Genomic DNA, 59,715 nt, shown 5'->3' on the forward strand with positions numbered 1-59,715 from the left:
TTCCGCCAAATGTTCTTTTGATAAATTGAGATGCGTACAATTTCTCAAGAATGTCATGCAATGGGGCCGTGCACATACTACGTCACGTGTTTTTTTCCCTTTTTTAACCATCTCCCCCCCCCCTTTGTCACACTCCGTAACAAATGGGTGCACCCCCTCCTTATATTACGTCACAATTGGCTTGACCCCCCCCCCACCCAAATAAAAAATATATATCGTGTTCGTTTTTTCTTTATTGAGAAAAATTTCTCCAGTATATTGTACATAAGCGGAGCGATCTACACAGTCAACTTTAAATTTAATGTTCTCCAGATCATTTTTGTGTGACGAAAGAACCTATAAATATAAAGAACAATAAAAATATTTATCTAGTTATTAAAGTAAATTACCATAATATTAATTTACCAGCCAATAATAATGACTTTAATTTTCTTCTTCTTCCCATGGCTGAGCTAAATGTTTATCAATTGTGATGATTGGAATGCGGCTATTAACGTTGTCTTCGGGTATTTCAATTCCGTTAAGATCGAGGTCTTCCTCGTCGAACCATTCTACATCTTTTGTTCCACTTTCTTCATGTGATACAATGATGGCCATAAGCTCGCGCTGTCTTCGGGCCGCAACTCTTTCTGGTCTCACTTTTTGTATAGACGGTGCTGGGTTTTTTTTATGCAGGACAAAATGTTTCTTCAACATTACTTTTGAGGCGAAATATATGTTGCAGACTTTACAGGTTCGATCCAGCAACTCAGATTGAACCGATGGACAATACAGATCGTAGGGTAGAGCTTTGAAAGATCTAGTTGACTTTGGTAAGATGTCACTCCAATTAATTGTTTTAGAAACAAATAAAAAAGGAAAAATGTGTGACTCTCGGTCGGCTCTTTCATTGGCTTTGAGACCGTCAGATGATTGAAGCAGGGGAATAGGAGGTGGCAAAAAACGGTCAGGTATCACTGAGAAGTAGGAACTTCTAGGTTTCATACAACATTTGGTGTCCATACATTTCACTATTTGGGTGAAATACTGACTTGTTCTTACGTGAACACAAAACCATTGCTCGTCTTTCTTCAATAAAATTTCATCATCCAGTTCAGAACTCTCGGGATCAATATATTCAGCAATTGTTGAAAATCCATTGATATTAACTTGTGACCAAACTTCCGCTAACGCTCTACCTGCGAACTCAAAATTCCGTTTTTCAAGTTCGGTATCAATCGTGTTTCCTTGCCCATCGAGGTGACGCCCAAAATGGTCGTGCGGAAGTAACAATCCAGCGAGTTCTTTGCTCAATGGAGCCATCATTCTTTCGACCCGGTTAAAAGCACTGCGACCTGGTGCATTGGTTGCTATAAAGAGGGCGTCTATATTATTTTTCAAAAAATGGTGGGTAGCGATGTTTATCACTTTTCGAAACCGCGGATTTTCATCCGGTCCTCCATCAACGGAGAAGATGAAAATTGGTTTTACAGTTTTGTCGATCACATTTCTTGTAATCTCTTCAAACTCCGGAATTTCAAGCAATCTTTCGAAATCCAATCCATGGGCAAAAGCGGTTGAAGAGGAATGCTTTCCAGATCTTACAGCAATATATGTTGGCCCGGAGTATCCAACCGCCACCGAATTTCCGATGTGTTGGAAACGAAAGACGTCCCCAACGGCCGACGACGAGATCCGGCCGAACAACCAGGATTCCGGCCCATTTACGGGAATACGATCTTCGGGGCCCCCGATAGGTGGCCCCTTGTCACCCGCCCGACTGTACTGATTCTTTGTGCCCTTCCCCCCCTGGTGTCAATGTCATATTTTGGAGGGGGTCGGGCCGGGACTCTCAATCTATCTATCCAACAAGTCAGTCAATACAGTCAGCGTCGCAATCTCAAACTTGTGTCATCAACTTTAATTATTTACAACTCAATTCGGTAAGGTAACGCTAGACACACGATTCCTGCCGAACATGGTCCTTCGAACCTTCTTTTTTTTAAACCGGTATATTTTTTGTGAAACTGACTGAAACGAGAACGCCTCTCGGCAAAGCGTTCGGGTCTCTTTGGCAACAAAAGACCCACTGACTCTTTCAACTTAAACTGCTCTTACTATCAAACTTTAACTCTCCCTTTAATCAAATTTCCAAAATTTAGTTAAGTGTATATGTGTGTGTGCTTTTCGACATTTCGTCTAGCCGTCATCGCCATTTTTTTTTAGAAACCGCGTGGCGGCCTGAGGCGTCAGAAAATCTGAACGCCTCACACTCACACACACACACTCGACTGTAAAAGCATTTCACCCCTTGCCTTTTTTGACTTTCTTAAAAGTAAAAACATTTGAAAATTCTTTCTTCCTCTCTCTCTCCCTAAACATCAACTTAAATTAAATTCAGAAAGTAAACAATTGATTAATTCTCCCAGCTCGTCTTGCATTAATAATTTTTTTTTTCTCTCTCTGCTTATTCCTGCATCAATTTTTCACTACTTAACCTTTTCTTTTTTTTTTCCCTCAACGCTCCACTTTAGTGGAGCTCAACGAAGGGCTCCCTTTTTTCAACAAAAATTAGGCCCGAACAGAAAAGAAAGCGGCACTTGGCCCGCCTACGAGGAGAGATTGCCCCATGGACGGGCCCAATCCGGGAGCCACTATACAAAAACACCAGAGAAGGTCAACGTGAAAGTCGGCGTGAAGAATATCGCAACCGGCCAATCATCCCACCATCCCGTCCGGACGATCCAATCATCATTGGCCCATCACCCGAACAGCGGGAAATAAATCTCCGCCGGGTCTTGGATCGAATTGCAGCTGCTGACCCTCCTCCAAGACAATACTTCCCGACACCGGCGGAGAGAGCCGAATTCGCCAGACAAATATCGGCACCTGCCACCCAAGACTTCCGGATCACCAGGGGGCTGTTTCACGGCCCCAAACAACATCAACCAAACGTACCAGTCCAGGCAGCCGCCACCGAAGAAAAAGGAGCCGTTGGCAGAGAAGAGAAAAGAGAAGAAGGTGCAGTTGGAGGTGAGGACAGCGAGGAGGACGAGACTCTGCAGTTGCTCTACGAGAGCCTGTCAATTGAAGAGCCGACACAAGCTCCCATCCCGACACCACCTAAACCAACAGAGCCAACACGGCAAGGCCGAGCAAGAGGAAGGGGGCTACTGATGTACTCGCCAGAGAGTCTCAGAAAAAACCACAGAGAGAGCCCGAGAGAACGATCCAAATCCAGGATCGCCTGGATTCGAAGACTGGCGGAGCAACCAGAAGAAAATTAGATTCCCTCCATTGTTCCAATCACATCACTGTATTCTAGGAATGTCGTCTTGTCGTCGATAAATACAGGATGTGTCTTTCTTCCACAAATTTACTCTAATACTATCAAAAAAAAAAAGCCTTCTTACATCAGTTGGGAGATAAGCAACAGCTGAACTCCATAACAAAAACCCTTTTCTTTTTCTCTCAGCAGACAGAACACAGCATTCCGGAAGGTTGGGTGAACTAGGGTCGAGCCAAAACTTAGCCGACCCGCCGCTCGTCACGCCACCTACTGAGAGAAGGGAGAGACGAAAAACTTTCACTCTCCAACAACAACGGCAGAGGCGCTGCAATCAAAACTTGAAGCAGCCACTCTCCAACAACACCGCAAGAGGCGCTGCACTCAGAACTTGAGGCAGCAACTCAATAAAAAAACACCACAAGAGGCGCTGCACTCAGAACTTGAAGCAGCAACTCAATAAAAAAACACCGCAAGAGGCGCTGCACTCAGAACTGGAAGCAGACACCTCAAGCAAACATCAACAAAAAACAGGCTTAACAATTAGAAATCAAACAAAAACAAATTAATAACTATTTTCTTCCCTCCAATCACACCCAAGATGACCACCCGAACGAACGAAACGTCCCGGAGGGCCATCAAGGGCCACGTCAGACGCTGGATCCACAACATCCAATACGACATCGTACAAATAGACCTAACAATCTACAATATATTGCTAGGAGCTGAAACCAGTCTAAAAAGCATGCAAGCTAAATACAATCGACTCTCAGAAGCGGTCGCCAGAGACATGGAAGTATCAAACGCGACCCGTGCACAATTCGATGCCGAGGTCGAAAGCATGATCACTCTGGAGGATGAGTGCAACGCTGCATACGTGATCGTCAGGCGAAAAAAGGATGAATTCAAAGCACTCAAAGAAGCTGAAGAAAGAAAACGGCAAAAAGCCGATCAAGACGCCATCAGGGCCCAAGAAAAGGCCGATCAGGACGCCATAAGGGCCCAAGAAAAAATCGATCAAGACGCTGCAAGAGCACAAGAGAGAATCATCCGTCAACAAGAATTTCAAGATCAACAGAACTTGTTCCGACAACTGATTGCCGCCATTCCAGCAGCAGCTGCACCAGGAGCACCAGCAGCTCCAGCCGCAGTTACATCGACTAAGCTCCCAAAACGAGACCACCGTTTGTTTCAATCCCCGCAGGTGTCAGCGATGCCGAGCAAAGCACCACACATCCTTGTGTGCCGAGAAAGATACCAGATTCGGATCCTCAACTATAATTCCAAATAAACCGGCCGCTGGAAGCAGCTCAACTACAGCGTGCGCAAGCTCCTTTGGTGAGATTATTCTCAAAACAGCAACCGTTTACATTTTAAGCCCATACGGAAAGCAGATCCGAGCAATTCTCTTCCTCGACGACGTCAGCCATAGAACATGGATTAAAAAGCAGATTTCAAGAGAACTTCAACTGAAGATAATCCAGGTGGAACAAATCGCGACCAGGGCCTTCCGCCAGACAGAGGCCCCTCCAGCAGAAACTCACAACGTGGTCGAAATGACGGTGCGGGGCACCTGGCCAGGAGCCCCAACGGTGCGCATAGAAGCTTTGGAGGCAACCGACAAAGTAGGAAGCACCGGCCCGTACCAAACTACAGAATTTGCAAGAAAGCTGTGGTTGGAAAATGAAAATTTGGCAGACGACCGCTTCGAACGTGAAGGAGGAGACGAGGACGTCGGAATTCTTGTTGGAATGGACCAAATGTTCAACATCATGTTCAACGAGCCAGCAATTACAAGCCCGTGCGGACTCAGAGCCTACAGTTCGAAACTTGGAAAGGTCATCGGCGGCCAAGAAACAACATCGAAGCAAAGTCAATCAATTGTCAGTCAACTACTAATCAATTCAAATTGCTCTCTACCACAGATCACCTCACAGCCATCAGAAATTTTTAACAGTATCCAATCAAACAAGTCGGAAAGCAGGGAGACAGGAAATTCCAGTCTCCTTCCACTACCAGAAAATTCTGAACAAATCTGCTTTCTCGACTCATCAAAAGAAAGTAAAAGGTTTGAAATGGAGAAGTTAAATTTCGCGAACTTAAACGACTGCGTTGCTGTGGAGAAGGACGATCAATTCCGCTCGTTCTGCGAAGAAATCACGCGATTTGAAGACGGCAGATATTGCACGCCAATACCATGGACGACTGACAGATGGAGACTGGAAATCAACCACCAGATGGCAGCAGTAAGACTGAGAAGCATGCTGCACAAGCTCCGAAAATCTCCAGTCGACTTGGCCAACTACACAAAAGAAATCGAACAACTCATAGCAAACGGATTTGTAGAAGATGCTGATTTCAATTACGATGGCCTCCACACTTATCTACCGCATCATCCAGTCTACCGAACCGACAAGGCCACCACAAAAATCCGACCAGTTTTCGACGGCGCCGCAAGATCCAAATATGGACCGAGCCTCAACGATGTTCTGGAGACCGGACCAAATCTTAATCCTGATCTCCTCTCGGTCTTAATGCGCTTCCGGATGAACCGGATCGCCTGGATTGCGGATATCGAAAAGGCCTTTCTCAACATCGCGCTGCAGCCCGAAGACGCTGAAGCTGTCAGATTTTTATGGCCAAGAAAACCGGAAGAACCCAACTCCGATTTCATCGCGTACAAATGGAAAAGAGTTCCATTTGGGCTAAGTTCAAGTCCATTCCTTTTAAGAGTCACTATTAACAAACATTTGCTCTCAGTCAAATCTAGATTTTCTACGACAGTCGAGCAGATAGAAGAGCAGCTTTACGTAGACGACTACCTCGGAGGAGCAGACAACGTGCCAACAGCCATAACTACGGTAGAAGAAACCGCCACGTTATTCTCAGAGGCCCAACTCAACATGAGGAGCTGGGCAACCAACAACAAGCAGCTCCGTGACTTTCTCACCGAAAAAGAAATGTCGAACCAGATTGTCGGAATTCTTTCACTCACAATAGACGGCCAACAAAAGGCACTGGGTCTTAGATGGGACACGAGCTCAGATTCATTTAAATTTGACCCTACAACTATAATGGAAGCAGCCGTGCAGATAGGAGAAAAAATCACCAAAAGAAAAGTTCTGAGCATATCAGCAAGGATATTCGACCCAATTGGTTTCCTAGCTCCTACAGTCTTACTTTTAAAAATAATTTATCAAAAACTTTGGGAAGGAGACATAGGTTGGGACGATGACGCCACACCCGAAGTGAAGAACACCTGGAGCAGCATCATGAAAGGCCTGAAGGATCTACATCATTTGGAGATCCCACGATGGATTGGATATTCAAAAACTTCCATCGTCTCCGCAGAAATTCACGTGTTCGGCGATGCATCAGAAGCAGCCTACGGAGCAGTAGCCTACGCACGGCTCCGGCTGGAGAACGGAATTCCTTACACCATCCTCCTTGCAAGCAAAACCAGAGTGGCACCTCTCCCAAAAAAGAAAGTAACGTTACCCAGACTCGAACTACTAAGCTCTTTGTTAGCAACTCGTTTAGGAGAGAAAATCCGAACCTCCCTTCACACCGAGTCATGGAAAACGACTTACTGGACAGACTCCCTCGTCACACTTGGATGGATACGAGGAGATCCTTATCGAAGGAGACCGTTCGTGCGAAAACAGGTGGAAACCATCAGAAAATTTTCCAACGCGGATTGGTGGAGACATTGCCCCGGATTGGAGAATCCAGCCGATCTCGCTTCGCGGGGAGCGCCAGCGCATGCGCTGGTGGAATCGAAACTTTGGTGGCACGGACCAGCCTGGCTGACAGAAGGAGAAAGCGAATGGCCGAATTCTCCAGAAAACCACTCCACCGAAACTCAAGAGAAAATCGAGGAAGAGGAGACAAAGAAAACGGCAACTGTCTCCTTTGCAGCAGTCGTCCCTCAGCCTGGGTCCTCAGAGTACTCAACCGTATGAAGAAAAGAACGCGCGACCCAGGACTTGAACTCAAAGAAGTCATTACAGTCGCCGGAAAAGAAATAACGATCGACAAGATAGTCACCGAAGAGCTGAACGAAGCGGAGCTAGCCATCTGCAGACAGCTCCAAATAGAACGCTATCCCAAAGCTTTTCGGACACTCCAGCTCGGACTGCAAATTCACCCAAAGGAGAAAATCGCATCGCTCCGACCGGTCTGGGACAATCGAGATCGACTCATCCGAGTCATTGGAAGAGTGGCGCTCGCCCTCAGGGATCGAGACATTCAACCACCGATCCTTCTCCCAGCAAACCATCCTGTTGTAAAAATGTTAATAACTAACAAACATGTATTTAATTCACACACAGGAGTAAAGACGACACTGTCAGAACTGAAAGAAAAATATTGGATCGTGAAAGGACGCCAACAAGTGAGAAACGTTTGGTTCGCCTGTGTGAAGTGCCAGAAGCTGACTTCACCTCCTTTCCGACAAATAGCAGCGCCGCTACCAGCCAACCGACTCCGCGATGTCAGGGCATTCAAAATAACCGGAACCGATTTCGCTGGCCCGCTGTACTACAAAAACGCAACTCCGAAAAGGAAATCCAAGTCGGCGCCATCCGTCGAACAAGTCATTCCGGAACCTCCACCAGAAGAAGAGAACCCGGATGCAGCGGAGCTTCCCACCGAAGAAGCTCCCGAAGAAGAAGACGATGGCGACCAACCGGATCCGACACAACAAGTCAACAAAAAGCAACCCAAAAGTTACATGTGCATCTTTACTTGTGCCGTGACGAGAGCGATTCATCTGGAGTTAACCAAGGACATGACGGCTCGCTCCTTTCTGTTAGCTTTCCGTCGATTCTCCGCCAGAAGAGGCCCAGTGTCAGTGATGTACAGTGACAACGCCCAAACATTCCGCTGTGTGTCTCGATATCTTAAAAACATTCGATCCGACCCATCCGTTCACGACCTCCTCGCCATGAGAAGAACCAGCTGGATCTTCTCTGTTAGCCTCGCTCCATGGTGGGGCGGATTTTGGGAGAGGATGGTGAGGAACACGAAAGATCTTTTGAGACGATCCAACGGGCACGCATGTCTCGCGTACGACGAGCTGGAAGTGAGTTTAATCGAAACGGAAAGTGTGATTAACGCGAGACCGTTGAACTACATTGGCGAAGGAGTGGACGATCCGCTCCCGATCACTCCGAATCAGTTTCTCAACAATCGTCGTTCAACTTGTTCTACGCCGGAGCCAGCAGTCAACCTATTGGCTCCCGATTCAACAAGTGAACTACTTAAGAAAATGGATCAGAACAGGCGTGACTACGTCAGCAACTTGTGCTTGCGGTTCGTCTCCGATTACCTGATGCAGCTGGATAATTTTCACGCAAAGGGAGCGTCGGGTAGAAAAATCCGCGTCGGAGAAGTTGTCGTAATCCACGACAAATTTTCCAAACGACTCATGTGGGAGACGGGAGTAGTTAAGGAATTACTCCCCAGCTGCGACGGCTTAGTCCGATCCGCGATCGTCAAGTTCCCATCCGGTAATTTATTAACCCGAGCCATTCAATGTTTGTATCCCGTAGAACTGAGAGAAGATCAACCGGAAGATGTGGAGATCGCAGACGGTGTATTGAATCCGGAGCCAGCTGAAGCAACTGCTCCGCAATTTCCAAATCCACCCGATCCGGCTCCATTTCCATTGCTTCCGATCGATCCAGCTGACGTCGAAGAAGATGATCATGTGGCCATTACGGCCGCAACTGACGTCGGCGAGGTCGAGGCCCAAGGCATGGGCTCTGGTGGGGAGTATGTTGGAAACGAAAGACGTCCCCAACGGCCGACGACGAGATCCGGCCGAACAACCAGGATTCCGGCCCATTTACGGGAATACGATCTTCGGGGCCCCCGATAGGTGGCCCCTTGTCACCCGCCCGACTGTACTGATTCTTTGTGCCCTTCCCCCCCCCCCCTGGTGTCAATGTCATATTTTGGAGGGGGTCGGGCCGGGACTCTCAATCTATCTATCCAACAAGTCAGTCAATACAGTCAGCGTCGCAATCTCAAACTTGTGTCATCAACTTTAATTATTTACAACTCAATTCGGTAAGGTAACGCTAGACACACGATTCCTGCCGAACACGATGCCATTTGATTGAATTTGAATTGCTTTGTAGACGGAAGGAATCAATTTATTTTTGCAGCAACAACCCAGTCATGGTCCGGTAAAGAAACACGGTACTCCATATGCATCAAAAAGGGAGTTTGTTTGTTAGCTGCAGTCATCCCGATTGGAACTCTAGCTTTGTCGTCTTGCTATAGGAAACAAACTTCAGTTGGACCAAGAATCGACGAAAGCTCTTCTAAATACTTCAAAGTCGTAGCGCAAAATTTTCCGTCGATGTGATTAGAATGACAATCGTTTTGAGCACGGATAAGTTTAACCTATTTTTGAAATCATTTAAATTGGGATAATAATACAGTTCAACGTTAAACTTGATTGCAAAACGTAGGAATTGTAATTATTTACCAGAACTGTTGACACATGTCGTTTTCCTTCTATTGAGGTACTCCGCTTTGGAGGTAGTCGTATGTACACTCCACTCCTGCTGATATTAAATCCGTCGTTCTTCAGCTGCTGTGTTAAGTCATCTAATGTTTTGATGCTCCTGTAGATATCTGCCTGACGTTTTTCGTGAGCCACAGATCCATGTACGGCAATATCAATAATCGCCTTTAACAGAAGTGGCTGATCAACTTCAAGTCTCGGTTTCCCAGGCTTATTCCGTATACTCAAAACAGTTTGGATTTCAGGATTTGTTTTGCAAAGTTTTGCCAACTTGATCTTTTTTTATTCTCGGGATTTCTTGGCCCTATTTTGATTATTTTTTTTTTCTTTTGAGCAATTGTTCTAACTCCTTCTTCTTTGTCTTTTTTTCTTTTAGTTCCGATTCTTGTTCTGTTGTGATGAATCCATTGGCTTTTCTATTAAAAAGACCCACAAGATCGGAGTTGATTATTGAAATTTGAGTTTTTATTTGCTCTTGAGCTGGTTTGGGCTTTATAACTGAAGGAATTGCATTTTGTACTGCTTTGGTCGAAGTTGCAGCCTCAGGAATATCTTCACCGGCAATTTCGTGCTCAAGAAACTGATCTGAATCTGGCATGAACTCCAGAGCAATTGGTTCGACCGTTAATGTGGTGTTCAATTGCGAATCATTTAACACATTTTGGACATTATTTTTCGTGCTTGTCAAGGCATTTTGCTTCGACCATAAATTCAATAACCTTCCTTTTTTCTTTAAAGAAACCGAATTCCATTTTTTAAAAAGGCAATCGACTTTCAGTTCCAACTCACTCTCATTTTTTATCTCTTTCCAAATTAAAACCACCTCCTTCTGACAATCTTGTATTTTTTTTTTTCGGAAAATGCCCTTGTATACGCTTCAAACAGGGAAGCAAATAATTTGTTTTTGTCCATTTTATGGGATCAATAAAAATTTCGTTCAGATTCTAACTACTGATTGTAAAAGCAACGTGTCTTTTTTTTTGAAAAATTAATTGGCCACCAGAGGGCAGTGGCGATTGTCAAGTGACGTCATTTTTTCAAGGACCCCCCCTCCCCCCATGTCACACCGCGTCACACTTTCATTACCCCCTCCCCCCTTTTCGGGTAACTTGAACTCTTACACAGTCAAACAATTTGATAAAAAAATTGATTTTGTAGATTTATAGTCTTTTTTGTATTTTTTTATTGTTTAACTGTTTCGTTTTCTTGACAGGTTGGTTGGGTTTTCTAGTTTTTGTGTCATACACATTTGTGCAGCATATTTTTTTTTTTTATTGATCAAAAATACGCTTTTTACCGCAGCTCCCCGCCTGGAAGCTGTCCGGGAGGACTTCAGACAGCAAGGCATTCCGGAACAAGTGGTCAACATTTTGCTGGCCGGAAATCGTTCCTCCACGGATTCTGCTTACCATAGCGCGTGGAAGAATTGGTCAAGTTGGGGTCTGGAACGGGATAAAGATCCCATGCAAAATGATCTAGTAGCAATCCTTGAATATTTAACTGATCTACACAAGGCTGGTAAGTCTTACAGCACTATCAACCTCCATAGATCGATGCTGTCAACAACCCTTAAACCAGTTAGTGGAATTAATCTTGGTTCAGACCCTACTATCATTAAGTTATTTAAAGGCCCATCCAATTTAAACCCGCCGAAGCCAAGCGACCTGGGATCCCGAAACGGTCCTTAACTACATGGCATCTCCAGCAGTGTTTCGGATTTTTTTTTTCAAATCAAATCTAAATCCAATCAAATCCAAATCCTCCCGGATTTTTAAGGGATTTGGATTTGCCTTATTTTTCAATGGCTTGGATTTGGATCGGATTTGATCCCCCCAACAAAAACCCAGATTTTTTCAAATCCAAATCCAAATCCTTTATAAAGATTTGTTTCGGATTTTTTTCCAATTTAGAATTTTTTTCCTGTACCACCCAGCCACTGTTTAGTATTTACCTTTCTTGTCGTCTGCAGACTCTGCACTTGATCCTCTTACCTCCATCGTGTGTAAGACCAGACTCTTTACCGTTTTATTAGATTGAAAAATTTCGTGATTTCGTCATCGTATGTTAAAACTATTAGAAGGTAAGGAATGCTACCAGTTAGCCGTTTTTTCCACTAGGCACTAGGCAGCCATATCTTTATTTTATGGTCACTAAAAAATAGTTATTGTGACTCTTGTACTTACATTTCTAATTTTTTTGGTATTTTTTTTTTAGTTTCATGACTTGCATCTAAATGCAACGACGATCCCGTGCCCATAAAGGGGCCAGCCTTACCAACAGGGCTAGCTCGAGTTCGATGCCAGAACCTAGAGCTGATAATGAAGAAGATGATTGTGAAACACTCGATGAAGCTTTATTAGGTATTTACAACCATCTTAATTATGACACGTTTAATATTAACTACAATTATTTTTATTATAAGATGAACCTGAGTCTGAAACTGTATCTGAAGCTGCACCTCAGACTCCAAAAGACTCGGTGCCATGCCATGCCATGCCATGCTGTCAAACAAAAATGATGAATTGTGGCTAACTCTTTGATTTTTTGCTGTTTTCACCATTGTCAGTCAGAATACTCAGAAATAAAAAGATTTATTCCAACTTAAGAAATCTAAAGGAACCTGTTATTATAGTTTTTTTTTAAATATGGATTTTGTAAGAAATCAAAAGTCGAACAGACTTTTTAGCAAAACTTCTATTAAAAAGTAAACTAATCCAATTGAGTCTTGGGTTTTTATTTGATGTTAAATTAGGGATTAAAGTAAAAAAAATTAAAATTAAATTTTAAACGTTTTTACCTTGACACAGAAATATGTAGAAGAATTTGTATGTAACTATGTGTTACATGTTGCAATCATAAAATTAACAATAGATTGTGAATTGGATTGGATTTGGATCGGATTTGGATCGGATTTGGATCGGATTTTCTCAAATTTAAAATAATTTGGATTTGGATTTGGATTGGATTTGGATTGGATTTTGCTGATTTTTTCGAGCTTAGGATTTGGAACGGATTTCAAAACACACGCAATGATTTGGATTTGAGTCAAATCCGGCAAATTTAGAAAATCCGAAACACTGATCTCCAGAAGGTTGTGATGACCTAGACTTTAAGAAACAATCAAGGAAGTTAGCGACTATGTTGGCCATGGTCACATTGTTAAGAACATCAGAAATAGCTTCAATCGTTAAGAATTCTATTTCCTTTCTATCTAATTCATCAGTCGAATTCTGCTTAGATAAACCAACTAAAGCCCAACACAAAGGGCCAACGCAGAAACTGTGTGTGGAAGCATATGAACCTTTGCCCAGTTCATGCACTTCACAATTATATTTATCTTTCAGATAGCCTAAGAAATAATCAAAACTCGCATTTTCTTTTCATAGGTTTGGTAAAACCGTTTAAACCAGTAACTGGAAACACAATAGGCCGCTGGATTAAACCCTATTTGAAAGAAGCCGGAATTGATACGAAAATTTTTTCCGTCCACTCCGCAAGAGGGGCATCGGCCTCTAAAGCCGTTGCAAATGGAATGTCAGTAGATTCAATCATACGCATAGGGCGCTGGTCGAATCATTCCACCTTTCAACGCTTCTATAACAGAGAGACCCCATCAAATACAGGCCCTCTCTCTTTGGACAATTTAATTTCACATTCAGTTTAGGAGTTTTTTTCCATAAAGCTTTAAAATCACCCTTAGGGTCGCAGCGAAATTTTTCATATAATTTTTAATTGCTTGAAGGATCGTTTACGATCCCGATTAGCAATTGTAATTATATGGAATAAATGAAGAAGAGACCCTGATGGTCTCTTTTGTCCCACCCAACATCCACCCTCACTCTCTTGCTTCGATAATTAAAAAAGAAAACAATTTTGAATGATTAATTAATTGTCTTTTTTACAGTGGAAGAGGCAGAGGCGGAAGGAGTTCCTATGGATACACTTCCACACCGAAATAAAGAATGGAAGCAGTCTCAAGAATATATATATATATATTTCGCACTTGCATCTACCTTTGGTCGCTAAAATTAGTCTGACTAAGGAAGCGGTTTCTATACCGCAAGTTAAAATTTTGTAGCTGTGAAGGGCTGGGAATAAATTCGTCTACACCCTTAGGGTCTCTTCTTCATTTATTCCGTATAATTACAATTGCTAATCGGGATCGTAAACGATCCCTCAAGCAATTCAAAATTAATTGATAACTATTTAGTTACTTGGTCGCACAAATGGCTGTTGTAAATCCCTTAGTTGTGGCTTTGCAGAACCAGATGCTTGGAGGTATCGCTCCATCCCTGCCTTTCTCAGTTGATAGGCAGATTGAACGGTACATGGATGCAGCAGGAGTTGAGAGAGATGAAACCGGGGTTGCCTTTGTTGCGCTGTCCCATGCTCTCTCAACCCTTCTACCGGATTGTGTTTCGGACATGTCGCCGCAAGTGTGGCAGTTCGAGTTTGTGCCCCAGGCTGCAGCGCAGGCTGCTGCTGCACCTGCTGCTAGGGCTGGAGCTTCTGCTGGAGCTGCTGCTGATCAGTATGCACTGTCAGTGGCTGGAATCGGGAACATGCCCGTTGCTGCAAATGATATTAAGATTTTCTTGCGGAGCGTGCTTGCTTCCCTTGATCGCAATGTGATGTGGCTTGTGACCCTAGCAGCGTGTCATCAAGTCTCATCACTCAACGCCAAGAATGTTGCTATGGAGGATATCATCGGTAACAATGTTTATAATGTAGTTATGAACTCAAGACACTCATACTGGTCAAGGGAGCACAACGAACTGATCCCTATTAGGCTCAGAGGGGTCGCAGCAGTGTGGGCCAAAGTCTATGGCAGGGATTATGGAGAGTGGAAGCAAGGAGAGGCTGGGTTGAACTCTCTGGCTCCAAATGAGGTGCTAATGTGGAGATCCATCTTAACAAAGATGAAGTCTTTCGCAATCAACCAGGATCATGTGAATGAGGCTGAGGATGAAGGCCAGCTTGCTACATTGATTCCAGTCGGGAAGAGGTTTCTGTAACCCTCTGATGGACGGGGGAAATACCTCTAATCAGGTGCCTTCAGGGGGGATGGCTTTTGCTGATTGGTTGGATCTCATGGAGAATAGTCTTAGTGACCTTACACGAAGGCTATTTGGAACTTCTTCCCTGAATACCTCTGTATCGAGTTCATCAACTATTTTCCATACTCCGACTTCTCTCCTGCTCCACGTCTCGCGCCCAACTGCAGGTCTCTTCTTCCCCAACGAGTCTCGATGGTTCGCCACCTAGCGGTCGGGATGGAAACTATCCGTACCGCTACACTATCAATCAATTGCCAAAAAAAATACAAAAAATAATTACGAGTTTGTGGATGAAAATGACGAAGAGATTTCCCATTGCTTTGCTATGGTTCCCATTGCCGTTCCCATTGCTATGGTTATATACTTATATTCAAGCAAAAAATGTTGAAGTGATTTTGATTTTGATTTCGAAATCGATTTAAATCGCGATTTGAATCATTTTTTTCATGATTTTGATTTATGATTTAAATTGTGATTTAAATCAATTCTAGAAAATGATTTTATTTGATTTAAGATTTAGATTTTAGCTATTTTGGCGAAATGATTTGATTTAGATTTAAATCTTTTTTTCATTTGATTTTGACAACACTGATTCTTTTAAATTTTTTTGAAAATTTTTTTGATTGGATTTGGATTTGAATGATATGGGTTTAACCAAAATTAAATCATTTTGGATTGATTTGGATTATATTTGGATTTGATTTGGATTTGAAATTTTAGATTATTTTTACGAAATGATTTGACTTGGATTTAGAATTTGTTAAAATGATTTGGATTTCTCAAATCCGACCAAAAGTACCAAATCCAATGCACTGTAGCCTACACTGCCCATGCAGGTCCTCACGAGCTTCTTGTGCTCTTTGACTTTGTAGTTTTTTAACGATTTTTGCGGTTGATTTACTCAATTTTCAAGGTAAGCTTAGAAGGAAAAAAATATATATATTGTGAAACAATAAACAGTTTTGACACAATTTAAATTTGATTATACGGAATAGAGCAGTAAAACATCCTGCGTTGCGCGTTTTTCACAAATGCGAAAATCTCATTTGTGTCCAAGTTGGTCTGCTGCGGCGGAAGAAAGGGATGGATGGAGGAACCAGGATGGAGAAACCATTTTCTTCGCGTTAAAAATTAAGTTTTCCTAACTATAATTTAGATTTCCCCCTTTTCTTCCTAGCAGTGGGTACCCTATTCATCTTTTCATTTCCCAATTTTTTTTTCTAGCTCCAGTTCTATCTACTTTATTTTTATTTTATTTTTGTTTGTAAGTTGCTCGTCTCTTTTAGCCGAAGAATTTCGTTTGCTGCCAGAAATTCGTCTGCTACGAGGGGATGAACAACAAACCATTCACAAATAATAGCTAAATAAAAATAAACCAGATAGAACTAGGGCTAGAAAAAAAAATTGGAAAATGAAAAAATGAATAGTGTACCCACTGCTAGGAAGAAAAGGGGGAAAATCTTAATTATATTTATGAAAACTTATTTTTTAACATGAAGAAGTTGGTTTCTCCATAAGACGCTGCAGCCGCAGCAGACCAACTTGGACACAAATGAGATTTTCGCATTTGTGGAGAACGTGCAACGTAGGATGTTTTACTGCTGTATACGGCACCAGAATAGTAGTATACAGCGCCGGAGACATGCAGCGGCGCTTTGTCAGCCTTGTCACCTTTCAACTCCATTGCAGAGCGCAGACAATAACCTTAGATGCTGCGCACAAGACGAAGGGTTGGTGATAAGAATTTTTATGAAATTAAAAATAAAATAAATCTTAAGATCAAAGCCATCAGTTTTTGTTTGATGAAAGTGTGAACATTACAAAATTTGCATTGATAACATACTGGAAAAAGAGGAGTATTGATTCTAATTAAATGCTATCCTGCACTACGAAAGAACAGGTACTTTGAAAAGTTAAAAAAAGAAAGAAAACTTGTCTGCACTTTCTCACAGATTGAAACACGAATGGAAAATTTTTCTCATTTGACTTAATATAATCAAGTTTGGGCACAATATAGGTTTTAATTTTATGTTACAATTTTCTTCTAAAATAGTCTGATGCATCATGACTCTGGTAGATAAAAGAAGATTATCTGAAGCTTTAAAATTGACTGATCAGAAAATTTCAGCCTTTGACTTTGCATGGGGTCATTATCTTGAAGAAAATGTACTTCTAAGTCTGTGTGTCACTGGTGTTGGAGACATTACAGTGCCTGTTTCTTTGACGGTATTTACTTTATAATGTCATGTAGACAACCTTGGGAAACACATTAGGTCTTATTTCAGGATATTGAACGTCTGAAGAAAGCCAAAGAGCTAGAACACAGTGTTGCAGGAAATGCAGATCCTTTGGCTGATAACAAAACTATGCAAATAGATGCCCAATCAGTGATTTTTACTCCATCAAACTTTCTTCAGAGTGGAATTTCTGCACTGTCGTCAACTGCGATGCGTCACCTTGGAATTAATCCCGGCGTTTTAGCTATCGAAACACATTTAGACAAACTTTCATTCACTCCGCCTGGTGGACGTCTGGAACCAAATTTTGTTTTAAAAAGACAGCCAGGTAAAATATAGGTTTAGTCAAGTTTAATGGATTTATTCATCAAAAGTTTTGTTTTTTCTGGGAAAGCAGGTATGTTTGCCACCATGATTCTGCAAATCCCAGTAGAAGGTGGTCATACCGGTGGAACACTTAAAATTCAGTCGGGTAGTAAATCAATGGGTTTTAAGTGTGTGGTCAGCAACAACCATAAGTTTCACCTGACAGCCATCTATGTTGGTTGTAAGCAAGAGTTGGAGACCGTCACAGCAGGCTGGATGGCGACCTTATCGTTTAATCTTGTTTGGAAAAATGCTATGGCCATGGCTGATTCCCCTCTCCCGCTTCCAGCTTTATTAACAGTTTTAAATGAAATAACCGAATCGCTCAAGGCCTGGACAACCCCTACAGATTACGAACCCATACGTCATAAGGTCATTGCTCCGGTTGGAGCTTCTCCGGAAGAAATTGTTGCTTCCGTATTAGATACCTTTTTGCCTAGCGATCGTCTAGATTATTCTCCTACCGTCTTATCGCCGAACTCTAGATGTTCGAAAGAAGCGAGCAATATGCTATTTTTTTTACTCGAAGGAAAGTACAGCATAGCTGATCTAGGATTTGCCGATCTTACTGGACAGGACGAGAAATTAGCTCGCATCTTTAATTGTTCCTTATTTCTTGACACACATTTGGCCGTCATCACGCAGCATATAACAGGCGCTCTGGACTATAGCGATTTGGAAAAGGAGATATTATTAAATAAAACATTTAAAATTGAGCATTGGATAAATTCCACTAATACGCTCATCAAACTAAAAGGAATTGAATTTGACATACGAACTCAGTTGATAGGCGACATGCAAAAGCTCAAGAATTATATTGTCCACGAAGACGGCGAAAGCGAAAAGAAATTATCACCCGGATCACCTCGATCCTTTTTCTGCCACTATCCCGTCTTAGTTATATGGCCGAAGCCACAAACAATCCGCATCTATTGCCAATATGGCTTTGATGCAGTCCTTGATCGTATGGAAGCCGCGGTCGATATTTCCTCCAATTGTCAGGAGTTAATCGGTGATCTTGGCATCGTATTGTCATTCTGCCGGACAGAACCGTGCAAAGTTTGGAGAGATCCCACGATCAAAGCTGGCCATCGAACCTATAGGCTGCTTAGACTATGTCTGTTTTTACAAGCTCGTGACGAGGGACTAGAACTCCTTGATTTACTTGCAACGGATTTCTGTTCGGATAGTGGGAAGGATGCGCTTAGTCTCATTACCAATAGCAATTCACCGACGTATGTCTACGAGGGTATTCAAAGCGAAGATGTGGCTGAAGTCATCACTGAGTTCCAGTATCTCATCAGTGGTAAAACAAAGCAAAAAAAAGCTCTTGTCAATTGTATTTGTTCACTGAGCTTGTAAAATTGATTGTGTTTTTTATATTCTGCAGGTTGGAGTGCGTGTTTGGATCGAATTTTGAAATTGGCTACCCCAAACCGCATCGTTGAACAACTGGTTCAACTCATCAATCTCGTGAAACAGCTTTTGGATCGCTCGTGTTTAGAAGAAGGAGTCAATTTAATGGACTGCATTTCCTTGATCCTCAGGGATCTGGAATCCAACTTCGCCAAGGCTTTAGGACAGCCCGAATTAGATGCTTTCATAGATCAGCTTATAGTCATGGAAACTAATCCCATGACATCTAATCCATCGCGTTTGGAAGATTTTACCTCCCTGTTCCCTCGACTTGACTTTAACGAGCAGTGCCGCCTGGTGGTCGATCTACAAAAGGAAAAGTGTGCTAGGCTCCGTGACCTTCCATCTTGCCAACAAATGTTTCGAAACTTGTGTCATACCGTGTCCGTTTGCGATTTACGAGCCACAGGACTAATGCCTAACGTTGTCGTCCAGTTACTGACAGGCTATCTGAGTCTTGATGATGAAAACCTAGTGCAATCAATCACGAATCAGATATGTACAACAAACGTTCAGTCTCCGGAACCATCAGTTCAGAACAACGATTTATTGGAAGAAATTTTGTCCTCGTCACAAGTGTGGGAGCTAATTCCGACACTCCAATTGGCCAAAAAAACTGTTGTTAGCCTTGTAACTGCCCGTTTGTCGTTCTTGGTTTCTGTAGTTGATCAACCTGTTCCAGCAGCAGCAGCTGACGACAAGAACGACCCAAAATGTGAGGGTGTCCAGAACCCGTCGATGATGCAACCGTCTCAAGAGACTGTGAGAAATAGTGTTTCTCGTTGCGTTCATTGGGTTTTTCGATTGGAACGAGACAACGCGATAGAAGATCAACAAGGAATTGATTTACTCACCTCCCTTTATTCAAAGTGTTCATTGGAAAACTTGTGTCATCTTACATTGGATCTACGCGTACTGGACGGCCCCCTGTTGAAAGAAAATCCAACAAGCTGCGGCTTATTTGTTAATCTTTGCCAATTGTTAGTCAGCCGGAGCAAAGAAGCCATACCTCAAGTGCCGCAAGAGACCGTGATCGAAGTCGTTAAAACTTTCATTTGGCTGGGTGATGTCATACTGGTACGATCGCTGGTCAAACAAATTTGTTTAGCCGGAAGCGGAGGTTCTTGGGACCCTGTGGACAAAAACAAATTGCTCGAAACAATCGTAACTTCGCTTGAATCGTGGTGCGAAATTGGTCCGAGTTCCAGTCGACTTGTCCGTGACTCTTCAACTGCGCTGATTGGAGCTTGGATTGTCGGCTTGTGTCGTATTCTCGATCAAGTAGGCTCCGCTGCCACATTGAGTCGGCAAGCAGATGGATTGCGGAACAAGATTGCCATCTGCGTCAACATATTCATACGCACAGAAAAGAGCCAACCACGTACAGATCAACCGAGTATTGCCACTTTCTTTTCACTGTTGCTTAGCAAACTGTCCCCTGAAAGACTCTGTCACCTGATTGTTGATTTGCGTAAGTTGGACGCTACAAATTCGTCCTCATCGTTGCTGAAATCCCAGCCTTGCTTCGATGTCTACCGAGACTTGTGTCGACTTCTCGTTTCTCAAGATTTGAAAACATTTATGAAATCGTATGGATGGCTGGTCACCGAGGTGTGGAAGTGTTTCCATTGGTTCGCTGACGAAGAGACCTTTATGACTCTTTCACACAAGATCCTCGATGCTTTCCTTCCTGATCAAGAAAACCCTCTAGTGGCGAGGATTGTAACTTCATCAGAGCTTCGTCTGCTGGCCACTGCGTCGTCGTACGGGAAAACGGCCTTTTGTCTCTTCCTGGATCAACGTATCAATCGTTTAAAAAGCATTTCAAAACCATATCTGTCGTGGGACCATCCTTATGCTGTTGTTCCTGGTCATCCAGAAGTAGAAGCTTTTCTTCGATCATCGCACAAGTCGATGATGTATTCCCATTTTGGTACGTTTTCGGCCGCTTGCAAGTTTGCTGTCCGAGTGAGTGGCACGAAAAACGGCTACAGCGTCCAAGTCAATCCAGTTAAAGTGGGCAAACGATTCCGATGCAAAATCGATAAAATGCTGAGTCGTAATGCCTTGCTGAAAAAAGAAATTAATGATTTGGCCGAATTTCTGGGAAGTCTCAAGCGAGCTGACAGTATCGCAGCTGGGCCATCCTCTAAATGCAGTAACAGTCCAGCCGAAAGAATCACGTTTAAGAAGGAAATAGTTTCATCTGATGATGAGGTTTGCATCACCCGTCCAACCAAACGAGCCAAAGCGGAATCTTCTTTCATCGCCAATGCTGTTGATTATTAGTGACGTGCCTTACCTGCCGTTTAGCTTGCCCGATTGAAATGTATAGAAAGCAGGTTTGGTGAATTGTTCATGTTTTTAGTCCTAGATAGTGTTCGTTCGTGTTTTCTAGTAGAAACATAGAAACTCAAAGATTCTTGGAGATTTTTTTTTTTTTTTTCAGTTGCTACTTTGTTACCATGTTACATCTTGTACTAATTCACTGTGCAGGAGCTACATCTTTGAAAAAAGTTTCTGATTTGATCTTGGCCAACACATTTTTGTTAACGAGGCTCGTGCGCCGAAACCCGGATCTGTGGCACGTGTTGTTTAGTCACATAATATTTTTTTTTTTTTTTTTCGCAGTGCCTGTAAATGTTAAAAAAACTCAGATAATGAATCATTCCCTAACCAAAGTTTTACGAGTGAATACAACCAAGATTTTGTTCTTCAGTAGTCATGCAATTTTACTTGGTGTGATGAAATGTGAATTTTGTGTTATTTAAAAGTTAAAAAAAAAAAACTGTTTCGCTGATGAAACAAAACGCTTGTGTGAAGTTAATTCTGCTTCATTGTGTCATAGAGTCACGCTTTATTTCACTCGACATTGTATGGATGCATCCGTGCAATACAGAAACTATTGTGTATTATTTCGACAAGGTTAGGAAAGTTGGGGTCTTGTATTGGGAAGCAATAAATGCTGATAAACAACGGTTTCTTGTGTGGCAAGCTTTTTATCGGAAACAGACGTCAGCATCAAGTCCAGCACATCTGCAAGGGATGTGTCCAGCCTTGATATCGTCAACCGAAATGGTGTACGTTTTGGTGTAGTCAATTTTCGATTCCCACTCGCAGTCGATGTCCATGTAGGATTCCCTGTCTCGGCTGTAGGGCAAAAATTTCGGAAGGCCAGGCAATAGTTCGACATCATCAGGCGTGGGATTACTAGTTTCGTTATTGAAAAATAATGAAATAAATAAGTATTTAAAAAAACAAATAATTTTGTATCACATTGGTTGAATTGAAAAAATAGAACTAACCCGTAATAAGCAAAGTTTGTCCAAACTTGAATCATTTTCAGCGATAGGTCTTTCTCTCGCTCATCCAAAAATGGAGGATCAGATGGGAAGGGATAGATGAACAGGTAAATCATCTCGTCGGCGTGATCGACACCTATATAAAAAATCACATCGATTTGATGAATATAGATGTACTGTATTTTTTAAATTGAATGTAATAGAAGTGTTAAGACTTACCATGATCAACGGGTGGGTAATTCGGAGGGTTAGAAGCAAACAGGTAAATGAACAAACTGTTTCTTCCCTCGTAGTTAAACGAGTACCAATACGAATGCTCATTGTGCAAGGAGTGAAGACGAACAGTTTCGTAGCCGGCCGATTTAAGGAACAGAACGCCCAGCATCTAAAATGAGATAGCGGTACACACTTTAACTTCGATTCTACAACAGTTAACGGGTGGGAAACTTTACGTCCGTAAGTCCTGGAGTCATTGAAGTAAAATCTCCCATATCAGCGTCGGCCAGATATTTGTCAACCAAGGCATCGGCCAACACTCCAGTATCGTCTCGAACGTCTTTTTGGAAAATAAGAATGTATCATTGATAAATCAATTGTCCAGGCTACACAAACTAGTTGACGGAATGCCTTACGGAGTGCCTTTAGAATATTTGGAACGAGGTCGTTTTCCAAAAAGGTTGCATTTGAGGTCATGTTGTTGGGTTCCAGGTAATCCTTCCAGGCGTCTTCAAATCAAAAATTGGTAACGTTCCATTCTGTTAAACTTTGAAAATCATAATTCTGAGAAAGACTTACATGAAAAAACTAGCACTCCTTCGTGCTTGTTGGCACCAAACCTAAAAAATCGAAGGAGTGTGGGGAAAAATTGAGTTTGATCAGGTTGAAGAAATGTTTGCGTTGTTGTCAAAGGTTTGATTTAAAGAAACTTGAAAAAGAAAAAAAAAAATGATTGGTCATTACATGATTGGTACGTTGTTGTAATTTCCGGTTTCGAATTGCTTCCTGGGTTCAACCTCGAGTATCCGTTGCGCTCCTGCGATTTGCATGACAGGATTCGAGGCCCCGAAACCCATACCTCCGTTCTTCAGATCTTCTTCCTGTCACATTACAACATTTATGCTCAAAACATGTTTTCATTCACTTCTACTGCATTTGATCGAACTTACGCGGAATTGTCCGTAAGCGTCGATTAGAGCTTGAGCATCGATGGTACGGACGCAGTCGAGCAAATCTTCGTAAGGATCAAGAGGACATCCGGCGATCTCGGCCACTCGCATGGAAGCCTTCTTTCCTCTTCCGTCGCGGTCTACCGCCCATTCGGCCAGGACAGAGCCACTCTCTCCGATGGCACGGTGGAAGAGCCCCTTGGCTTGTTCGGCCAACAGCAAAATGGATACGCTTGCACTGCCTGCGCTTTCACCGGCGATAGTTACCCAGTCCTTGTTGCCTCCAAAGTATTTGATGTATTTGTTGACCCAACGAAGGGATTCGATCTGGTCAAAAATTCCGGCGTTTCCAGGCACTTCGTCAGTGTCGAAAGAGAGGAAACCTAATTTGACAATCGATTGGATTGTAATGGAATAAGTCGTTTTCAAAAATAGGACGTTAATTTTGTAGCGACCTAGAGGACCCAAACGGTATTGAATAACAACGAGGACGACGTCTTCCTCCATGAATCTTCCTGGTAGATATTCGATGGCTTGACCGGATCTGAAAGAGCCACCGTGAATCCAAACAATGACAGGTAGAAGCGTGTTGGGAATAGAGCTATCATCGGTCAGCTGTTGTGTAACGTCCGTGGGAGAAAAAGAATGCATTTCACCAACATGAAATCGATTATTTGATTAGATATTTTAAATTAATTGAACTACTGTATATGTATAGCCTTTACATATGGGGTGTATATGCTGACGGAAAGGCAGTCCTCCTTTCCATATGGTAAGTGTTGGACACATCCCGCATTATTGTAGATGGCCTGTACGATCTCGTCCTCGGGGTAAGGTTTTCGTGGTAGTGGAGGCTAAGAATATAAGAAAACATTAGTGTTTCACAAACATAGTAAATTTATTTTGGTATTAATTTTTTTTTTATGTACTAAGGGGATATCCAACTCTTGCAATTGCCGCTATATTATATATATATCGACGTGGATTTGAGAATAAAGTTAGGTATATACAAGAGCTGCTTATCCCGTGGTTTGTAAAAGAACGTTGTTGTATATTATAGAAATTTGTTCTCACTAAAAATCGCATCTCAGGTGTGGGCATTTCGGCGTAGAAGACACTGCGGAAGCCCCAAAACGTGCGGTTGTTGTAGACGGAAGATTCCACCGTTCCGTTGAGAACTCCATAGCCCGGAACCGGATGAATCACCGTTTCAACTGGTGGTAGTTCTGGTATCTGTGGTAGTCCAGGAATATTTGGTAACTTAAACGTGCAAGAAACGCCAGCCATCAATGCGGTTAGCAATGAAGCTACGATAAACAACGACGGACGTCCCATGTTTGAACAGGTCGCGCTGGAACAACGGCAACTGCAACGCCACTGCCCCAATCACCAATATTTATGGCTGTCGATTTATCGTAAGTGCAATCGTTTTTCTTTATTTGTTTTTTTCGTTGGCTCTGTCCCTGTCTGTCGATGGATTTGATCGAGAGACGACGTCTGACAACAACCAAAAAAGATGAACCATTATAGACGCAAAGAAACTGCGTGCAATCTATATCTGGTACATTGATGTTTGAAGTCATAATCAGTTCGTGGTCTGATTACGAAAGCTGAAAACAAATAGAACTGGAGGAGTGTATTCTGTAAACAACATCACCGTCTCGTACAGTTTAACTGACCACCTTTATAGGCGTCTCGTAGAGTTGCTGCTTAATTAACTGTTTTGGACAAAAATCTTTTTCGAAAAATCTTAATTCATACTTTGAACATCGAATTCATTTGAATAGCAGACCTACACGTCTTTCTTTCAAATGTTTTTTTTTTTTTTTTTGCTTTAAAAGAAAAATGTCGTACATGTGTAGAGCAGAAAGGTGAAATATATGAAACTCAAATGACGGTAGATTAGTCTGTTTGATTTAGTTATTTTATCTCCAACAAATAAAAACTACTATATTATTTGATTTTTCAGGATGAATCCATTTGCTTGAGTCACGCAGTACAGCTCCCAAAACGTCGATAAGAAATTGAATAGATTTCGAATGTCTCTCACCCGTCAAACTGAGCCATATCAAACATTCAGTTATGCTGTTTGTTTGATAATTTGTTTTTGTCAACTTTCGAAAAGCGAAAAATAAGACGTGATCTTGATAAACGCAACGTATGTGGTTCGTTCAAGAATCAGTCTCGAACTGCGAGACATTTTGCCGCAAACAAACAAAACTATAATAACTAAATAAAAGGCAAAAAATCACCTCGTATAGTTTGTTGGCTGATTTCAAATGAAACTTACGAGATCATTGCCAAAATTGGTCCCCAAATCAAGTAAGAATCACGTTCAATCTACCATGTTCCGCGTGATTTATCAGGGGATGTAGCTCAGATGGTAGAGCGCTCGCTTAGCATGCGAGAAGTACGGGGATCGATACCCTGCATCTCCATGTTTTATACCTTTTTTGGGCTTTTCCAAAAGCAAACAGGTTTGGAGGAATTACATTTTTGTTCGGAGCAATGGGCCGCATTCCTAACCCAATATTTTCCTTAAGGGTCGATATTTGGCTTGAAGCGTTTCTGGTCAAGTCTATGGAAAGAGCCCTGTCGTAAATTGATCAATTAAAATTTTTATTTGGCGCCGTTCTGTTCATTTAAAAATAATAATTTGATACGGGGGATGTAGCTCAGATGGTAGAGCGCTCGCTTAGCATGCGAGAAGTACGGGGATCGTTACCCTGCATCTCCATGTAAGTTTTGTTTGCAATCAAATGTCTCATCGATACCATATCTTTTTTGGGACGTAACTGTTTCAATGTACGAATCGCCTAGCAGACCAAAATAAGCTTTCGAGTTCTACAACAGTTTTTAAGATGAAGATAAGCCAACTTTAGTTAATATTATTATATTTTATGCAATGCAATGGAAGGCTTAAGGCTAAATGCGTATATATATGGAACAAAAAATTAATTAGGCGTTGTATATACTGTATATGTTATAATTACTGCAGCTATGTCGCCTGGGTTACGAGTTGTTACATAAACCTATTTGTTTTGGCCCTGTGTACTGGAAACGACAAGGCTGTAGCGTATAAAAAAACTGGTGAACAAGACGCAACCCATATGAAATCTTTCGGCGATCAAGCGGCGAAATGTATAAAGAATATGTCCAATTAAATTCCATTTACGGACCTGTCAAGGAAAACAGAATACGAATTCTATAGTGGCACCGAAAGCAATGTGTAATCAATTGATTTCGCCTTATCTGTCGAGGAGTTTATGTCTCCCTAAAAATGTATGGCACCTTTGCATCTCTCGAGAGCCATCAGATTCCCGCAGTCGTAACATAAAGCTCTTTTGAAAGCGACTTGACATCAATTTCGAGTGAATTACCTATTAAGAGCAAGCAACATTGACGACATTTAGACCAATTTAGGAGAATACGTTATCACCTTGTTATTTAAAACATTTTCTTATTAAAAATCGAATGGTAACTTTATTGAAAAGAGAAACAAGATGCATTTCTTGAAAGGCTAATCTAATCTGTCGCGTGAATCGAACCAAATTGCTTAGATGTCTGAAAAAAAAAGTCCCAGGCGTCAAAGCGGGGCGACGCTGGTTCTCTTGTCAAACTTAAAAAAAAAAAAAAAAACTGGTTATCTATATTGCCACACTCTGGAAGCCATTACCCGGTAATGATTTATTTTATATTTTTTAAATATATTTTTTTAATTTTCCGTGTCTTTTTGAATCATCAGCTATGACGTCATTTATTGAAACGCCTCAAATGGATTCTTGGGCGCGCCAATCCGACGGGATAGAAAGACTCACGCAGACCGCCATCGTTCTTAATAGACACCGTCATGTCTAGTCTTTAAAATAATTTTGGGAATAAAATAAAAAAAAAACTAAATTTTAGATAATTTTGAATCGTGTATTGAGAACGTCCCGCCGTCACGCCACTGTATCACGAGACTATATAGAATCTTGCTCAAAAAAAAAAAAAAGAGCGCACGAAAAATTGATTACTTATCTCTATAATGTACAAAAGAACAACCTTAAGACAATCAAGCCAAAAAAGAAAGAAAAAAAAAATTGAAACGTCAATGTATGTCGCGGGAGTTGATAACAAAATTATTTTGACATCCCACTGGCTAATGTAAAAAGGCGTTGCGGTTGCACGGGAAATCTCTTTTGTGGGAGGCTTTACTCATTCCATTATATATCGGTCGCCATCTACAAGTAAGAAATTCAAGTTTGAGAAAGCCAAATGAAATTAAGGCCAGATTTCAAACTTGGAATGGGACTCATCAATTTTTTAAGATTTGAATAATGTTTTTTTTGTTTGTTTTTTTTATTTATTATTTTTTTTTTTTTGCATACCAAAAGAGTACAACTTCATGGATAGACATTTCAAAAAAAAAAAAATAAAATAAAAGAAGGCAATTGAAATGTTACATTAATTATTGGTGAAATGTAAATAGATGTCGAGGCGGATTAGCGCCGACGTCTAGAGGTGGCCGAGTAGCTAAGTGCCAACAAGATGATTGGCCTGCTGATAAAGCCACGGGAGAATGAAGCTTAGACACGAAGTGGAAAAGAGAGAGACAATATAAGGTAGCCCGGGCCAGTTAAGTAGGAGGAGTTCAATATTCCCCTTTTCTTTAAAAAAAAAAAAAAAAAAAATGGCCGAAAAAAAAATATATATATATAAAAGATGAGGATGCGTGATATCATAAGAAAAAAAAAAGTTGTCAGTCTTCTCGACCGCTGGCTCCTGCATCTCTTCCTTCGTTGATAAAGTCTAATGCTATAGGGCTGATCACTTAGGCCACTTAAAGCAAAGGAGCGCGCGCGTTCTATACGCGATCCTATCGATGATAAAGCGGGTCGGACAGTATATATATTTATGCATGCCAGCGAAAGTCAAAAGAAAAATGAAAAGAAATATATTTGGATTTTTATTTTATTTTTTTTTTAAAGCCTCATAATGGGGAGCTGATTGATCGTTTGATTTCCATTAAAGGTACATATATAATGCAAGATGCTTCTGGTGCCAAGCGCTGGCGTAAAAAGCATTCGTCGAAATGTGTGAGCAGTCAAAGAGGTTGAGAAGGGGAGTGTCGAACGAGATAACGACCCCTAACGCCGTCTCACCTCTTTTCCATCGTAAGCCATCATATTATATAGTTATACAGCAGTGGTACGGAATACAGTTCCCATCTATATTCTTTATCTTTCTTATTCTTTTTCTTTTTTTTTGAGGGGGAATTTTCTTTTATTCTTGCATATTTTGTTCAAATGCCTTCGAGGTTTCAATTATTTATTTTTTTCTTTCCTCCCATTTTTCATTTATTTCTTTATAATCAACATTCTCTCTCTATATATAAACGATTCGGTTGAACGATAGAATGTTCTTTGCTCATTCTCTCTGCGATGATTCTTTGACGCGCTGATATGGCGATAGAGTCATCATCGGAGGCCCTGTAAAACGGTATACTGACTGACACAAAAGAAAAGCTCAGTTCAGGCCTATAGGCTGTTGTATTTGAATTAAGTCCATATTTACAGTCAAAAGTGCTAATCCTAAGATGCTGTCTCAAGTCTTTACCAATCAATCATCTCCAACCCCGAAGCAGAACAAGTTCCTTTTTTTTTTTCAAAACTAATTGCCTTTTTGCTCTTAAATAAATTCCTTTTTTTAAGTTAAAGAAAAAGAAAAAGTTAATTAGTATAGAAGGTGAGAGACATGTTCTCGCCAATCTCTGATGCCCATCTCATTCAACTTTGGAAGAATCTCTTCGCTGCAAAGCTGGTGCCCGATGATGGTCAGCTATTGGCTTACTGTCTGCTTGACGTCTTTAACTTTCATTCAATCGAAATCCGTTGATTCAAGTTTTTCATCAAGAATGCTAATCGCAATAGTGTAAAGACCTATTTTTTGTCCTTGAATATGGGCCACTGTATAGTCGTTCAACGGCCTTCCCAGCAGAAATAGTTGAAGGAATAAGTGCTGTATAGACTATATTACGCGAGGAGGATAACATGTAACGAGGGTTAGGTAGAATAACAACTTATATAGACATGGAACACCACGAAATGTGGCAATCCTCTTTCACAGGTGAACGCGTCGTAAAGCTGAAACCGTGAAAAGGCAACAATGCGGAAGGAATGCCATCAGTGGGTCGATCTACCTAATCTATAAAAACTTGTGATGCCGTGCTAAAATGTATATCAACTAACGGAACTCAAAACAAAACAATTATTCAAGTCTTGTCAGGATGAAACACGAAGAAATAAATGTCAGTTAACAATCAGAAAAAAAACAAACAAACTATAAAGTGAGGCAGCGATAAAAAGAAAAAATTTGGTTCTTGTGTCTTATATGTGTTTTGTTTTTTACACATTATAAGCTGTAAGATGTATAGCCTACTACACAGTGCAGTAGGAGTGTGTGTTATGCTACGGCGTCTATAAATCCTGTCAAAAAAGTGAGGAGCCCTCTATACGATGTGGCATTCTTTGGCGCTCAACAACAACAGGAGGCCCAACCAAAGTGACAAGATCAAAGAAGATCAGCAGCCATCTACAAGTATATAAGAGAGTATGAGGCAGTGTACAACTGTTAAGCCGATTTCCTTTCTTTCTTTTTTTTCCCTTCATTTTTTAAATTTTGTTTATTTTATTTTTTTTCCTATTTCGTATAGGAAGACTCGTGTTTTGTTGGCGCGAGCGTTTCGTGTATTTCCCCCCTCATTCCCAAAGTGAGAGAGGGTGAGCTAATTGGAGAGGGGTTTCTGTTTCCCTCCATTTCGCCTTGTTCGAAATTCCAAAATTCTTGTTGATCTTTATTTATTTTTTATTTTTTATAACATCCAACTTCCGGAAGAGTTAAATGAAATTCAAACAAAATGGCCGATGAACGCATATTGACCGTATTTTATTCATGAATCCTTATAACAATAAGTCTCCGATTAATAATATTTTGATGGGAAATAAACATTCGATGTTATTCAACATTGAATAGCATCTGTTGTACTACTAATGAACACGAACGTCTGATGGACAGACAAGCGCAAGACTTGGCTCATAACAACCAAGCAACACGCGCGCATTCTATATTTTCGATGAAACACTGTCCAAAATCCATTGGCTCCGGAAAAGAGGGGAGATGCGCTGGATTATAGCATTTTCATGAAAAATAACTATTATATAGTCTTTTTTGCAATCAATGATGCCAACTGATGATATATTGTCTCACATGTATATACTTTATACTAGTATAACACATGGGACGCATGTCGTACAGCTTCCGTTGTATAATACACATATACAGTAATGAACTGTGTGCTTTAACGAGCCAGTCGTGAATCCTTAATGATAACCCGAGGGGATCAAAGAATCATTTGCAAAACGCTGTCCGAGCAAAGCGTCTTTCGAATTTAAAAAAAAACGAGCTGCTATTATATTAGAGTGAATTGGACAGTAAACACAAGAGGAACGCGTTTCAACGTGAACAAATGGAATCTGTTGAAGAAAATGAATTTGAAAATGAATGTAATGTCACGTTTCAGTGTTGTTCTTCTTCGTCTGAACGCGAAACGAATGCATAAACAGCCGTGTGTGTATATAAGCTATAAGGGTAATTGATTTCGTGTTTATTGTTCTGTCAGTTTACGTTCATAATGTATATGTACACGATTGGGTGTCAGTTCGAAAGAGGAGGCCAGACAATACAGGAGAAACTACAAGAGAAAAGTCGGTCACGTCACGTCACTCATTGGCAATCAAAACCAACAAACGAAATTGCACACAAGTGTATAGAGCCTTTATATAATATATATTTATATGTACTGTACGTATATATATACCTAAATGTATCGAGCGAATGCAGAATTCATCACACTTTACAAGTATCTCATGCCCCTCAAAAATGATGTTTCCTCACTGATATCAATACACGGAATGGACACACGAATGATTGGAATTTTGATATGGGAGACAGCACACAAGACCATTTTACGTCTGAAACACAAATTTCTTCATATAAGCCGACATTAATATGCTGGGGGATTTCGATCAAAAATAAAATGGGGATCAGCGGGACTACAGCGGCTTGGAATCGCCTCTGCGGAATCGGGAGGTGGGTGTAGCGACGTGATCCGGTGAATCCCGAGACGCGATGGTCAAAGAGCCGCTGGATGGCGACGGAGTCGTTTGCCGATGATGTTGTACCTGATTCATCAGCGCAGCCGATCCCATCATCGGAGCCATTAAATAAGAAGCTGCGGGCGGATAGGCCGACGAAGCGGCCGCAGCCGCCGCAGCCGCCGCTTGATGATAGGCCATAGCCGCACCGGAAGTCAGCGATAGCCAATGATCGAGATGAGCGGGCAGTCCGGCTGCGGCTGCGGCCGCAGCCGCAACAACAGCCGATCCGCCATTGTTGTTGTTATTGTTGTAGCGCGGAGTGGTGGCAGCCGCAGCGGCCGGAATCATCGAAGAAAATTCTTGCTGGAACTTGCGCAGTTGTTGCGATGCTTCCATCTTCTCTTGTCGTCGCCATTTGGCCCGTCTGTTCTGGAACCAGACCTAATCAACCCACCAGAAAAAGAGGGAAAATTTAATCATAAGAAATGATGCAATCATCACGATGGTTTTTGGAATTCTTATAACTCCCGGCGGGCTACCCACAGCAATAGCCGCCTTGATTCGAACTCGAACGAACTTGTATGATTGGAAAGAGCTATGAAAAAAAAAAAAAAGGGAGAAACTCCGAAGTTACATACTGTACAACAACAAAAAAAAAATGACTTAATGTTGTTAGCTTTGTGTCAGTATGTATAATAACGAAGTTTCAGCAAAAAAACTCTCGTCCCTCGTCTATAGTATATAGCCTATACACATATGGGTGTTTTGAGATAATGGCAGCAATCAAACGCCCATTGAGCGCAAAGTGTGACAGATGGCCATCTTTTTCCAGACCGGGTCATTACCTCTCGCCAGTTGGATACAAAAATACTTTTGACTTTGCAATGGGGGAAAACTACTCGTTTTTTTTCCTTTTTAAAGGGACTAGTGATTCAATAGTACCTAGTTACGTAACTCGTTCAATTTGGCCACAAAAAGACCCTTTTTATTTATTAATTTTTTGGATTTGATTAGATTTTTTCTTTTTCTTTTTTTTCAAACTTGAAAATACAACAGATGATGGTTGCCATCTGGCTATACCAATTGACGTGTGTCGCAAAACCTCATTTTCTCGTTATCATTCGTATAATAATGAAATGATTGAATTTCTCCTTTTTAAATTGTCATATACTGCCTTGGGCTTCCTATATATTTTTGATTTGTGAAACAGACTAAATAATTGTTGCCATACTTTGCATATAATGCTCCCCACCAAGAAACTGCATCGTCCCTGTGATTCTATACAAGCCTATATGGAACCAGCACATAACATTTGAATATATAGAAAATAAATAACAACACATTCAAAACGACCTCTCGCTTACGTGGCATAACAGTTAGTGTCTTTTGTGATTGAACCAGATAGCAAAGAAGAAGAAAAAAAAACATTTCAAAGAGAACCGTCTAAAAAAGAGACATAGAAAAGAGAAAAGAAAAAAAGAAAATCAAACGGTTTACATATTATTATATCATCCGATTCGCTCCAAAAGGATATCACACAAGAGTCTATATACAACACAGCCATCTGATATCGGAGCTGTGTGATTGAGATGAATAGACTCCCGTTTGCTCCCCCCTCTTTTTTTACTGAGCGTGTGTGTGTGGTGTATATATACACACAGCACAGATTCGTATATACATGCAACTATTGAAAATACTGATCGTTGACTTGCGCTCGATGTATATACAATCGCCCTATTATGTATATGGACTTTTGTGTACAGTGGCAGTATATATACATAGAGAGAGAGAGAGAGGTATAGACTATATATACAGCAAAAAGGAAAATGCAACACACACATTGCGCTGACATTGGACGCTTTAGTATAGACGTAAGATTCTTTTTATTTTCCGGATGCGTCTGCAACAGCAGTCGCCCCTTCTTTTGATCGGCCATCAATTTAGTTAGTTCACCGGTTTTTTTTCTTTTTTTTTTCTTATATATACGTATAGTATATTCGCTTTGTTGAGTGTGTGTGTGTGTGTGTGTATATAATATAAATACGATGGCGATTGCCATCACCCGTTTTTTTTTTTCTTTGTGTGTTGAATGCGTGTGTGTGTTATCAGACCACTTAGTCCTCGGTCGATTAGCCTAATAACTCGTTTTGGGGCGGGTCGGCGACTTGCTGGGTACGGGGAGTTGGCAACTATATAGTACTGTATATATATAGAAGGGAGATGATGATGCTGGAACACGGACGCCTAAGAGGGGGGGAAATGGAACAGCAAAAGAAAAGAGGGGGGAAAACAGTGGCAATATAAAGACAGCAGACGATGAGAGTTGTTACAAGCAGAGATAGAAAAAGCTTTTGTTTCCTTTGTTGTTCCATACGCCATTTTGTCCCCCCCCCCGCTTTCATAATGAGTTTATACCTAATACGTCATTATCGATATAAATATAGGCCGTTTTTTCTCAAATAGCTGACGATCATCAGCGGCTATAATATACAAGTTCTACATATATACACGTATGCCCCCAAACTTGCATGAATTTGGGCAGATTTGAATGCCAGATAAAAGCCCGGATTTAAACGGAATACAGCGAAAATATCCTTGTCCACGTCCCTCATTTCTACCGACGTGTGTACATGGCAAAAAAAAAAATGATTGATATATACGATGGATTAACGGAAACCCTCCTCCGTTTTAGCTATGACGTATATATAGACCAAATCGGATCGAGCAAAGTGATGCTGTTATACCATTGCCATTTATTGCCGGCGACCGGAAATGAGTTCTAGACACTGTTATCCAGCGCGTTCTATTATGGTGTATATACGTGATGTAGTCTACTTGTCGCATACTATGTACAGTCTACACACAATAATAGAACGGACAGCGGCAAAAAACAAAAGGGACAAAAAGATTGTTCTCTCTCTATTCTCCTCCCACACAACACGGATAATAAAAAATAGAGGCAATAAGTCAGACAAGTGATTTGACGAACAATGTCGAAAACATCACCCCCCTCCCCCTCATTCATTTTGAATGGCACAAGGAAAAACAAAGAGGAACTGTTGATTGCGGTCCCCCGTTTTATTGAATTTCATCTTTAAATATTATTTAGGCTGCTGAGCTTTCAAGAGTTTGTATATAAGATAATCTGTTTAGAAATCTTGCCTGACTGCATCCGCAGATCTGCAGTTGGGCGACTCGACGATAAAGTTGTGGACTCTATGTATCAACGTTGCGGGGAAAGTCTTAGCAACTGAAGGAATTATATACCAACAAAATACGAGCGCAATTAAAAAGCAGAAAAGCCGATTGCTGTATATAATAGCACGCTGTTCTCATGCATATATTATACTATAGCCTACATGCATAAAAATATAGGAAAAGCAAGGCTAATCAAAGAGATGAACACAAAAGATGAGCCCGAATTCTAAATAGTTTCTGTTTGCCATTTTCGGTGCATTGCCATATCAACACACGCTCGCGGCTATATCTATACGCATAGTATATCATTTGAATAAATCGTATATACAGGCCTATATATGCTATATAATATGCTAATGAACAATCAACAAAAAAGTCTAACCTGGACTCTGACTTCGGGCAGGTTGACTTTCATAGCCAACTCCTCGCGACTGTAGACGTCGGGGTAGTGCGATTTTTCAAAGGCGCGTTCCAGTTCGTGCAGCTGGAACGTCGTGAACGTCGTCCTGTTCCGCCGGTGTTTTTTGCTGTTGCCGCTACCTCCGCCTGCGCCATTTTCAGCGCCGCTCATGCCGCTCTTGTTCGCCTGATGGCCGTCTTCATCGCTGCTCTCCTCCGGCTGATTGATGCTGCTCATCATCGGATGCTGTTCAGCATCCGCCTCGTTGGGACGCACAGCATTGTAATGATGATGAGCTTGCGACATTTCGCGGAACAATTTCGCCTGCTGGTGCCTCCCTCCGCCAACATCGCACCGATCGTCTTTCTCTGCAATTGATAATTCATTTGAAATGGATGGATTCATTCAACGCTACCATCGAAAGACGAATTTCATAGAAACAGACTGTTGTACCTTTGGAGTGTTGATTGTTCAGTCCAAGAATAGCCTCGATCGTGTACAAGTGGCTGACTTGATGATTGAGACTTAACTTGCTAGTGTGCGAGGCTGTCGCCGATGAGCCAGACGCTTCGTGCGGCTGGTGATGAACAGCTGCTTTGACGGGCGACAGCGAGTCGGCCACGGACATGATCACGGCCGGCACGGCGGCCGCGATCGAGTCCGAAAGATCGACGTTGATCGGTGCGTCGCCGACCGATCCGCCGTTCTCGATGTCGACGCTGCTGTTATCACTGGGACTACTTCCGCCGCTGCGGCTGTTCAAACTGGCGCTACTCGCGTTGCTGTTGCTGTCCTCCGTCAGCGACGAATGCTGTTGATGCTTGTCCACCACCGATTCGCTTCTCTGCTCAGACGTCATCATGTTGAAATTATGTGCGTCTCTCTTTGTTTTCTTTTCTTTTTCTAATGATTTATTATTTATTAATTTTGTCGATGAAATCTGCCTGAGAATAAACGACACGATCACGCACAACTCACAAAAGGCAGGAGCAGGAACAGGAGGAGGAGGAGGAGGGCAAGAGCAAAAAAGGGAATGAGTTGATTTGGCGAGAATGGTTGTATAATCACCGATCGAACGATTTGTGTTATGCGTCCAGACTGTTTGATAGTCGCGGTCGTGACTGATTGATGGTGAAGCGAAAGAGTCACAGGGCCCCCTCCCCCCCGTAGATGCTGGAGGGGCACGGCCTGCGGGCCGTTTCGGTGTGTGGAGGGAAGGAACACAGAAAAAGAAAAGAAAAAAAAACACGAAATAAGAAGAAGAAAAAGAAAGAAAAAAGGAGAGAAATCTCATAACATGCTATAAGATATCAAATGGTGAGGGAGGCGGATAGAGAATAGGGGCGGAGACTGGGGTGGAGCCAGAGCCACTGCGTCAATCCCGCCGGCTATTAGCCTTCCAACGCCGCAGACCAATCCCGGAGACCCAACTAAAAGGTTGATTGGGCGGAGCTTATTATATTACCAGAGCGCATACTACACACACGTTGATTTCATTTTTTTTTTCCCTCGTGTTGCTGGACCTATGTATGTTATTTTAAAAGAAATTATTAATTTTTTTTTTTTAAATAAGATCAGCCCTCCTCCTCCCTTAATTCACAAGTATAAGGTGTTTTGTCCATTGCGTCATTCTTCCATCATTCCGCTGCCCAACATTTATTATAAAACATCTTTCAGGGAAAGTTGATTATACTTCATTAAAAGGCCTACGTCATCAGCTTGTTAATGAGATTGCAGCGATTTAGTGGGCGCACAAAAGACTCGCCAGTCACATGTATAGCAAGAGGCTATAAACAAGGAAATCTATAAGCCAATCGTGTAAAAGAGCCGTTTTACTTTATAAAATAAGGCATTTACAGTCGAAGGCGAAAGAGAGATAAACAGTCAAGACCTTATAGTACGGTAGATCTAAAAATTAAAAACAAAAATAAATAAATAAATACATTTGCTTCCCCCCCCCCCCTTGAAGCAGATGGAGCAGCAACTAAAAAGGGGGGGATACGAGAGGCCAAGTGGAGGGGAAATTGTCAATTTCATCCGGGCGGGGCAGAGAGCGGATGGTCCCTCAAAACGATTCATTTTGGCTCTGTTGGTTGTGTTATAAAGGTGCTCAGTGCTGTATATATCTACACAAGATTTTGTAGAAGAAGCAGCAAAGGGAAGGGGGAGACAAGCGGGATAAGGATGGCTATATAAAATATAGCGAATAAGCGGACACAGCACACACAGCACAGGCTATATGGTGGATAGCTACATCTGTGATTGAGTTGCTTTTTTCCATCCTTTTTCTCCTTCCCTCACTTCATCGTTCCTCGTTCCGCGAGAAAAAAGAAACAAACTCTGTAACTTTGTTACTCATCGTCACGCTTGTAAATATATTGGAAAAAAAATAAAATAAATGACTGCTGACGAGGTTTATATAGACATCAACTGCCGCTGTCCAAATTGCCTATTAATACGAAGAGGGGGATGGAAATCGTCTTATTAGCAGACAGTATTTTGTTCCAAAGACATTGAATGGAACCATATGTGTTTCAACTGCTCGTTGCCTCGTACTTTTGATTGAAAAGGACATATAAAAGTCGCTAAATGTAAATATATAGAAACAAAATTGACATGTAGAACAATATATAGAATTCGAATCGATTATTTGATCAAAATAAATTGAAAAAAAGAAAGAAAGAAGATTTGAAATTGGGCCGCCAAAGATTTGACGCTCGGATTTGATTTGATTTTTCTGTTGGCTGTCGATGTTAATAATATCGTCAAACATCATCAAACGTTTTTTTCTGGAACCCTGCAGCTAATACATATGGAGAAAGAGAGAGAGAGAGAGAGAGATAGAAATAGATGGAGTCGATTCAATCAGGAAGAAAGAAGGAGATGGATGTTTATGGCCATATCAACTTTGTATATCTAGAAAATCAGGTCGAGTAGTGCGTTTCCCCCCCTTCGATTCGATCAATTCGTTTCTCCTTTAATAGCCAAAGAAGGCGGCCGGCGAATGTTTTAACGTCGTGATCATAGTGGAAGCGAAAATCAGTGGAGCTTTAAATCATAGCCAATCGACGTCACTATAAAGACCTGAACGTTTATATAAATACATCCGCTAGTTTAAATAAAAACGATTAAATCTTTTCCAACATGCCCCTTTTGATGCCTATAAAATTGCACTGAAAAATACCTCGGCTGTTTCTTATTTAAACACTTCTTTCTGAATATAGATCAACTTAATTCAACACTTTGAAATTCGGCCGGGCTTTATAAAAAGAATTCTGCGGCTGATTGATGCCGACCAATGAAATGCCAGCATCGAATCATTTATAATATAGATTATAAGAATTGTCACGAATATAACAAATATAGAAGCATGACGTATAAGGGGCCTATCCGTCCACGAGCGTATACAAAAGCGGCTGTTCAATTGAAGGCAAAAACAGCACAAGAATAAGATCGACTTGGGACGCCAAACGATGCGTCGTGATCGAATCACGGTCGCCATTCGATCAGGAAAAAACCCCACCCCCCAAAAAAACGGCATTGAATGAAGTGATTCTTTTATATATTTTTCTTCTATATATATTACCCTCTTGCTTCGCTCAAGTAAATAGACAAACGGAACATAATAACCCCGTCCTCCCCCCCTTCCACCAGAATAATCAAAAATAAATCAATCCAAATCTCTTTTTCGATGAGTTGTAAATAAAAAAAAAAAACGTTTACCCAGAGGGCGTCCGTTGATAGTATGGAGACGTACATGACACAGCAATTGTTTTATGTTTTATTTTTTTTCATACATAAAAGGATGAAAGAGAAAATCAACGATGATTGTGTTAGAGACGAAACGCGTTCAGACGCCAATGAGTTTGTCCGCGACTCGATTGATTTAGCAGCATCGTTGCTGAGGTTTTTTCTTTCTTCTGTCTATACAATTTCGTGTGTGGCATATAGACACGCATAGTCTATTATATAGACTAATATACATTCTTTTGAAAAACAAAAACGAGGATCATACTGTCTCCATCTCTCGACCTGCCCTTTTGTCTGTACATAGAAGCAATCAATATAAGACAAGATGGAATATGTATAGGAGCAGGTCGTGCATTGCGCTCTTCAGGGACATTTGGCTTTCAATGACGTAAGAATTAATAGCCTGCCTCGTCATAACGACGCAATAATTTCTAACAGGATAGGCTTATATGTTTAAAAGCTTTGTTTCTATAGACATATCACCCATTAAAATGTTTGTAAAATTTAGACAAACGTTATCAAACACGGACTGTTGGCAATTTACACCGTATTGCGTAATAACACGTATAGACTTACATCGGCAAATAAAAATGGATTCTTGTGTTTGATCGGTGAAGGTTAACCATCTCTGCCTGTACATTTCACTAATACATCCCTAATCACTATACACAGCAGCCAATAAATATATATATGAACATGGTATATACATCAATGGCGCATGTTTGCGTTCGGCAGCCCCCGACGTTCACATCGACGAGGAGCGCGGGAGGGTGAAACATAAGAGGAGGTGTGCAGCACTGTGCATAGCACGTCGACAGCAGCTCTCTTTTCAAACCGTTGGTATAAGTCGGAATTAATTGCCAACTTGCCAGTTTCGTCGGCTATATAGCTCTCACACGCACACACACACACCAACCTCTACATATTGCTCTTGCCTATCTATGCGCGTATCTACTTATTATAAGCGCAGAACAAAAGGGTGCGGTCAAAAAAGAAAAGAAAAAAGCAGTCGGACTTATTTTCAATCCGCTTAGCGCCTTCGCTCGCTATTAAGGGCGCTAGTTTGTTTCCTCTTTTGCTCTCTTATTGGCTCGCTCAAAAGCTCATGCACATATAGAGCAGTATATATAGGTCCGTATAGACGTCGGTTGCATGTTATACGAACTATATACAGTGCCAAGTTTGTTATATCTACTAATACGCAATGACGGGCGTACGCTGATTGCTGAGGACTCGACTAATTGAGGTCGAGGCTTTATATATGCATTTGATGTGTATGACTTGGCTAATTTGTACTGCACGCGGAACATTTGATATTGAAAGAAACATCGTCGACGTCGGGATTTGTTTGCAGACGACGCCCAAATGAGCCATATATATCTCCCTCAGTCTAAATTGATCATTTTCATCATGGCACTATAATTATTTTGGTGTTCTTTCCGCCAGTTTGCCCAGCCTTGTCCCCACTCAAAAAAGTTGTAAGCTTATTATAAAAATGTGAGTTTTGTGCTATACACAACATATGTGGAGCCAGAGAGCGTCGTCAACGTTCGTCGTTGGTAAAATGAGGCGTCATCGCTGTCAACTTGATGGCATTCAAATTAAGGGGGGGGGGAATAAAAAGGCCCCATTTTTAAAAAAATAAGCTGAGTTGCCATTTATGTACTAGTCGTGTTAACTGTGATTGCTCTGACGTTCTATTTTGTTGATTTGAGCGACGACTAATGAATCGTGTCAGTTCATTAATGACATGATGCGAAATGCGTCTTCGCGTTTTAGTATATATAGTCTACTATATAGATGGAGAATAACTCATTAAGAGGAATTTGGAAAGTTAAACAGCCAATTGGCATCGGTGTGTACATCAGAAGTGTTCAACATTTGAATATGACTAGCCCAAGTGGATTGAGCGAGTCGAACTTTGCGTTTATATATTTATGAAAGTCTCAATTAGGCGTCTTTCGTGTGTGTCAATCGAGAATGAGATTAGGCGATTGCAAAGGGTTTGGCTGGCCTGTTAGTCACGTTACAAATAATTAGAAAAACATTTTTTTTTACATGTCTTTTTTTTATTCTCTCACTCTAAAAGGAATAACGCGATTTTGTTGGGATGAAGGCGAAAGAGAGGGTGGAAGTGTTGAGAGGCAAGCGAATGCGTTATTAAGCTGCCTGTCAAACATATCCGATTAGGCACGGTGACATATCCACCTGTATTCCTTCTCACGAGGCCAAACTGCCTGAGGTGGGGGGGACACTTCCTCCCATTCTATATAGCCGTGTGTTTCCACTTGTCTATATATTTCATTACGAGTAACGCAGGTTGACAACCGACATCGTCCTATGCGCTCGCACTCATTTACAAAAGACACGACAAATATGCGCGAGTATTCACGTGAGCTATAGGACAATAATCATTGATATATACAACACGTGCTGTGACGTAATCAATAGTGGAAACCTATTGAAAGGGAATGATGACAATGATGTGCTGTTACATCCTTAATTCCCTCGCCATCAGTTGTATATACGTTGTGTTTATATTCGTTTTGATGTATATATAGCGGGGCTGTCAGCCTCCGTCCACCTATCGGCCTGTACGGAGGGCGAATGTCATCGCCAGCAGCTGCTCGTCGAATGCGGTTGGGTGTCTGTGACGTTTTCTGGATGGACAACAAGCATCATTTCTTGCTATACAACACCGCAGATGTACAGGCAAAAGCAATGGCCTAAAACATTCAAGAAAAAAAAAAATGTCGCCATTTTCAATGCGCGTTTCAAAACTGATGTGTTTGGGATCATCGACGGCCGTATACAGTTCATGGGTTCGTTGCCTTCCTCGATGTGATTGGGTGTTTGGATGTTCTGCTGGGATAGAACTGAATGATGGCCAACACATTATATAGAAAAGCGGAGGTGGAATTCTATTTTTGCTTTTTTTTTTTTTCATTTGGGGGAGGGTTGATGATTGGGTTTTTGCTCTGATGGAATAAGAGAAACAGAGAATGATGGATGTGTGATCTACGGTCTCTGGGTGCATCATTACATGCGTGGCATCCCCCACAAAAACCCCACTCTATAGATGTGTTATATGATAAAGGAGGATCTATACGATCAAACGGAACAACAAGAAAAAAATAAAAAGAGTGGCCACGCAGCAGACGACAGAATGGACAGTTTACTCAATAAGGCAGGATTATTGCGGTCCTGTATCCTGCGGGCGTAGCCTATACATACAAGTCCTGCCATTCCGTTCAATCATTGGATGGTAGATATTCAATTCGTATAGTTGTTGTGTGTGTATAACAGCGTACGCGGTACTATTACATTTAGAAAAAATATATATATAAACTTATTTATTCTTCGAGTCCTTATAACATTTCGGATGTAACCAATCAAAAACATAGCGAAAAATCTTGGATTTCTCGGGGTTTTTATAAAAAATCAAAATAAAATACAATTGAATAGAGCTATTAAGGATTTATCGCACCAACAAACTAAGGGACATCGTAGAGTCTGATTTCTTTTCCGGTTCAAATTATCTCTACTTTTAAGCTTTGTATAGACCTACATATACGCCTCACCATGAATACATCATTCTTTTTAATACACACACACACCCCAAAAAAAAGACTATTCAGAGCCTGAGACAACCGTTCATGTTTTTCTTATATTTTTCAATGTATATAGACCCTTTTTTGCTATTATCATATTTAAGTACACATGTATAGCTGGTGTTTTTATGTGGAAAGCGTAAATAGCCATGCTCGAATACATCGGAAACCTTTATATTCTATTATCTTTCCCTATACGAAGAATATAGGATGATTGGCAACTGTTAAAAAAAACAAATGAACATCAGCACAGCACGTAGAAAAACAATAGTGTCGTGTGTGCTATTCTATACGAGGGGGAACACGAGTGCTGGTCAGTGCAGCCACCGTTGGTAATACAAAGCATCAGCAGAACAAAACAACTTAAATAAATCAAAACAAAACAAACAAAAAAAACTCCTGTTATCTTGGCCACAGAGATTTGACAATGCAAAACACATCTCTATCGAATGGTATATATATATATATATTTACAACAGGGACAGATGATGCCATTTATCTCGATGGGATATCTCACCTGGCCCTTTCTTATATTCTACATATAATAAAGAGCTGTGGTGACCTTTTTTGTCGTGCTGTTTATTATTAACCCGCAGCGTTTTAGACTATACGGTATAGGCTACATTTTGTTGTATCAAATCATCACCCCGATTAGTTTTGTATACGGAAAGGGGTTATATACTTTGTCAGCCGTTTTGAATATGAGTGAAAATCGAGACTTTTGCTGTATACATGTATCTATACTCCTGTTGTATATCTACGTAAAGGAATTGTATACATCGAAAAACGTATAGAGAGAGAGACAATAAATGCCGTTCTCCTTGGCCGCGGAAAAACAAAATCTGCCGATCATCTTTCTGTATATACACAAGACACTGATCAGAAGAAGAAGAAGAAGATCTGTAGGTATATACTAAATGCGTCCTACTTTTGTATAGGTTTGACAATAAAAATAAAAAAAGGAGGGAGGAAGGAAGAATGATAACAAAGCGATGACAAACTTTCAATGGAGCGGATTAGCATTCAAACTATGTATAAAGAACTCGGTATATAAAAGATGTTTTTATAGATGTGTATATACAGAAGATATGAACAGTATATATAAGAAAGAGAAAAAAACTGTATACATACACAAATAGTTTTTTTTTTTTTGCTTTCTTTCTTTATTCATTGTGTGTGATTTGGTTATTTCTGCGTATAACTTGTGCAGTAAAAAGGACGTTCTATTGAGGCTATTTGGTCCCAGGCTTTAACAATGGGACGTGCGTCGATCTGTATTTATATACGCTCCATATAGCCCAGCATAGAACACAGTCTTCTCTTCATTCATTTGATTTTGTGTGTGCTGATTGTATTCACCCAATGACCTATGCAGTTTAGTGAAAGAAAATAATAAAGCAAAGATATTAAAGGCTCTAAGATTATGCATATAGCCTATATATATTAGTCTAAATAACTCATACAGAAGACAAGATTATGAGTCTATATAGTTTCATTTTTTTCTTTCTCAATGAAATATAGGCAACCACAGCAAATGTTTTTTTTTATTTTAAATATATTTGTTTTAAATCTAAACATTTTAGAGGTCAATTTACAGCTTTAGGCTGTGGATGTAGCTATACTTGGGATGTAACCAAGAGATTACGGGCTTATTATTGAAACATTTGGCTTCGATTGGATGATGCAGATGCAACGTAATGACTCAGTTTTCGTTGCTCATTGCAGATGAATGATTGTGTGCGTGCCAAAAGAATAGTGGCTTTCGAATTGGGTCATATTCTTCGTTGATCAGCTGTCTGCCCTCTGGTCCCATAGAAATGGATTTCGCTGTTATCTCTTGGTTAAACTATAGCACAACAACCTATACATACACATGTTGTCTACACCACAAGATCATGGCGGGTTCGATCTTTAAATTGTATGCAGTGAATTGTACCACTTATAGAGCTGAGAATCGTCTATATGAAATGCCGAATTCTTAGACGTGGGTGTCATAATTTTAAGTTTTTAGGCCGAAGTATAAGGCGTGACCTTTGAAGCATTGAACAATTCACGTTACGTAAATTTTGGGTTATTTCATTTTATATGGCACAGTAAAAAAATATATAAATAAAAGGGGCTATAAACATAAACTAGCGCTGAAGATGTAGCAACCCGATGACAACCGAGTGTTGCATAAATTATGAAGTAACAAAACATCGCGTCTATAACAGGTTACTAAAGTCCCTGATTGGCGACTATTCAGCCATCACGACGAACGTTTATATATCAATAAAAGCTTATCGATTCCCCCCCATCACCGCGTGCGTTGAGAGAATTTCAAACTGATTGGGAAATTTGCTGTGAGTTGAAATCTCGCGAGATTCGAAGCCACCAACGTGAAATCCAACGACCTATTCAAAGACCAACTAGTTTGATTGCAAATTTGGCCGACATGACTGGCAAAGAGCCTGTAATATTCCTGACACATCATTTGAGAACCGGAGCCAAGTTTGAAGGTCTCGGCAGATGACAGCACATTAAGGACAATGGGCGTGCTGATGTTTGCCATAAGTAAATCGAGGCATTTATCATTAACTTGCCAAAGCTGCTGAGCAAATCAATTAGGAAACAATTTCGTACGTCGAAAAGGGTTGGCGCGAATAAGAGAGGCAAGAGCCTCCACATTAAATAAACCGAGGTGGGGGTGAGGGGGGGGTTCCGCTCTTTTGTAAATAGCCTCCCAATTGCTGTGTACATACACCTATACACACGGCCGTCGAAATATATTAAGGCCAACAGGTCACCAATTGCAATTAGGCTGAAATTGGCCGGCGAGACCCTCTTCTCTCTATATACTTTAGTCCTATATACCCGTATTGGTATCGTCAAACACTTGCCAATGTAAAATAGGTTCGGCACTTGACTCTGTGCAACGAATCATCGTCGGGCCGTGATCAAGGATATATACACACTGATGACGCCTATATATCCAATGTGTTAATAGCCCATCATCCTATATTGATTTATACTGGCGTTTAATGTGCGTTTGTAACAGTTGTGCTGCGTATATAAGCAGAAGTTTCTCACTCGTACATATAGAAGACGACTCTCTCCGTCAATGCCTCATTATAACGCCCGTTCGCTGTGAGTGTGTGTCTTTTGGATGGACGATTCCCATATATAGTTAGTGTTTATGGGCATTCTTGAAAGTGGCTAAACGCCATCCGCTGCTCTATATATAACCTAGTCGTCTATGCCTGATTTCCAATCAAGTACAGGCCAATCGTTTTATAGCGCCGAGATGGAAGCGATCAAGCTTCATCCCCGTTTGGAATCTAGACAGAAACTTTGATTGACTATACCGCCGTCTATATATGTAAACACCAAACTGTTTATGGATTTCCTAATAGCTCCAGCGCATGAAGCCTTCAATAATTTCTGATTTTCATTGATATTCATACGAGCCAGCGTGCAATCATCATCAAAGCAATGCGCCAAGTTATCAAAGTATATATAAGAAAACAGAGTTGATACATGTATGCACATGGATTTATATATCGATATATAATATACGTATATACAGATTGCGGCGTATTTGTATACATATACACAGCACTTGTGCGTGGATTTATTAGATCTGGCAAACGTGTTGACACGTTGGGATATATTGGAAATTGAAATATCAAGTGCTGCCAACTGTCGTCAAATCAACTCAGCCATATATCATTAGATCTATGCTGTATATTGATAGCGTTCAGTGACACACAGACAGCACGGGGCCATCAAGCTGCTTTATTATGGCTTTTTGTGTGTTATGCGGTTGAATAGGCAAAGTAGATATCACAAGATGCTTTTAATATTGAACGAACGGTAAACACTAGCATCAGTTGCGCATGTATATATGTACGATATTATACTTCAAGGGCTACCTCTTATATAGATATTATATAAACACAGACTGCAGTATGTGGTTTATTTGTTATTGATGTCTCGTGTCATATTGAGTTGGTCCTATTCAAATAGAGGCGCCCTTTTCTTCTATGTTTTAAAAAGGACCATCGCCGCGAACGCGGCCAAAACGACATATATTGAGGTTTGTTTGATCTCGATTCAATATATATAGACATTTTGCCGCCACCTTTTGTATGTACGCATATTCAAACAGCACGCGAACGCGGCCAGCGGGGCACGAAATCTCCTAAGTCACGCATATAGAACCGGTTCTGAAAATCTATATAGGATATAGCCCTTTTTTGATAGATTCGCCTACATCTGTGGCGTTCAATCTAAAAACATTTGATTTTCCGCACCCGCCGACCTAATAACCGGAACCAATAAGCGAAATATAGGGTCAATAAAGCTGCACCCTCCCTTCTCGTTGAACATTTATTGCGACCAATTTTTCCTTATTATTTATTTCTTTTTTTAAACATGGACCCGAATGAAGTTTCTATGTATATAGGAGGAGATGGGAATGAAGAGAAAATGGGGTTGGTGAAAGTGGGACTCATTCTAGAAAATAAAAGGCGCTTGACTTTTTTCGCTTGAGCGGATGGCAGCGAGGATCGGAAGGCAATAAAAAACGACAGCAGTGGCCCTGCCACTTGTATACTGCAAGCCAAAGTGGTTGAGCGGGGTTCGCCAACCAGCTCTTATAGTATATATGAAGACTCACCGTTTACAGCAGCACATCATCAAGAGTCATCATCATCATATGATCCAGACATTTTCTTGTTCAGCTGATCGGCGTGATTGGAACGACGTGGTATTTCCATCAGCAGCAGAAGCCAACAAATGAGCTGTGCTTCATGTCCTTGCAACTAACTGCTGCATATAACAACTGTGTAGTGATTATAGCTGTCCGCGTGCTGATTGGGCCAGCCAAAGACGTGAACCGTTAGAACGAAATGGATCGGGGTGTTTATCAGAGTTTGAAAATGATGGATCGTTTTTTCGTCGAGGGATTTCCGATATCAACTCGCCATTTCATTTGTGATCGCCAAAAATTGATGATGGCTATTTGCATATTCACGTTAAACGCCCCTCATTTGCGATGCGTAATGATGACGGGGTTTTGTGTGGGTGTGTGTGTGGATTAGGTGGCATTGTTTCTTTCTTAATTATCCATGTGAATATAAATCAGGAAATCTTACAAAAATATGGCGTCGATCAACGACATTGTCCCGCGAACGGCTAAACAACTGCAACGGGGCAAAGCCAAAAAATTCTAGAACTCACCTAGGCGACCATCAGTGGCAGATATTGCAAGTGCGTCGTCGTTATTGTGCGATTGGAGAAAAAGAGAGAAGCCACACTCATCGGTCATCAGACCCTCTTACGTCCAACAATTGCCCACTGCGTATCCATAATACGAGGCAGTTAATGAAAAATTGCTCAAACAGTCAAATGAAATGATCGAGATTTCCCCCCTTCCTCTTCTCATGACAATAGAACACACACTCTATTATTAACAAAGCCATAGACTGTTATTATGTGCGCTATACAGCCTATATATATACGACGTGTAGACTATAATACGTGCGTATTACACGAGCGTTTCACACCTTGTTGATCTCACAAGATTCGCCTTACACGCGCGGGGTTTTCTCGCATTTTTTGTGTCGCCAAAGCAATTTGGAAATACCATTTCCTGTTGTTCATGAAAGGCATCGAATGTTGGACGTAAAAACCCTGTGTAACGCACACACAAAAAAAAAGAGTGAAATCAACGGTCGTGATGGTGAAAGTGTGTGTATACAATGCGTAAATACAGTAGGCCTATATAGGTCTATACGTGTATACATGTACGATATAAGATGCGCGACACGTGGTCTAATACCATAACCATATATATAATAAGGTGGACCTTCCGTATTAGAACATTCCAGCGGTCCAATGCACCGTGTTCAAATTGAACGGTTTGAGTATATAAGCATAGGCGAAATTGACACCGCGTCATCATCAGTTCTGGTATATACGGTATGTAGATATTTACTGGGCAAATAACATGTTGTTTGCCACCGAATGAGCCGTTGCTGTGCAGCCTAACGCTTTCGCATCATTTAAACACAGTATATATATAGAGGTTCTGCAAAAACAGCCGATGAGAACGAAATCCGTGTCGGAAGGATTTAAAAACAAGGCTCATCCCCCCTTCTTCCCCCCCTACACGGGGGTTCAAAGAAAGTCCCCCGTTTGCAAGTGACGGTGAAGCTTTTATTCGAAGGGAAGAAGAAGAAAAACGAGTTAGATATCACGGCCTGTGGCTTTTTGTTGTGCATCAATCGACTATGTAGTAGTATGAATCAAATAGAATATAATGTATTTTATTTTAAATGATAATAATAATAATAAAAAGGGGGGGAAGTCTGTACACAGTGTTTGACGGATGAACCGGCACATATCCAGAGGGTTAATCCGGAGCTCGGCTATATACCTATACAGCAGAGATTGTATACAGCCTCTAACAAACAAACAAAAAAGAAAGGTGAAAATGCACAAGAATGGGATCAAAAGAAAGAGAAAGAAAACCATGTTATTTGCCTATATGCGATTGACAATGCAAAAAAATTCTATTTGGTGAGAAAAAAAATCCGCTATAGTTTAGACGATTGCCGACAGTTGGGGCGGGAAAAAAAGAAAAGCAATAAAAGAAAAGATGATAAATAAGGAAAGGCGGAGAACGAAGGGTGTTGAACTGTTGAGTGGGCGGGTAATCACAAATTAATTGGCCCAATTTCTATCAATCGGGCGCGTTCGACAAGAAGCTCATCGACTTTTCCTTCACACATTACGGAGCTGCTAGGAAGAGGGGGAAATAAAAATTCGAGGGCAAAAACGGCGATATTCAATTCAAGTGTTTATTGGAGTTTCTCTTGTGAAATAAGTGAAGGAAAAATAAAAATGCGTTAAATAAGAAAGAAAGACCCTGTTTTTGCTGCTGACGGAGAGGGGGAATGTTATAGAAACCCGACGAATATAAAGGGACACGCGCCCGGCAGGGGATCTTATATAGTACATAATACACAGATATGAGCCTGTTTAGTTCATGTTCGCAATACAACACCAGGAGAACAAGCTACTTGTCCTTCTTTTTTTTTTTTTAAATAGTATACAACGATACGTATATATAAACCAGGTTCATTCAAAAGAATATAGAAAACTCTAATCCTCAACGCCCTGTACGCAAAATATATACGTGCTCTCGATTTGCGCCCTCGATGGACCGCTGGATTGCGAGCATGTCCCCGCCCTTCTTATTATTTATTTTTGTATTTATTTTGTACGTGATTTCACGCTTTTCATATGTATAAGCGTCATCATCCTTTTGTATACATTTAAAGTCTTCCTTTTTTCTTTTCTTTTCTATAAATAGCGACTGCTGCAATTTTATTCTTCGCTTATAATATGGATGATAGATAAGGAAAAGTTTTGATTTTTATTTCAGGGACGAGGAAGGCGTCGAGTGTCGAATGGTTGATCTGATGATGACCAGCTTTTCAATTGGTCCGATGATTGCCGTTTGCCGCACAATCGAAATGTAGAACAAGAATCGAACTGGGTCCCCCCCCCATTCATCTTGCCAAATGTTTGAAGCCAACACACCCCAAACAAGGGCACATTGTGCGTGGATTTGTGGCACGTCGAACCATATCAAAATCGGCTGCATACGCGCTGGTACACAAAAGAAAGGATGCAGTTTCTACAACGGGCATTAGATTGAATAATATAATCAGCCTTCGCAGTTACATCACTGCGTATTGTGAATCTAATACAATAAATATATCAACTTTTCATTTAACTTTCATCGAAAATTCGTGTTGACGGTTGTAATTGACTGTTTGACGATGGACGAGGCCTCGTTTCCATTAATGGCGCACTCGCAATTAAGATTGATCGTTATGAGTAAAACGGGCCATTTCCCGTCCGCTTTCAGCCGACGATTGGAATTCGTCCACCTATTGGCTCATTTCAATTTCATGTCCTGTTGTATAACTGTATATATAGGTATATATACTAGATATATAGGGCATTACTCTTAATGATTTTCTAGACGCCTTCCGCTCATTTAGGCGGGCGGAAGTTGGGAGTTGACAGGCGAGGGTTAAGCGCGCACAGGTCTATATAGGCTATATAAATACACTTGTACATATCGAAGCGCAATCTCTTGATTCTCAGTCATCCGTGCAGTGACAGAAGAGGACAGCCAATGGCATTAGATTAGACATCCACGCACACACATGTACAGAGAGAGAGAGAGAGATAAACAGAAGATAAGAAGAGTGGACGGGAAGGGGGGGCTAGAGCAAAACAGAGAGCCAAGGTGGAAGGGGAAATAAGACTGTCAAAGTGGCAAAAGGTTGACTGCCCCTTGACGGGATAATGGCCAGATCATCCGCACGTTCCCTCTTTCTTATGCCGTTTCTTTCTCTTCGTCTCCCTCAAGCCCAAACACATTCGAAACGCTCTGTGTGTGTGTGTGTATATTCTTCAGTCTTACAAGCAACAAAAAAATGTTGAGTTGTTATATGCCGTGCTGGCTGTCAGACAGCTGTTTTGTACTCAGTTCATATAGGTGGATATAACCGGGGTATTGGTCAGGGATTTTCATTGATATACCTTTCCACATCAGCCAAACAGCAATAAAGAAGACGATGCTGATGCACTACATACGCTCATCTCATTAAATATAGGATTTCGAATTTGGGGATTGCACATTCCGAATGATCATGTAGATCTCTATTTTTTGCTTTTCCTGTTATTGCATTTCTCTTTATTTCTTTTACGGATATAGTTCCAGGGATCTGACGACCCATTATTTTTCTGTTGAACTATACAGCTGTTAACAGAATCTCTCTCTCTCTCTCTCTCTTTTTTGTCTTCATGTCCATTTTTTTAATAAGCCTGTGGAGCCTAACTGCAAATTTTTTTTTTCTACCCTCTTCTTCTACTATTTTTTTTATCCACCTGGGTCCCCAAAGTGTGTGGCTCTTGGTTTTTTCCACCCCAAAAAAAAAAAGCAAAACAAAACAATAGAATGACATGGTCTGCATAAATAGATATACTCTGCATACATAGCGCGCTCTTGGCCCGTTTTCACTGGAACTCTTTAACTCGCAGCCCCCCATTTTTTTCTCCTCAAAAGGCCTAATTAATAAAGGCCAAAAATTGATGAGTCACAAAAGGCTAAATAGCAAATGCAACACAGATGGCTGACAAGATAATCAAAAGACAATACACAAAGACAGAGACTTACAACATCAAAGCGATGGATGCAAATAGATTGACCATAGTTAATCTTAATCATCTATTTAGATTTGCAACCGTTTCGCATCGAATCGTTATATGTTTCGTAGAAATGCACAGGTTGTAATGCAAGTCTTATATATATACGTTTATATGCGTAGGCTACGCACGTAGACACAAAGGCTCTAAGGTGACAACTCTCTGAGGAAGAACATCCCTTTTCTCTTTGACGATATCCATTGCTTATCATGGCCAACCACGTGGACATATGCAGACGCTTACATAAAACGCAGTCTAATAGCTGAAATTGGGCCTGTAGGCCTATGTGTGTGTGCATCCTATATAGATTTCGACATGAAGTCGTTGCTCGTCTTCTGCGAAAAGCTCTGATAATAGCTTTCAACAGAAAGGACTCAAATTGGTTTGCCACACGGCACTCAAATCAGATACGTTAAGCTATATGATTGGGGAATTTCCCCCCTTTTTATTTTTAACGAAAAATAGGAGACAGTGGGACCACGACGGAATGCCATCAGTCGTCTGTTGAATAAGCTGGTCTCGAGTTATGTAACTATAGCTGTTATTGAAGTTATATTACGCATCACATATAGATGCGGTACTCACATCGAGTTTGTCGGACTTGTTTCATTCATTTGCAACGAATCGATGTAGAAAAATGCAGCCCACGACAAGCAAACTGGGCTAATTACACATGATATAATGATGGACGTTAATTGAGCCCATTTGTTTGATGTGGAGTGAACGCTCGATTGCATTATCGAAGAGAATCGATCAAAGCCAATCGCATACATATTCAGCTAATTGATGCTTTACACACAGTCTCACATCCCCGTGAATCTAAAACAAAACAATAAAAGAAAGAAGGGAAATATATACGGTATTATATCAATTAACGTGGCCCTTGAAAGAAACAATACACGCAAACAAAAACGAAAAATGGATTCCATCAGCACTTTTGGAAATGAACATCTGTTTTTAAATACGAAAAGGGTTAGTGGCTGGGGTGGATGGGGGAATGAGAGAACAAAAGGGGGCTAGTGCATTAGTAACGTGTCGTGTAATTAGTACAGGTGTGTAATTAGCGCGTCAATGAATGAAGCCCACTCGGAATGAAAATGAAAAGAGAATATAGGCACGCTAAAGAAAAATAAGACAGGACCTACTACTATAGGATTATAGATGGACGGCCAATTCCCTTAGCGGCATTTGCCCAACACCCACCACCACCACCACCACCACCACGACCATCGTTTCCGTGCAAATAAATAATGAGCCCTGATCTATAAGACTCTTTGGTCCAGCAAGGTCAGCCCATCTCAAATCGGATTTTCAATTGGGTTTCCACATAAAATCAAAATAGGCTTTGCAAAATGCGAAGGATTTCCTCATTTTTTTTTAAGGGATCCCAAAAAAAACCCCCGTAGTCCTCCTTCGACGGATAGACTAATCAAGACTTGATTGGCAGTTGGCAAGTGTCAAGAGAGGGAGGAGCTGCGGACAGGGGGGTAGCAGTTGCTAAGTGTGTAGGAGGGGAGTGGCATGCCACTATAAAACTCGACTAGCAATCGCTTAAACAGCGTTAGTTTCTCGTCAGCCATCAAAGCCGACACAACATCCAAGTTGTGTTCCCTTCTACTTGATTTGCACCATCCCATTTGCATTTGACCGCCACAAGTTGATTCGTTATCCTCTTGGCATTGCATTCGAATCATCTTGGACGATAAGGATCAAATCAACGAGTGCGCTTGCCTTCAGTTTCATTTGTCTTCTTGATTTCAAAAGAAAGAGGAGAGAGAATCGAGGGAGTCAGTCGTCATGAGTAGCTTGACGGAACAACACACGACCGGATCATCGGTGATCACGACGGGCAACAAGTCGCGGGTGTACACCATCGACGATATCCTCGGCCGTCGATCGTCCAACATGGAGCCCATCGTTCCCGCCAAACGTATCGGTATGACCGTTCGGAACTCTTCTTTAATGCGTGTAATTAACTTTCATTTTGTTTTCGTTTGCTTCGTTTGAATGGATTTCGATATGTAAACAGAGCAACAAGTCAATTCGTCGAAATCGAGTGATGATGATGAATCTCTGGTCATGGACGAAGAAGACGAGGACGCCATCTATCCCTCTAAGGTAAACACTAATCATAATCTTTCGAAAAGATAATCGAATCAACCTTGCCAGCAATCATTACGGTGGCCTTGTACATAAAGGCCAACGTATGACGTGAGATGCCTACCCCCTGGAGATAACATTAGCCAACTATCTCATTAACTCTTAAAAGTGAATAATAATAATCTTTAATTAATTTTTATTTTTTAAATCTGAATTTAGTTGAGGGATGGATCGCTGGACGAGATCGACATGTCCGTTTCTTCGGCCGAGAAGCCGGGCAGCCGCAAAGTACGTCGAACGCGGACAACGTTCACCACCTTCCAGCTGCACCAGCTGGAACGCGCCTTCGAAAAGACCCAGTATCCCGATGTCTTTACACGCGAAGAATTAGCCATGCGTCTAGATCTCAGCGAAGCTCGAGTCCAGGTAAAAAATCAAACGTAAATTTTATTTCTTTTGGGCTGGGGCTTGTCTCGTATACAATCTGATTATACAAGTGTGTCACTTGATCGAATTGATCTTAACGGAGAGATGCACGTTGCAAGAGAAACGATAATCATCGAAAATATCCCTGATGCAGAGTGATGGCCATGGTAATTCGAACCCTAATGCCATGCAAATTTTCACTCTTATTACGAATGATGGGGCAAGCATCTGTATACGAGTTCCAAGTGTCCATAGGGTGTGTATAGCCCTATTATATACACGTTATTATCGTCGCCGACTGAATCATGGCTCATGTAGACGAGTGTCGTATGTCGTATGTACGCGTCTTATTCTTTCGCGGGGTGTGGGAATCAAACGACATCGGGGGTTGATCTATATATATTCTTTCCAACTGAGAGAAGGGGAGAGTAGTCAATGTATATTTTTGTGTGAATCATTGAACGTTCAGTATATGTATATACACTCGTGTACTCTACTTGTATACGATGTACTACAGCAGTGGGGGTGAGGACATGTAGAGTAGGGGGGGATTATCATCGGTTCACGGATGGATAGATGTTGAATGGTGACTCGATATCAATTAGCACCCAATTGCTTTTTATATGCGCATATCCCTCCGTAGTTCTCTCTCTTCTTTATGCCCCCCCCCCCTCGTTCCAGCTCTCAGCCTTCCGTTTTGTACCAGTTTGTTTCTGGAGTGGGGCGGCAAGGGGAAGGGGGGATGATGACTGGCGATGGAAATAAGAATGGAAGAGTAGCTCGCCACTTTAGTGACAAAAGGCTTGGAGACGACGGGATTAAAGCAATAGCCAAAATGAAAAGAGTATAGCTTGATGTAGTATACTGCTCTCTTTAGAATCTTTCATCATTTTTTTTTTTATTGTGTGTTGTACATTTCCCTGTGAGTTCCAGTTTGTTTGATTGTTCTTATTGCCAGGAAGAAAGAAAAGAAAAGAATGAAAGCGGCTGTAGGAGTGGATAATGGTAAAGAGATGCAGATCCCCTTACTAAGGCAGCTAGTTAGTGCTCTATATGTACCGAGTCTCTTAAAGCCGTTGACAATCGGCCTGATTAGCCTAAAATAGTGGGTGGAGTATATAGGCGAAAAAAGGGGGGAGAAAGGAAATGCATTATTTACTTGAGAGCCATGCAAATCTTTTTGATTTTGGCAAAGATGGGAAGAAAACCAAGTGGAGTGTAGACTATTGTTTACCAGCCGATGATGAGCGGCAAATTAGCCGCCATTATGCTATAATATTTAGTAAATTTCGAATCTCCCCCCCCCCCCCATACACACTCCGCTGCCGAAATGTGACATCAAAACTTTGTCAAGTATTCTCTAGATCCGCCTTTTTTTTCTTCTTCTTCTTTCTTGCCTCAAAGCAAAGAAACAACTTCAAAGCGCCTTCTTTTGAAACTGGTCTGATAATTGTTTGATTTGCTTGTCGCCCTATAAGCCCCGCCGCTTCTTCTTGTCTGTGTACGGTCAATTTTCAAGTGAATTAGAATCCAATTTGATGTGATTTAATTTCAATTGAGTTAACCATTTCATTTGTTCAGGTTTGGTTCCAAAATCGGCGGGCCAAGTGGCGTAAGAAGGAGAAGACCGTCGGTGCTGAATCGCCCACCTTCAGCGCATCTCATTTACTCGACCGTCTGTCAAGTAAGTTGTCTTGAAAATGACGCAAGAATTGCATAACTCAATCTCTTCTTTCGAATCATTTAGGTCTGGCTGATGGGGATTTGCAACACGCCGGGACACGCACGAATCCGCACGACATGTGGAATCCAGTTGGGCAGCAGCAGCAACAACAGTCGCATCCTTCCCTCAATCCCTTCCTGGCTATGCGCTTGCCTCACGGCAATTTATTCCCGTACGCCGGAAACCTTGCCGGACATGCAACCTATGCGGCCCATCCAGCCGCGCTTGCCGCTCATCACGCTGCGGCCGCAGCCGCCTGGAACAATTTGAAGCAGAACGGTAGTCCCGTGGCGGCTGCTGCCGCTGCCGCCGCCGCTGGATTCCAACCCCGTTATTGGCTTCATCCGCACTGGCCAGCCCCCATCGGTCTGGCCGCTCATCCGGAAGCTAGTTCCTCTCCACCTCAGCCATCCGATTACAGCTCGTTCGTGCTGCAGTCTCAGCAGCAGTTCCAGCACCATCACCATCTTCAACTCCATCAGAACACCTCGCCGGACTCCCGATCGTCGGCCAATAGCAGCCCGGCATCATCGGCGCAAGGCGGAGATTCACCCGTTCCGGAAATGGAGAGCGGAAGCGGCAAGATGGCCAACAGCGTCGACAAGACCATTTTGGATTTGCGAGTGAAGATCGCCGGAGCTAAAGATGCGTCGCCGTAGGCTTCAACGGCATGAAAGCCAAAGTGAAACTCATTGATATGGTAATGGTTTCCTGTCTGACGCAACCATCGAAAACGGATGTTAGAGCTTAATGTATAGGTTCCCTCATTATAACGTATCCATATATTGTCCCATAGCTTCGTTTATTACAGTATACCTACTATATACGTATACATAGTCTACGTTGTATTGCGACCTCTCTAATTGAATGGTGTCTGTACAAATTGAATCGATTCTCCCGATAGGATATTCAAAAGAAACGAATAACGGAATGAAAACGTATAACATAGCAATGGCATATTCATAATTATTTTAGGCACTATATGAGATACTATGTGTGCTTTATATTATTAGCATCTTTATTCATTATTAGCTTATGCCTACGGGCCTGAATTCATTCCCCTGGCTTGGTGATCATCTTGTAGTGTTTTTCGCTGATTATTTTAAAAATTGAATTTGATGAGTGATCCCCCCGTACTTTTGTTTTGTTTCTTGAAACATCGTTGTACATGTTTGTGTGTGTTGCTGGTTGAATTAAAAGAGCGACCTTCCAAAATATAATAGTCTTTTGCTTTGATGACTTAGCCTAATATACGACGCTGACAATTGCCAGCACGAAATCCAAGCGGAATCGATGCGTTCCAACCAACTGGTGGCCACAGTTTTCGTGCGTCGTTTGAAACGTGGGCAAATGCTGTTTAGACTGTGAGGCTCTTTTCAACCAGCCCTCGCTGTTCGCGTACATGGAACAGCGAGGGCTGTCGAATATAGGATTAGCGTGCATAATAACCATTGGTGTTGAACAATAGCAGGCTCTATTGATGTATATCGACCGAAAATGTTTCGCTCTTATTTGAACTGTAAATAAAAAAAAAAAAGAAAAAGGAGAAGGAAGAACAAGGTCCTTTGTCGTTTTTGTTGACAACCAAACCCTCACGGCCTGCCTTTACCGTCAGTGTGTGCCTTTCTGAATCAAATCAATCGTAATCGAAAGTCGGTTAATTAAAGTCGGATTGTAGGTTTAATATCCACCCTTCCCATTCTCTTGTTTCTTCTCTTTTGAAGAGCATTGATTGCGGCTCTCCCACATTTATTATATTGGCTTTAGCCTATATCTTTTTTTTCTTTTTCTTTTCAATTTTAATGAGATGCACACACAGGAGTGATGCGGACTTTACTAAAGCGGACAACAAATGTATTCAGTTCCTTTTGGAATTATAGCTATACATTTATTGTTTTCTTACTGGAAGCCTCCTGCTGAAAATGTGTAGGGTCATTGACAGTCATCCCACGATGGATCATTTTTTTTTTTTAAACCAAATTCAACTAAACTTCATTCAGAGCAAGCAAAAAAAGGAGACATCACAGGGTACCGCCAAAACATGTCGTTGTTGGGCACACACAAAAAAACATGCTCATCCCGTTCATTGATACACATACTATAGTATAGTCTGGAGGAACTGCATTTAGCCTTTACTGTAAATAAAGCGCAGAGCCGCAAGTATGGTAGACGGGGCTCCCTCTCCGAAAACAAAAAAAAAATTGGAAACATTGAAATCCAGTCAACAACAACCCACCAGGAGGGCCCCCTTTTTTTCGTTGGTCTTCGTATTTCTATGAACGTAGCCGCTGATGGTGCTCTTCTAAAAACGTGTATCTGTCAACTAACAATGTAGCTACACTGGTAAACAGTCTAGATACGGATCAGCCATCAACTATAGGGCAACCGACTGATGGTACTGGGTGGCTTCGTAGGTAGAAGAAGAAATCAAAAAGACTCGATATGTAGCAGTGCACTCATCACAGTCAGTGCACACGCAGTTGGTGCACTGAAAAAAGGCACAGCGGGAGTGCCATCCAATTGATCTGCTTTATCAAATTGTGTTTGGGATAAATGGCTATGCATAATGGACGGTATATATCCGCGTCTTTTTTTTCTTTCCTTTTTATTCTATTACTGTTGTATACACGCTGAGCTCCAACAACTGCTACCAGCCGTCCACCGTTCAATGGATTTCTTGTCTGCCAGTCTTGAAATCTGCAGCCCCGCATCCCACCCGCTGTGCTGTTTTTTTCTTTTCCCTTGCCAAACAGATTGAATGCGAACGCCATGATATGCATCACGCAAAACAAGAGTCTTCCTTCTTTTCGTATATTGCATTCTTTTGATTTGATGGTTTGAAAAATGCGCGATTAACGTTTGGGTTTGACGCACAATTTAGCTGCGCTCAGTCAGCAATGACAATAAGAAAGACATATCGTTAAATAAAAGTTACTTTCCCAAGTGTGTTGTTGTTGAACATCGTTTAGATAGTTATAACACTGAGACGAGCATTAGGGACGAAACTGTTGCCTCCAACCGCTTCCCAGGATCGATGAAAAGGAGACGTGAATGGCGTCTATACTTCTCGACAATAAGGCGGAAATGTATTCGTTTTCTATACGCAATGTGCTTAATGTTGGCGCAATTTGTTCTCGAGTGTATTTGAATAGGCGTCGTAATAGAAACATAAACAGGGGATTGCTTCGGTGTTTCTTCCGTGTCTTTTGTTCGGATCAAAGGCAGCACCAGACGTGGACGGGGGGATAAATGAAGGCGCGCGCACGCACACGGCAAACACATTTCATCGAGCAGTGAGCCAGTGACGTACACATTCGCATTTCATTTCAATGTGTGTGTGTGTACATATAGACTATAGTAGAGCTTTTTTGAGTATATAGGATACGGAACGTTATTCCATGGCAAACGTGCTGCCTATACCCTTTCTGAATCAGTCCCGCCTCTTTATACACAGGGACTGTATATTCAAATTGCAATTAACAGACTCTCCGTATAGGACTTTTGGCTTGCACTTTATACGCCGCTGTAAGTCGGAGGTGGGGGTTGTTGAGCAATACGAATGTCATGTAAGCCCAAAAGAAAATAATAATAATATTTAAAAAAAAAAGAAAACTAAATATAGGGTGAATAGAAGACATGAGGAAATAGGGAAAAGGTATATATATATATAGAACATGGTCTATTGAGGGAGAATGTCTTGTTTCCTTCTATCATCGTCACATATATAGGGAAATAATAATAATAAAAAAAAAAAAGGA

The 59,715-nt window shown here is 41.3% G+C and overlaps 7 protein-coding genes across 9 annotated transcripts; 5 read left to right on the forward strand and 2 right to left on the reverse strand.

Moving 5' to 3' along the window:
* The first annotated feature begins 1,797 nt into the window (after positions 1 to 1,797).
* Positions 1,798 to 3,266, forward strand: LOC123475568. The gene is made up of 2 exons (XM_045178439.1): positions 1,798 to 1,851; positions 2,514 to 3,266. Exons 1-2 carry the CDS (start codon positions 1,798 to 1,800, stop codon positions 3,264 to 3,266), a joined length of 807 nt encoding a protein of 268 aa, XP_045034374.1.
* A 1,555-nt stretch (positions 3,267 to 4,821) lies between these two features.
* On the forward strand, positions 4,822 to 7,227 carry LOC123475569. Its single transcript, XM_045178441.1, has one exon. The coding sequence runs from the start codon at positions 4,822 to 4,824 to the stop codon at positions 7,225 to 7,227; it is 2,406 nt and encodes an 801-aa protein (XP_045034376.1).
* Positions 7,228 to 8,534: 1,307 nt separating this feature from the next.
* Positions 8,535 to 9,190, forward strand: LOC123475234. Its single transcript, XM_045177648.1, has 2 exons — positions 8,535 to 8,775; positions 8,818 to 9,190. The coding sequence occupies exons 1-2, from the start codon at positions 8,535 to 8,537 to the stop codon at positions 9,144 to 9,146; spliced, it is 570 nt and encodes a 189-aa protein (XP_045033583.1). The 3' UTR covers positions 9,147 to 9,190.
* Positions 9,191 to 16,471: 7,281 nt separating this feature from the next.
* LOC116929409 lies at positions 16,472 to 21,597 on the forward strand. 3 transcript variants are annotated; one of them, XM_045177520.1, is made up of 5 exons: positions 16,472 to 16,587; positions 16,911 to 17,083; positions 17,143 to 17,422; positions 17,489 to 18,766; positions 18,851 to 21,597. In XM_045177520.1, the coding sequence occupies exons 2-5, from the start codon at positions 16,922 to 16,924 to the stop codon at positions 21,163 to 21,165; spliced, it is 4,035 nt and encodes a 1,344-aa protein (XP_045033455.1). In that variant the 5' UTR covers positions 16,472 to 16,587; positions 16,911 to 16,921; the 3' UTR covers positions 21,166 to 21,597. The 3 variants fall into 3 exon arrangements, with proteins under 3 accessions (XP_045033455.1, XP_032792519.2, XP_032792520.2); XM_032936628.2 differs by having other exon boundaries at positions 16,518 to 16,757; XM_032936629.2 differs by having other exon boundaries at positions 16,519 to 16,757; positions 17,492 to 18,766.
* Positions 21,598 to 21,703: 106 nt separating this feature from the next.
* On the reverse strand, positions 21,704 to 24,813 carry LOC116929410 (acetylcholinesterase). The gene is made up of 11 exons (XM_032936630.2): positions 24,419 to 24,813; positions 24,070 to 24,198; positions 23,800 to 23,959; positions 23,345 to 23,727; positions 23,139 to 23,275; positions 22,974 to 23,014; positions 22,811 to 22,903; positions 22,631 to 22,734; positions 22,398 to 22,563; positions 22,182 to 22,314; positions 21,704 to 22,086 (listed from the first exon to the last, which is right to left on the reverse strand). The coding sequence occupies exons 1-11, from the start codon at positions 24,677 to 24,679 to the stop codon at positions 21,876 to 21,878; spliced, it is 1,818 nt and encodes a 605-aa protein (XP_032792521.2). The 5' UTR covers positions 24,680 to 24,813; the 3' UTR covers positions 21,704 to 21,875.
* Positions 24,814 to 30,968: 6,155 nt separating this feature from the next.
* On the reverse strand, positions 30,969 to 36,214 carry LOC116929457 (retinal homeobox protein Rx-B). Its single transcript, XM_045177521.1, has 3 exons — positions 35,534 to 36,214; positions 35,063 to 35,448; positions 30,969 to 31,923 (listed from the first exon to the last, which is right to left on the reverse strand). The coding sequence occupies exons 1-3, from the start codon at positions 35,940 to 35,942 to the stop codon at positions 31,438 to 31,440; spliced, it is 1,281 nt and encodes a 426-aa protein (XP_045033456.1). The 5' UTR covers positions 35,943 to 36,214; the 3' UTR covers positions 30,969 to 31,437.
* A 17,060-nt stretch (positions 36,215 to 53,274) lies between these two features.
* LOC116928529 (dorsal root ganglia homeobox protein) lies at positions 53,275 to 57,193 on the forward strand. Its single transcript, XM_032935619.2, has 5 exons — positions 53,275 to 53,644; positions 53,738 to 53,826; positions 54,028 to 54,234; positions 55,816 to 55,918; positions 55,982 to 57,193. Exons 1-5 carry the CDS (start codon positions 53,506 to 53,508, stop codon positions 56,614 to 56,616), a joined length of 1,173 nt encoding a protein of 390 aa, XP_032791510.2. The 5' UTR covers positions 53,275 to 53,505; the 3' UTR covers positions 56,617 to 57,193.
* The last annotated feature ends 2,522 nt before the right edge of the window (positions 57,194 to 59,715 follow it).

The sequence above is a fragment of the Daphnia magna genome, linkage group LG8 (genome assembly GCF_020631705.1).
Source record: "Daphnia magna isolate NIES linkage group LG8, ASM2063170v1.1, whole genome shotgun sequence".
Classification (NCBI taxonomy): domain Eukaryota; kingdom Metazoa; phylum Arthropoda; class Branchiopoda; order Diplostraca; family Daphniidae; genus Daphnia; species Daphnia magna.

Coding starts and splice junctions, on each gene's coding strand:
- LOC123475568 (XM_045178439.1), top strand. CDS start 1,798: ATGTCATATTTTGGAGGGGGTCGGGCCGGGACTCTCAATCTATCTATC. Junction 1,852..2,513: donor TCAATCTATCTATCCAACAA/GTCAGTCAATAC, acceptor GCTCCACTTTAG/TGGAGCTCAACGAAGGGCTC.
- LOC123475569 (XM_045178441.1), top strand. CDS start 4,822: ATGACGGTGCGGGGCACCTGGCCAGGAGCCCCAACGGTGCGCATAGAA.
- LOC123475234 (XM_045177648.1), top strand. CDS start 8,535: ATGGATCAGAACAGGCGTGACTACGTCAGCAACTTGTGCTTGCGGTTC. Junction 8,776..8,817: donor GATCGTCAAGTTCCCATCCG/GTAATTTATTAA, acceptor TGTATCCCGTAG/AACTGAGAGAAGATCAACCG.
- LOC116929409 (XM_045177520.1), top strand. CDS start 16,922: ATGACTCTGGTAGATAAAAGAAGATTATCTGAAGCTTTAAAATTGACT. Junction 17,423..17,488: donor TGTTTTAAAAAGACAGCCAG/GTAAAATATAGG, acceptor TTTCTGGGAAAG/CAGGTATGTTTGCCACCATG. Junction 18,767..18,850: donor GTTCCAGTATCTCATCAGTG/GTAAAACAAAGC, acceptor TATATTCTGCAG/GTTGGAGTGCGTGTTTGGAT.
- LOC116929410 (XM_032936630.2), bottom strand. CDS start 24,679: ATGGGACGTCCGTCGTTGTTTATCGTAGCTTCATTGCTAACCGCATTG. Junction 22,904..22,973: donor AGGAGTGCTAGTTTTTTCAT/GTAAGTCTTTCT, acceptor TTTGATTTGAAG/ACGCCTGGAAGGATTACCTG. Junction 22,735..22,810: donor AAATATTCTAAAGGCACTCC/GTAAGGCATTCC, acceptor TTTTCCAAAAAG/ACGTTCGAGACGATACTGGA.
- LOC116929457 (XM_045177521.1), bottom strand. CDS start 35,942: ATGATGACGTCTGAGCAGAGAAGCGAATCGGTGGTGGACAAGCATCAA. Junction 35,449..35,533: donor GAACAATCAACACTCCAAAG/GTACAACAGTCT, acceptor TATCAATTGCAG/AGAAAGACGATCGGTGCGAT. Junction 31,924..35,062: donor TGCCCGAAGTCAGAGTCCAG/GTTAGACTTTTT, acceptor TGGGTTGATTAG/GTCTGGTTCCAGAACAGACG.
- LOC116928529 (XM_032935619.2), top strand. CDS start 53,506: ATGAGTAGCTTGACGGAACAACACACGACCGGATCATCGGTGATCACG. Junction 53,645..53,737: donor CGTTCCCGCCAAACGTATCG/GTATGACCGTTC, acceptor ATATGTAAACAG/AGCAACAAGTCAATTCGTCG. Junction 55,919..55,981: donor TTTACTCGACCGTCTGTCAA/GTAAGTTGTCTT, acceptor CGAATCATTTAG/GTCTGGCTGATGGGGATTTG.